The 72,089-nt window shown below is 34.8% G+C and overlaps 4 protein-coding genes across 4 annotated transcripts; all 4 read right to left on the reverse strand.

Moving 5' to 3' along the window:
• Window positions 1-6,692: 6,692 nt before the first annotated feature.
• On the reverse strand, window positions 6,693-8,109 carry LOC115722149 (peroxidase 24). The gene is made up of 4 exons (XM_030651278.2): window positions 7,782-8,109; window positions 7,447-7,647; window positions 7,200-7,365; window positions 6,693-7,110 (listed from the first exon to the last, which is right to left on the reverse strand). The coding sequence occupies exons 1-4, from the start codon at window positions 8,073-8,075 to the stop codon at window positions 6,704-6,706; spliced, it is 1,068 nt and encodes a 355-aa protein (XP_030507138.2). The 5' UTR covers window positions 8,076-8,109; the 3' UTR covers window positions 6,693-6,703.
• A 24,563-nt stretch (window positions 8,110-32,672) lies between these two features.
• Window positions 32,673-34,233, reverse strand: LOC115724069 (peroxidase 24-like). The gene is made up of 4 exons (XM_061103683.1): window positions 33,876-34,233; window positions 33,588-33,788; window positions 33,341-33,506; window positions 32,673-33,246 (listed from the first exon to the last, which is right to left on the reverse strand). Exons 1-4 carry the CDS (start codon window positions 34,170-34,172, stop codon window positions 32,843-32,845), a joined length of 1,068 nt encoding a protein of 355 aa, XP_060959666.1. The 5' UTR covers window positions 34,173-34,233; the 3' UTR covers window positions 32,673-32,842.
• An 8,625-nt stretch (window positions 34,234-42,858) lies between these two features.
• Window positions 42,859-44,409, reverse strand: LOC133029045 (peroxidase 24-like). Its single transcript, XM_061103870.1, has 4 exons — window positions 44,027-44,409; window positions 43,724-43,924; window positions 43,474-43,639; window positions 42,859-43,390 (listed from the first exon to the last, which is right to left on the reverse strand). The coding sequence occupies exons 1-4, from the start codon at window positions 44,321-44,323 to the stop codon at window positions 42,984-42,986; spliced, it is 1,071 nt and encodes a 356-aa protein (XP_060959853.1). The 5' UTR covers window positions 44,324-44,409; the 3' UTR covers window positions 42,859-42,983.
• Window positions 44,410-58,926: 14,517 nt separating this feature from the next.
• Window positions 58,927-60,491, reverse strand: LOC115723538 (peroxidase 24). The gene is made up of 4 exons (XM_030653030.2): window positions 60,136-60,491; window positions 59,842-60,042; window positions 59,592-59,757; window positions 58,927-59,497 (listed from the first exon to the last, which is right to left on the reverse strand). Exons 1-4 carry the CDS (start codon window positions 60,409-60,411, stop codon window positions 59,094-59,096), a joined length of 1,047 nt encoding a protein of 348 aa, XP_030508890.2. The 5' UTR covers window positions 60,412-60,491; the 3' UTR covers window positions 58,927-59,093.
• Between the last annotated feature and the right edge of the window lie 11,598 nt (window positions 60,492-72,089).

Here is a 72,089-nt window from a genome sequence, read left to right on the forward strand (position 1 = left end):
CACGCAAATCAGCTCCAAAACACAATCAAATCATCCCAATTCACAACCAAACTCTCAAATCATCAAATAGGGTTGCTAACAAATATTAGAGGGTCAAAATAACCTATTTTATGCATCAATTTCCAGCAATAAATCCCATAATTTCAGATTACTAATTCATGAAAATCAAAGCTCCAACTTGAGCTTAATTCCATAAAACTCAAGCTCAAGAACTCATACATCTAACACCAAGTTTAGGGTTCAATAACAGAATAAAAACACAAATAAATTCCTTTAAATTTTGTCCAAACTTAACCGAAACAAACTCAAGAAATTAAAGCTCGATCAAAACAACCCAACACACTTGAACATGCATCACAAGTTCATAAACACAAGCCACATCACTTTTTCATATTCTCCAACAATTAATTTTTCAGCAATAAATAAAAGATTAAAATCATAGAAGATTACCTCAAGCTCAATTCAAGAACAAACCCAAAGATCCTCAAACTCAAAGCTTAATCCAAGCCAATATCAAGCAAATTCTCCTCAAGAATCAAATTTGGAAAAAGAAGAGGGTTTAAGGGAGAGAGGGTACGGGTTAGAGGAAGCAAAACTAGAATTTTCAATTTGATTTACTCAAAATTTCATCTTTTATCAATTAACAAATAAAGGTCAGAAGACTATTTCGCCCATTGGCTAAAATCACACACATATTCACTCACAAGGGCAAAAATGACATCTCACATATAATAAACCCAATTAATTTTCAGATTAGTCATCAACAATTAAAATGCCAATAATTCAACTCAAATTGTATTTTGGGCCCGAACCCGATTCGGCCTGAAATATCCAGTTGTGACTATACCGCTTCAACCTATCAGAACACACCTAAAAAAGACATCACATGCATACTATATAATAATATAGTTCCATAAGCACGTAAATAAATTAATTTCACTATTTTACCCTTCTCGGGTCAAAATTACTAAAATGCCCCTAGCTAGCTCACCAACGGTGTCATAAATCATATAAATTCTCATATATTATATTATATAATAATATAATTTCTCAATTATCATAATTATCTAGTTAGGGTTTTCCTCATAGAACGTCTCTAGCTTTCTTCATCTTTAATTGAATGGCTCTCTAGCGATCTTCTAGATCCTTAGTATTGAAGCTACTAGAGGCCATAAGTCCACCAGAACAAACACACTTGCACAGGATAAAAAGCTCAACAGACAAAGACAAAGAATACGAAAGGGCCAAAATAAAGTAACATACCAAAACAGTGTTCTAAAAAATGACAAAACAATACTCATAAAGAGAGCACAGAACAAAACACTCTAGAGAGAGTGACTCGTCTTTTAATAAAGATTTAATTGTTGATATATCTTGTCTTATTTCCTCTCTCCCTAATGTGTCTATTACTCATGTCAAGTATACTACTAATATTGTTGCCTATAGTTTGGCTAGATATATTTTAGGATTGAATGAAACTTGCTTTAGGTTGGAGAATATTCACTCTCGTATTATAAATGACTTATCTCATTAACTTATGAAAACATAGTATTTTCCTAAAAAAAACTAGCAGGAGCACGATATCAAATATATATTAATTACTACACTTAATCAAATAGAATAGTGTATGATTTTATTATAATTAATTGTGATGAAAAGTGCTACACATTTCTACACTTTTCTTATCTAGAAAATTCTAGTATTAACTACACAAAACTAAGAAAATTAGAGAAAACTAGAGAAACCTAGAATATTTAGAAAACTAGAAGTAACCAATCAAGAAGATTGTAGAAGAATGTAATTAGAAAGTTCTAGAAAAATTGTAAATCATGTAGAACTAGAATAATCTAGATGAAATTAAATGTAGGGGTAAACAACTATAAATACCCCATCAAGCTTTCAAATTGTAACTAAGCTTGAGTAGCCAAAGTAAGTCTTTTACTACTAGCCTACTACCTTGTCTCATCTCTTACTACACACATAAAAATTAAAACACTACATAACTCTTCCTTATCCCACCAATCATCCAACTTATCAACATCATCAAACTATTAACTACATATCCACCTATTCTAAACAAAACCAATACAAATTTATTCTCAAACCATCAGTGGTATTAGAGCCCCGTTCGATCATATATCACTGGGCGTAATCTTTTTCACTCATCAACATGAGTTCGGAGTACAATCGCTCTTCACTACCTCTTCCAATTTTCTATGGAGAAAATTATGATTTTTGGTCCATCAAAATGAGGACCTATTTTCGATCACAAAATCTATGGAAAATTGTTGAAGAAGGAATCACTATTCCGAAAGATATTACATCTCTTTCGGAAGACCAAAAGAAGGCACTCGAGGATAATCAACAAAAGGATTCTCATGCATTATATTGCTTGCAACAAGCTATGGCGGACAATCTTTTTCCACGAATTATGAGCGCAGCAACGGCAAAAGAAGCATGGGACACGCTACAGGAGGAGTTCCAAGGAACAGTCAAGGTACGCGCAGTTAGACTACAAAAGCTTAGAAGAGATTTTGAGAATCTTAGAATGAAAGATAATGAGACTGCAAAAGATTACTATTCTAGAATTAAAGAAATAGTAAATCAAATGGGAGCCTATGGAGAAATAATTTCTGACAAGAATATAGTACAAAAGATACTAATTTCTTGTACAGAAAAATATGATTCAATAGTTTCTGTGATAGAGGAAACTAAAGATTTAGAAACTCTATCACCAACTGAACTAATGGGCTCTCTTGAAGCATATGAAAGTAGACGAGAAAGGCATAAGGAAAGTGAAGTAGAAAATGCCTTTCAGTCTAAAATCAATTCGCGGTCTCAAAAACCAAAAGCTGATGGGAAAAAGACACAAGAAAAACAAAAAGAAAATAACGACAAGTATCCTCCATGTGGCATTTGTAAAAGAAAAAGTCACTTGGAGAAAGACTGTTGGTTCAAAGGAAAACCACAGTGCCAAAATTGTAAAAAATTTGGCCACACTGAAAAAACTTGTCGTTTAAAGAAATCCCATCAAGCTAATTTTTCTGAAGAGAAAAATGATAAAAATAATCTCTTCTATGTCTGCCAAGCTGCAACAGAAGAAGGAAAAGATACTTGGTATCTTGACAGTGGTTGCAGTAACCACATGACGAAAAATGAAAGCATCTTTTGTAGTCTTGATAGATCCAAGACTAAAGTCAAAATCGGTAATGGTGACTTCATGGAAGCAGTCGGCAAAGGCACCATTGCCATTGACACTAAAAAAGGCAAGAGATACATCAAGGATGTACTCTTAGTACCCAACATTGATCAAAACCTACTTAGCGTAGGTCAAATGATTGAAAAAGGGTACTCTTTGCATTTTGAAGGAGATTCTTGCACAATATATGATAAGCAAGATAAATCCTTTCAAATTGCAAAGGTAAAAATGAAAGAAAATAGATGCTTTCCAATACAATGGAGATATGCAAGCAATGTGGCAATGCAAGCGCAAACAGATGAGTCATGGCTATGGCATAGAAGGTTTGGTCACTTCAACTTCCATGGGCTTAAGATCCTCAAGCAGAAGAATATGATGCGAGACCTCCCAGCAATTAAAGAGATCAACACAATCTGTGAAGGATGCATGCTCGGGAAACAACATCGACAACCTTTTCCATCTGGCAAAGCTTGGAGAGCCAAAAAGCCACTGGAGCTAGTCCATACTGACGTCTGCGGGGCAATGCGCACTCCATCAAATGACCAAAACAGGTACTTCATTCTCTTCATTGATGACTTTACTAGAATGACATGGGTTTATTTTATGCAACAAAAGTCGCAAGTCTTCGATATTTTCAAAAAGTTCAAATCCCGTGTCGAAAGACAAAGCGGTCACTACATCAAGACAATTAGAAGTGATAGAGGCAAAGAATACACTTCTAATGAATTCAACAAGTTCTGTGAAGATGAAGGGATGGAGCACCAACTCACTGTTGGATACGCACCAGAACAGAATGGTGTATCTGAAAGGAAAAACAGGACTGTTATGGAGGCAGCAAGAGCCATGCTGCTAGAGAAAGGTCTCCCAAAACGATTTTGGGCAGAGGCAGTAAGCACTGCAGTCTACTTGCTCAACCGATGTCCAACCAAAGCCGTGCAGAATAAGACGCCGATCGAAGCTTGGAGCGGACGTAAGCCATCAGCAAAGCATCTCAAAGTCTTCGGCTGCATATGCTACAGTCACATTCCAAAAGAGAAAAGAGGCAAGCTTGATGAGAAGGCAGAGAAAGGAATCTTCTTAGGCTATAGTACTCAATCAAAAGGTTATCGAGTCTATAGCTTAGAAACAAATAAGCTAATAATCAGTCGAGACGTAAAATTTGACGAAGATGCTGCATACAACTGGGAGACACAAGAAGTTGAAAGAAAGACAGTCAATATTCCTCTACCGCCAAGACAAGAAACTGATCAAAATGAAGTTCTTACTCAACCAAGAACACAAGAACCTGCACAAGTCATAGAATCTCCGCCAGACTCACCAGTAAGGCGAACAAGACCACTATCAGAAATCTACGAGACATGCAACTTAGTACTTATGGAGCCAGAAAGCTTTGAAGCAGCTCATAAACAAGAAGTATGGAGAAAAGCTATGAATGAAGAGATAAAGATGATTATGAAGAATGAGACTTGGGAGCTTGTAGATCGTCCACAAGACAAAGATACTATAGGAGTCAAGTGGGTCTACAAGACAAAGCTCAACGCAGATGGCTCTATCCAAAAGCACAAAGCAAGATTAGTTGCGAAAGGATACTCACAACAATACGGAGTCGACTACAACGAAACATTTGCTCCAGTTGCACGCCTCGACACTATTAGGGCTTTAATAGCTCTAGCCGCACAGAAGAAATGGAAGATTTTTCAACTCGATGTGAAGTCAGCATTCCTAAATGGTTATCTTGAAGAAGAAATTTATGTGGAGCAACCTCAAGGGTTCGTGGTACAAGGACAGGAAGATAAAGTCCTCAAATTGAAAAAGGCTTTATATGGCCTAAAGCAAGCTCCACGAGCCTGGTATAGCAGAATTGACAACTACTTTACCGAGCAAGGATTCAGGAGGAGCAAGAGTGAGCCAACTCTTTACATCAAAACTCAAGGTACGAATGATACACTAATTGTCTCTTTATACGTTGATGATCTCATCTACACAGGCAATAATGAGAAGATGATAAAGAAGTTTAAAGAAGACATGATGAAAAATTTTGAGATGACCGACCTGGGATTAATGCACTACTTTCTCGGGATCGAAATAACTCAAAAAGAAGATGGGATCTTCATCTCACAAAAGAAGTATACAGAGACACTATTGAAGAAATTCAAAATGGAGGGATGTAAGACTGTATCAACTCCATTAGACAATAACAAAGCTCTCAAGAAGGAAGATGGCTCACCGAAAGCTGATGAATCAAAATTTCGAAGTCTAATTGGCAGCCTTCTATATCTAACTGCTACAAGACCAGACATAATGTACGCAGTTAGTCTCCTATCAAGATTCATGCATGATCCAAGTCAAGTTCACTACGGAGCAGCCAAGCGAATCCTCAGATACTTGCAAGGAACAAAATTCTATGGAATATGGTACGGAGTTACAAGTGACTCAAAACTTGTTGGCTACACAGATAGTGACTGGGCAGGATCCATGGACGACATGAAGAGCACGTCAGGATATGCCTTCACACTTGGATCAGGAATATTTTCATGGGTATCAAAGAAGCAAGCAACTGTTGCACAATCATCAGCAGAAGCAGAGTATATTGCAGCAGCAATGACTACAAGCCAAGCTATATGGCTCAAAAGAATACTAGAAGACATGGGAGAATCACAGAAAGAAGCTACAAAGATATATTGCGATAGCAAATCAGCTATAGCAATGGCGAAAAATCCAGTATTTCATAGTAGAACTAAACATATAAGCATCAAGTACCATTTCATCAGGGAAGCAGAAGCAAATAAAGAAATTGAGCTCAAACACTGCAAGACTGAAGAGCAGGCAGCCGACATATTCACAAAGGCACTACCAAGAGGAAAGTTCGAGCTATTGCGAGACATGATCGGAGTTACCGAAATGTGTACCAAGGAGGAGTGATGAAAAGTGCTACACATTTCTACACTTTTCTTATCTAGAAAATTCTAGTATTAACTACACAAAACTAAGAAAATTAGAGAAAACTAGAGAAACCTAGAATATTTAGAAAACTAGAAGTAACCAATCAAGAAGATTGTAGAAGAATGTAATTAGAAAGTTCTAGAAAAATTGTAAATCATGTAGAACTAGAATAATCTAGATGAAATTAAATGTAGGGGTAAACAACTATAAATACCCCATCAAGCTTTCAAATTGTAACTAAGCTTGAGTAGCCAAAGTAAGTCTTTTACTACTAGCCTACTACCTTGTCTCCTCTCTTACTACACACATAAAAATTAAAACACTACATAACTCTTCCTTATCCCACCAATCATCCAACTTATCAACATCATCAAACTATTAACTACATATCCACCTATTCTAAACAAAACCAATACAAATTTATTCTCAAACCATCAAATTGTTTGTAATACTGATGACCAGCGATAAAATACATACAAATAATTGGAATTGAAGCACAACTAGATTTTATTGAGTATACAATAATAAGATATGATAGAAAGAAAGGACAGTAAATTAAACTTAATTATTAATGACTCGGCAATTGGTTCTGATCTCTCCTTCATCACCAGTAAGAACTCCAATGGCGCCCATATGAACCATGGAACGACCAAAGGCTATCTTGAAAGTGTTAAAGTCCCGAAAGCTTCTGACAAGGCGGGCGGCGCGTGGGTTGGTGAGAAGTGCGGCGTCAGATGAGAAGGCTCCTTTAGATTCAGTTATACCATCATAGTAGTGGCTGTCGAAGATCAAAGAGCTCCCAGGGTCCATCTCTACAGTTGTCCTAGGGTTTGCCGGTGGCGGGCATTTAGCCATCAGCTCTGTCGCGTAGTCCTGGTTCAAAGCAGGGTCTGTGTCTCCTTTTCCGGTGAAGTTGTACAGCCTCCGGAACATTAATGGACAATGTGTTACTCCAAGAGTATGTGCACCTATAAAATATCATGTGGAACAAAAGATTGAGAAAATAATATTATATACATATAGGTGTGTGTGAATGTATGTATATATATATATATACCAGATAAGGCAACGAGATCAGTTTCATCAAGATTAAATCTTGCAAAGAGTTTAGAAAGAGTGGTGAAGTTAGATGATGCGGAAGGCAAGTCCCTTGATGCTTCAGTGGCTAGTGACACTCTTCCGTCTCTCCTCCCTGTGAACACCGGCCATAGAGGCTTTTTGTTCTGCAAATTCAGATTGTTATATATATACTAATTAATTAATTATTACTAATTGATATTAAGTATATATGCTTAATAACTTACGGGGTAAGAAACAGCATCTCGAGCTGTTAAGGCAACAATGTCAGCACATGAAATTTGAGCTCCAGGGCATTCATATTCAAGCCTTTCTTTAATTTCATCAATTACTTCATATCCTGTCACCGATCGATTTGGAGTAGCACTCTTCTCTGTCGTATTGTCATCACTGTTTAATGGATCGATCAAGATTGATGCATCACAGCCCTGCACACACACATGCATTCATATATTCATCAACATATATATACGTACAATTATAATTTATATATACAAACATGCATGCATGCATGCAAATCACGTATATATACATATGTCTATTTAATTAGGTAGACGTATACCCGGACGAAACAATCGTGGTAGTGTAGCCTTAGTAGCTTAGCGGCCATGGTTTGATCAGCACTAACCTTAGACCACGTAATCTTACGTACCGTTTCCTCAAGTGTTCTGCAACTTTTACCATAGAAATTCATCTGAAGCCCTAGTCCTCCATGATTCTTATACATATGTCTGTAATCACCTTTATTATTTCCGCCTTTCTCATGATGCTGATCATCATAATCTCTTCCACTAACAACTACAAGAAATGAAACCACCATAAAAATAATATGATGAGTACCTCTCATGATATTCATCGAATTAATAATAATTACTACTTTAATTAGCTAATTTTGGTTGGTTTTGATGATGAAATGAAAGCCACCAAGGTGGCTTTATATATACCAATATATTGGGTAAAATTTTATTATTTAATTTGCGACGCTTACATACATTGAAGAAAGCCAGCAATGGTTTATTCCAAATGCAGCAAGTTATTAGATGATGATATATGATCAATAATATAATTTACTCCCATTATTTATGATATATTGAACCCCTATATATAGCTTAATTGATATTCACGCTACCAATAATATATATATATATATATGCATTGTTATAAGGTAGTACCATATTAAAAGTTGGCGGCCGATTAATTACTAATATTTTATAATAGTTATTAAATTAAATTATTTGGAACTCGATATTTAATTCTACCCAGATAAATATTATACATTAAAATGTGGTAGGCATTACTATACTACTCTTTAATATTTCTCTAAACTTATGATGTCTACTCTTGTCAGGTGTTATATTGTTAATTAGTACAATTTAATATCAGATCACATTTAATAAAAATTATATAAAACCACTAACAAATTATAAAGCGTTAGAATCCTCAATTTGTCAAGAATGATCTGGTCTAGTCAATACTTTTTAATTTTTTTGGCAAATTAATCAATAAAAAATTGTATATTGAGATTGTTTTATATATCCTCACTAATCATGGTCTTTGATTTGATCTTCTACACCAATTAATGTCAAAGAACAACAATAACTAAAACAAGCAAACCTACGTTGATGAGACTCCTTGCAACCAAGCTATAGATTAATTTTATAATACATTATGAATAAAAATATAGATTAGTATAACCAAGGGATAATCTAATTAAGTTTAATTAGCTGGACGTGATTCTTTGATATAGATTATTCAAATGAATTTTTGAACTACCTACAAAATTTGTGTTATGTTTTTTTTTTCCTTACATATATACTAATTTTACAATAGGGCCATGGAGAACATCCCCATAGGTGGGGTTGTTCTACGACAAATGAACAAGTGACATGTGGCAAAATTTATGTGTTTGAGAAGTATGTGAATACTTTATAATTTTATTTCCTCATTTTATTCAGATCAAAATCAAACAAAAAAAAAAATAAAGAAAAACCTAATTTTTTTACTATCATCTTTATTTTTTCATCTTTTTATTCATATAGTTCACCTTCTTCTTTTCTATATATTTTCCTTCTTCTTCTTTTGTTTATTTTTTCTTCCTTTTATTATTGTTTTCCCTTCCATTATAAATGTATATTAGCAAGTCTCCTTCTCTATTCTCTACCGATTTTCTTCAGATTTGAGATGCAAAATTAATCTGATGTGGAAATTTGGGTAGCGACTCGATGGCGACGACATCACAACTGGGGAGGGCGAGATCTAGGTGGGCTGATGGAGACGACCTTGTGAGCGGATTTCAACAACAACAGCCTTGAGGACGAATTTGGCATGGCATCGACCTTGCAAACGGATTTGGGTGGCGACGACTTTGCGAACGAATCTTGGCAACGAAGACCTTGTGAAACGAATCTAGGCAATGACAATTGACATCTTGGCAATGACGATAAAGTATCTGAAATTCCGTATTTTAATATTCCCAGTTTGATTATTTAATTAAATGATTAATTAAATGCGGAATAATAAAACTGGTACTGAAAACAGTTTTCTGTAGTTACAGAATGCAACTCTGTAACTCCAGAGAAACCCAGAAAAACAAACAGTGCATAAAAGTAAAAACACACAAGATTTTTGTACGTGGTTTCAACAATCCTTTCAGATTGTTACTAGTCCACGGGGCCACGCCCAGAGATAAGATTCATTAGATCGGTATCAAAAATACAAAGTAATTGACTTATGCATAAATAGACTCCCTCTTATTGTATGCCGCAAGCTTGATGTATTCCACCTACTAACCGAATCTTGATAAAACTCCAAGTGCTCGAACTCCCTTCGATCACCTTGAAGAGTGCTTGAATCCTCCCGATTCAAGGCTTAAAGGCTATCTCCCGAAAGCCTATACAACCATCTCCCGAAGGTTGTGTGCTTGTATCCTCCCGATGCAAGACTTCAAAAGCAATCTCCCGAAAGCTTGTAAATACCCTTCTCCCGAAGGTGCACTGATGTTCTTCTTCGTTGTAGACTTGAATACAGACTCAAGACAATACAAACAACAAATAAACAGAGTAAGAGTAGAACAACTCTCCTCTACAAATCAAAGACTCTCTTTTCTAAAGATATGAATGAAATTCAAAGATATAAGAGAGGTACCAAGAGAGGTACTAAACAAAGACACTCTTTCCTTAAGATATGAAAGCAATTCTAAGTGTATGAAAGAGATACAAAACCTAGCAGCTATAGGATGTATTTATAATGAATATACATCTCATAGACAGCTTACATTCGGTCTGAACAAGACCTCAACCCACTAGAAACTTCCCTAAAATATTTCTTCAATCAGTCCAGGAATTTCCGTTTCTGTACCTACAGAATCGTGGGCAGTTACTACAACTTTCCTTTTATAGAAAAGGAAAGTCTAGCTCCGGTTTTCTCTTCAAGAAACCTGATCTTAGAAAATGGGAAACTCAACACAAGATCAGAATAACACAGCTGGTTAGATAAAAACGAAATGGGTAACCAAACTTACCATTTTTACCTTTTTTCCAAAAATAGGAAAGCTAGACAACTTTCCTTTCAAGTTTGAATACACCAAATAGGAAACCATATTAATGTATACCAGCTGAAAATATACAATGAATAATAAAATATTTTTGTCAATTAAATATGCCAAAAATGGAATTAACAATCTCCCCCTTTGGCACTTTGATTGACAAAACATTTTATTATGAGAAAACCTGCATCAAGTGTTAGAAACCAAAGCAAATAGCTTTTTAAAGATACAAGAGTATAGAAAATACTCCCCCTGCATGAAAGCTCTCTAACACATAAAACATAGAACTTTTTTTTTGGACGGAAAAGCTTACAAACCGAAAACACAACTTTTTAAATGGAAAAGTGTTAAACCACAAACAAGCAACTCCCCCTAAAACCAAGGGTCCAGAGTTGTAACAAAAAGTTCAAGGAATCCAAAAAATATGACTACTCCCCCTTTTTGTCTATCAAGGAGCCAAGGATAACAAAAACAAACATGAACAAAGTCATAAATTCAAATAAACATTAATAAAAAGCAAAAGATAAAAGATTGAACCACTTATTCATCATCATTGGGTCGGAAGTATTTCATGATGCTGTCCATCTTCCTAAGAAGCAAGGCCTGACTTGTCTCCATTCTTCCCAAACGCAAGTTGAATTCTGCCATTTCTGTAGGAGCAGAAGTGGAAGCAGATCCAACAGCAGGATCATTTGTAAGACCAGGGGAAGCAGACCGAGCCTTTCTTTGAGCAGCTTTTCCTTGAGGAGGCTTCTCAGGAATTTTAAAGGTGGTTCCAACAGCAGGCATCTCAATTGATTCATTCTCAAGAATCAATTCCTCTTGATCAGATAAAATTTTATAGATTAAGTGAGGAAAAATGAGATTGAGCCTAGGTTTCTTACCCTTTCGAAGATAGACAATTTGCTCCCAAATCATGTCAGCCAAATCAATTTTAGCACCAATTGAAACTTTATACAAAAAGAAAGCAAGTTCATTTGAAACATTTACCGGATTGGAGCAAGGAAACCAATTGGATAGGGCAAACCTCATGAGAGCAGCATGTTGATAGGTGAGTTGAGACATATGCATGGTGTCAGAGAGTTCAATTTCATTATCACCAGAGAGATAACCGAACACCTTTTGACGATCAAACTCCACATCAGTTGGCTCAATTCCCATAGGCAAATTGAGAGCCTCAGCAACATCCTTCACAGTGAAGGAATACCAGTGTCCTCTGACAAAAACTTTGCCAAACATGAAAGAGTCCTCATCGAGAAACTCATCAGTGATGTTAGCATAAAATTCCTTCACAATTCTATCCACATACCCATCAAAACCGATCAAGGTATCTACCCATTGTCTCTCTTTCAACATGTTATACACTCCAAAAGGCTTATGAGTAATAACATTAAAATTTTTCTCCACAGTAAAATTCCTATTCTCATAGAATTTCATATCTCTAGCATGATCATTATAACAAAAATAATGAGAGTGAGACTTGAAGTTATCAAGAGAAATACCAGAGGGTCTCTTTCTTTTCTGTGGAAGAACAGGATTAGAGACAATGGGCCTTTTTCCTTTGTCCTTCTTTGGAACGACGGGGAGGCAGGAGTGCACGTAGTGACAGGTTCCGTTTCTGGTTCTTCACTCTCGGATCCAGAATCATCAACAACAGGAAGATCTTTGGGCACAAATTCTTCACTTGAATCGGACAAGCCCTCTGAATCATGATCCTCCTCACTTTCTTCTGGTTCAGAATCCGAGGAAGAGACCGAAGGGGGATTCTCCTTGAGATTTTTGGCCTTTGAAGATGAAGAAACCACCTTTTTCCCTTTGGATGCAATTTTAGGTTTAACCACTTCAGGCTTTGAAGGAGTGGAAACCTTGGACCTTGTTCGAGAACTCACCGTGGGCAAAGTCACCAAAGCTTGGTCGACATTGGGAGCCCCATTCGAGGAAGAGGACTTCGACAATGTGTGATCGGATGAATGGGATTCATCATGATCACCCAACCCAGGTGTTGGAGAAGCAATAGGAGAGGCACCAACAAGAGGAGATGAGAATTTTGCCACTGATTTTCGAGCTTGGGTCTTTGATTTCTTGGCAGACTTCGTCGGAGCAGAAGACGAACCAGAAGCTCTGGTTGCTGGAGCAGGCGGCGCAGGCGGAGACACCGGTGAAGCAGAAGCAGATCCACGAGTGGGCTTCTTGGATGGTTGGGCATTCTTAGTTTTGGCCATTTTTCTTTGAAACCCTAGAACACAAACCCTCTTACTTTGAACAATGTTAGACCTTTGAGAGAAAATAATTAAAATAGAAGAGAGAGATGTGATCGTGGGATAATGGGAAGTTGAGAATATATAACTTCCAATTTTAAATGCCCAAATTTAAAAAAGAAAACTGAAAAGGAAAGTAACTTCCTTACCTTTGACCCACGTGTGGAGAGAAAAAAAAAGGAAACCAAAAAAGTTTTTCAAATATAGTCAATGTTTCCTTAAATGGAAAAAGGAAACCAATTATTCCCACAAAATCTAGGAAATAATAACCCCACCAAATCCGAAAATGCCACCAACAAGGAAACCAAAAATAAAATTAATTATTTAAGAACAAGTTTCCTATATACACCAAAAAGACCAAATCTCCACAAATAAAGGAAACAATCTAAATAAATAAATACAATTAAAACATGTTTCCATAAAATAAAAAATAAAAGAAAAAAAAAATATACAAGGATTCGAAAAAAAAAATATGCCCCCCTTTTTCTTTTATTTTTTCAGAAAATGCCCCCCAAAGAAAAAAATTGCAAATAAGGAACAAGAGAACACACCAAGACACAAAAGCACTAATCACCACTTAAGAGCAAAAATTGTGTCTAAGAATATAATGAAACAAAAAAAAAAAATAACAAAAATTTTTAACAAAGCTCACTTGACAACTCGATCACGAACCTTTTTTTTTTATTATTTTTTTTTTTTTTTTTGATTAAAAGACAGAAAAATAAAATAACCTTGATATTTTTGCAACTAGAATGCACAATGTCCATTTGTCTTTGTCCCTGATGAAAAAATCAAACTCATAAGAATAATCAGAAATTATTTTATCAAACTAATGAAGTAATAGAATGAGGTCATACCGGTTCACAGGAAAAATTGACTCCATCACCAAGAATATTAAAGCACATCAAACAGTATGTAATAGCTTTATAACACCATTTTCGAGAATAAACTAATTTTACCACAAACTGTGTCAAGCATTAGTGTGTGAAAGTGTAAGCAGGGAACATTGCCCAATTTGTCAAAAAGACTTTTTCTGATAAATTGTACCCATAGGAGAACATTTGTCACACTACCTCAATGGTAGCCCTTTTCAATGGTAGCGTATCTTCTACATAACTCCCAATTACATAGTTCCAACTTACTCAGAGATGGCTTTCACACATTGAGATAGGTAGCTCTATTCATCCAATGGAGCTTGAATACACAGTTTTTTGAACAACAAAATTCGAAAATGGTAGCTTACATAACACTGTTTGATGAACCTGAATATTCCTGTGAGGAGTGGACAATTTTCCTGACAAACCTGTATGACGTCATAATATTACAACATTAGCAATAAAATAGTGGATCGAAATTCTTATAAGGTTGAAATTTTCTTCTAGGACAAAGACAAGACATTATGAACTCTAAGACAACTCAAATATCAAGGATTATGGTAAAATAAAAGCATTAAACAGTACAAACCCCTAAGGATTTCCTTAGAGAAATAAATCGGACCGAGTCAAGAGCTTTAGTAAAAATATCTGCAATTTGTTTGCTAGTTTCAACATATTCTAAGACAAGAATTTTATTTTCCACAAGCTCTCTAATAAAGTGATGACGAATGTCTATGTGCTTAGTGCGAGAGTGTTGAACAGGATTCTTAGAAATGTTTATAGCACTAGTGTTATCACAAAAAATGGTTAAAGTTTTCAAATCAAACCCATAATCTGCCATCATTTGTTTCATCCATAACAATTGGGTACAACAACTACCCGCAGCAATGTACTCAGCCTACTGCTTGTGGACGAGAGATTGAGTTTTGCTTCTTGCTATGCCATGAAACCAAATTGTTTCCAAGATAGAAACATCCACCACTAGTACTTTTTCTATCATCAGCATTACCTGCCCAATCAGCATCACTAAAGCAAACAAGGTTAGAATTAGTGTCTTTTGAAAACCAAATCCCAAAATCAATAGTGCTATTTACATAGCGAATGATTCTTTTCACAGCAGAAAGATGGGATTCCATGGGATTAGCCTGATAACGAGCACAAACACCAACACTATAGCAAATATCGTGGACGACTAGCAGTAAGATAAAGCAAACTTCCTATCATACTTCGATACAGAGTTTGATCTACCTTTACTCCTTGTTCATCTTTGCTTAATTTCAAAGTTGTGCTCATGGGAGTGTTGGTATGTTTGGCTTTTTCAAGGCCAAATTTTTTCACCAAATTCTTCGCATACTTACTTTGAGTGACAAAAGTTCCCTCATCTGATTGCTTCACTTGAAGACCGAGAAAATAAGTGAGTTCACCTACCATACTCATTTCGAACTCCTTTTGCATTTGGGAAACAAAAACCTGCACTTCAGAGTTAGAAGTAGATCCAAACACAATATCATCAACATATATTTGAGCAACAATCACATCAGAATTAATGTTTTTGATGAAAAGTGTTTTATCAACATTTCCTCTCTTGTAATCATGAGAAAGCAAGAATTCAGTTAGACGCTCATACCAAGCACGTGGTGCTTGTTTTAGACCATACAAAGCCTTGTCTAACTTATAAACATGATCAGGAAAATGTGGATCCTCAAACCCTTTAGGTTGTTCCACATACACTTCTTCTTTTAACAGCCCATTCAAAAAGGCGGATTTGACATCCATTTGATACAATTTAATACCAAGAATGCAAGCTATGGAAAGAAGTAACCTGATCGATTCCAGTCTAGCTACTGGAACAAATGTTTCATCAAAGTCAACACCCTCAACTTGAGTGTATCCTTGGGCAACCAACCTTGCCTTGTTTCAAATGATAGTGCCAAACTCATCACTCTTATTTTTGAAGATCCACTTGGTTCCAATGATGTTCACAAACGGTGGTCTTGGAATCATTTTCCAGACTTTGTTTCGAACAAACTGATGAAGCTCATCCTGCATAGCTAAAAACCAATCTTCATCCATTAAAGCTTCTTTTACAGATTTAGGTTCTAAAGAAGAAATAAAACATAAAAATTGAATTATATTGGCATATTTTCTTCTTGTAACCATGCTCTCATCCAAGTTTCCAAGGATGAGATCTGAAGGATGATTCTTTTTAACCACGGAGGATGGTTCCCTCGAATTGGATCGAGTTGATTGAATTTAAAGGATACTCGGATTCTTTTGTTGTTGGATTTTCCGTAGCAACAGATTCACCGCACGGTAACCTCGACGATCGCTTCGAAGCTTCGTCGGGTTCCTTTTCCTCGAGCAGCTAGGTTTTTCAAGCAAATCTTCAATCGTTCTTCCGTGGAAAACTCGTAAAAATCTTTTAGATCATCAACAACAACATTAGCAGATTCCATAACAGTTTGGGTTCTCATGTTATACACACGATATGCCCTACTATTTGTGGAATATCCTAAGAAAACACCTTCATCACTTTTAGAATCAAATTTACCAATGTAATCACGATCTCGTAAAATATAACACTTACATCCGAACACATGAAAGTGACTTACATTTGGTTTCTTACCTTTCCAGATTTCATATGGTGTTTTGTGAGTACAGGGCGCAAGAATACTCGTTGATGGTATAGCAAGCAAGGTGTTAATGGCTTCGGCCCAAAGGCGCTTTGTGAGCTTCTTGCTATTCAACATTACTCTATCCATTTCTGCTAGAGTACGATTCTTTCTTTCAACCACTCCATTTTGTGGAGGAGTTTTAGGAGCAGAAAATTCATGAGAAATACCGTTAGCTTTACAAAATTCATCATATACGGTATTTTCAAATTCCTTACCATGATCACTCCTAATCCTAACAATTTTACCAATGTTACAATCTTTTTCAACTCGTAATTTCAAACACAGAGTTTGGAAAGCTTCAAAAGTATCAGATTTTTCTCTCAAAAAATCCACCCATGAGAATCGAGAAAAATCATCAACACAAACAAAAATATATCTTTTACCATTTAAGCTTTCTACCTGGATTGGACCCATTAAGTCCATGTGCAAGAGTTCGAGAACTCGGAAGTATTCACATCCGGGACACTCTTGTGAGAAATTTTCGATTGCTTACCTAATCGGCATGGACCACATTTTCCCAATGACTCTTTACCTAATTTAGGTAATCCTCGAACAATCCCTGAAACAGATAATTTTTTCAGATTTTTAAAGTGAATGTGACCAAGTTTTTCATGCCATAGGTCAGTAACATTTTCAATGACAGAATGACAAGTGGCATGCGTAGTGAGAGTATAACAATTATCACTAGATCGCAGCCCTTGTAACACAATTTCATCAAGAATATTATATACATAGCAATGATTGCTATCAAAGCTCACGATATAACCACGATCACAAATCTGACTAATGCTAAGTAGATTAGCTTTTAGTCCTTCAACCAACATGACATTCTTTAGTTTAGGAAGCCCTTCGAACTTGAGAGTTCCCATTCCTATGACTTTACCAGTAAGACCGTTACCAAATGTAACTTCTCCACAGTGCATTGGTCTTATGTTCACAAGAAATTCTTTTTCACCTGTCATGTGTTTGGAACAACCACTATCAAAATACCACATGTTAGAAGCAACAGTTTTAAAACAAGTAGAACCTACCAAGCATTTGTTTTTGACAACCCATTTTTGTTTTTGTAAAACATGTTTATTTCCAATGTAATTAGATTTAAACATGTTATGCATGGTTATGCATTTACGTCGAATGTGACCTTTTACTCCACAAAAATGGCAAATAGGAATGAAACGTCTTCCTTTCCCTTTGAAGTTGTCAAACTTACCGTGCTGCTTCTTTTCTGTAACAACAGAGTGCTTTGCTGTCGAGACAGAAACCTGCGAGGTAGAAACAGTTCTTCCAGAAACAAAACTATTAGTGGTATTAGACACAGGTTGATTTGGAACATAACCCAGCCCAGCATGATTGGTTTGGCCAGATTTTTGAATTTTTTCAAAGATGGTGGAACCTGGATTTAACATTTTAACATTCTTTTTAATGTTATCAATTTCCTTGGTTAAAGAAATAATTTTTGACTCTTTTAAAGACAATTCAGATTCACAACATTTGAGTTTATCTTCCAACTCATTAATGTTGTTACACAAAATTTTATTATCTTTAACCAGGGAGCGATTTTCAGCACTAGTTTCCAACCACTTACCAAACATTACCTTGTAGGATTCAATCATGGAATCAATTTCTGACTCATCTGATTCGGATCTGGATTCTTCCTTGTTGTCATTGATCAGGATATTGTTCAAGCAAATGCTTTTTCCTTTTTCCTGCAAATTTCTTGACAAAACACTTGTTAGGACAACTTTTTCTTTTTCATCCTCACTACTCTCAGAATCATCACTCCAAGTAACATTCAATCCCTTTTTATTTTTCTTTAAGGTATTAGCACATTCAGATTGAGTGTGACCAAAACCTTCACATTCTCTGCATTTAATACCTTTTTTATTGTTAGATGGAAAAGGTTTAGAGGGAATGTTACCAGAAATGTTACCTTTTGGGTTCTTTGAAAAGAACTTTTTATTTCCACCAGATTTCAAGAATTTTTGGAAATTTTTTGCCAATAGAACCATTTCATCATCATTTTCATCATCAGAAACAATATTTTCAGAAGCATTAAAGGCAATACCTTTGCTTTTCTCATTCGAGAGATTTTGCTTACTCTTTTTCTTGATTTGTTGATTCAACTCAAAGGTTCTTAAAGATCCCATGAGTTCCTCAACCTTCATTTTGCCAAAATCTTTCGCCTCTTCCATTGCAAGCAATTTTGTATCAAACCTGTCAGGAAGAACTCGAACAATTTTTCGAACCAAGACAGATTCATCTAGTTTTTCTCCCAAGGCAAAAAACTCATTAGAGATGTCAGATAATCTTTCATAGAAATCATTTAAAGTTTCAGTATCTGACATTCTCAATTCATCAAATCTAGTTTGAAGCATGGTAAATCGTGATCTTTTTACATCAGCAGTACACTTTCCAAATTGAATTTGAAGGATTTCCCATGCTTCTTTTGCGGATTCACAAGATGATATTAATTTAATAAAACCTTCACCAACACCATTAAAAATAGCATGTAAAGCCTTATTATTATAACAGATAGTTTTTCATCTTCGGTGGTCAAACCGAGTTGATTTTACCCGAGTATTACCTTTTTCATCATTTTCGCAGGTTGAGACCAACTCCGTAAGAATAGCTCTCCATGCTTTCTCATCTTGCGATTTGATGAAAGCTCTCATCCTGACCTTCCAATAAGGATAATTCGACTCATTCAATAGAGGAGGTCTAGAGATGGAACTTCCTTCTGCAAACAAAGACATCTCACACAAAACAAGTTAAACGGAATAACCTCAAGATCTCACTAAGAATTTAGTGACTTGCTCTGATACCAATTGAAATTCCGTATTTTAATATTCCCAGTTTGATTATTTAATTAAATGATTAATTAAATGCAGAATAATAAACCGGTATCGAAATGCTTTTCCGTAGTTACGAATGCAACTCTGTAACTCCAGAGAAACCCGTAAAAACAAACAAAGTGCATAAAAGTAAAAACACACAAGATTTTTGTACGTGGTTTCAACAATCCTTTCAGATTGTTACTAGTCCACGGGGCCACGCCCAGAGATAAGATTCATTAGATCGGTATCAAAAATACAAAGTAATTGACTTATGCATAAATAGACTCCCTCTTATTGTATGCCGCAAGCTTGATGTATTCCACCTACTAACCGAATCTTGATAAAACTCCAAGTGCTCGAACTCCCTTCGATCACCTTGAAGAGTGCTTGAATCCTCCCGATTCAAGGCTTAAAGGCTATCTCCCGAAAGCCTATACAACCATCTCCCGAAGGTTGTGTGCTTGTATCCTCCCGATGCAAGACTTCAAAAGCAATCTCCCGAAAGCTTGTAAATACCCTTCTCCCGAAGGTGCACTGATGTTCTTCTTCGTTGTAGACTTGAATACAGACTCAAGACAATACAAGCAACAAATAAACAGAGTAAGAGTAGAACAACTCTCCTCTACAAATCAAAGACTCTCTTTTCTAAAGATATGAATGAAATTCAAAGATACAAGAGAGGTACCAAGAGAGGTACTAAACAAAGACACTCTTTCCTTAAGATATGAAAGCAATTCTAAGTGTATGAAAGAGATACAAAACCTAGCAGCTATAGGATGTATTTATAATGAATATACATCTCATAGACAGCTTACATTCGGTCTGAACAAGACCTCAACCCACTAGAAACTTCCCTAAAATATTTCTTCAATCAGTCCAGGAATTTTCGTTTCTGTACCTACAGAATCGTGGGCAGTTACTACAACTTTCCTTTTATAGAAAAGGAAAGTCTAGCTCCGGTTTTCTCTTCAAGAAACCTGATCTTAGAAAATGGGAAACTCAACACAAGATCAGAATAACACAGCTGGTTAGATAAAAACGAAATGGGTAACCAAACTTACCATTTTTACCTTTTTTCCAAAAATAGGAAAGCTAGACAACTTTCCTTTCAAGTTTGAATACACCAAATAGGAAACCATATTAATGTATACCAGCCGAAAATATACAATGAATAATAAAATATTTTTGTCAATTAAATATGCCAAAAATGGAATTAACAGTATCGAACCTTGTTATGCTATTGATTTTTCAAAGATTTTTTTTCTGTAAAAAATTAGTTGTTTTTAGGAAGATTAGAACATTTATATGATGTAATCTAATATTTTATATTTATTTGTGTGATTGTAAAATAAATTTGAATGTTTTGATTTTTCAAATAATAAATTGAACTTTATATGGAATTCATTGTGTTCATAATCATGTTCTTCACAAATATATTTCAAAAATAACATTGTTTGTTACAAAAATATATAATCTTTTAGTCGGGAAAAAAGTGATAGCAAAAGTGATAAACTTTAATTGTTAAAAACTTTAGTTTCAAAAAAAAAAAAATTGTAGGAAGACAGATGAGTGGAATTAATTATATTAACGAATAGTACTTAAACCCAGTAAATATAATTTTATAATTATTAAGAGTTCAATTCCATATTTATAATGGAGTAATCATGAAATTAATAAATTAGATTATTTGGCTGATGAAATTTAATAAATAATCAAATTTATTGGAGTATAGTATTATAGGTCCATGCAACACTAACAAGAGTATGGATAAAGCTAATGATGTTCAGAAAATCTATTTTAAATTGAAAAAATAGTGATTATTTATTATGTAATAAATAATTTGTTTTAAATTTATTATTTAAATAAATTAGAGAAAGACAAAGTGTTGTCTGGGCAAAGACATCACCATTGTGTATTTAAGAAAAGGGTGGAGTCAGCTAGCCACTGAGTAATGACACAATGATAGACACTTATATGATAAGATGGGCTCCACTGAATTTATTTTTGGATTAATTTATTAAATTAAAAGATAAATATTTATTTAAAGTTGAATTTATATAATATAATTATAGATATTGAGTTATTCCCTCAAATGGTTGAGAGATTCTCTCCAAGTGATTGATATATTCTCTCAAGTGGTTGAGAGATCAATCGATTATTGGACATTTAGTTTAAACTAAATATCTAATTCAAAATAAATATCTATAACAAAATCATATATTTATTCAAATATATAAATATTTATATTTAAAATAATAAATATTGTATTTAATTAAATCTTTATTATTATTTAATTGGTTTAAATTTATATATATAATTTAAGAAACCTTAAAAAGGTTTAATCACATTATTATTCACTCAAAAAAAAAAAAAGAATTACTCTTGCTTATGTGTTGAGATAATTCAAGAACACATTATATAGTTTTATCCTAATTACCCCACACTAATCTTTGTGTGTGGTGGAAGATCACGGTGTGAGTTCGTCATTACCTTTATAGGATACAACTATTCGAGAATACCCTGATTCACTTCAAGAGGTAAATATATTATTTCATCTTTTGATTCAGATTTAATATACGTACATATGAAGATTCTTGGGTGTAGTATGATGAAAATTGTTATAAATGATTCCGCCGCATACCTGATTTAGTATCACAAAACTAACAAGAAAATTGACTATGTAGATGCATTTTTTTTATGAATCAGCTATGAATTTCATTACTCCAAATCAATTTGTACAATCTAATAGCCTCACCAAAGTGTGCAAGCTAATATTTATCTCTATCCAATTTTGTATACCTTATAATGAGTAAAACCACTCCGACTCTATGACATTAACTTTTTTAGGCCACATACAAAAAATTCTTTATTTTACAACCTCATTAACCCTACATACTAGTCTGTCCACATCTTCATTTGCAAAATTGCATAGTTTGTCATTCCTAGCCTTCCACAAATGGTATACTACGCTGGCCATTATTGCAGCTAATACTTTCTTTCTAAACTTGCCACATTTAGGATCTTTCAATCCATCTCAACAACCTTGTGACTGATGTAGTTTGCACTGTCCAGTTGAGCATTCCTTCACTTTTGCTAAGCACAAATGAGAGAATAAGCAAGAAAAAAATAGATGCTAGCACCTCAACAATTAAGCTGAATGCAGAACAGGTAGCTTGCATCGATCCTCAACAATTCCATATTGATGCAATCTCTCCCTTGCTCTTAGTTTCCTCTACATTACAATCCACATTATAAAACTATGTTTTGGAGTATTCAGTCTAACCCAAACCTCATTGCACCATTTTACTATGTCCAGCTTAGAACTCAGCAGTTTACAACCATAGGAAACCTGGTACTTAGATTGTTGCACCAAGTCCACCAGATTTTTCACCTAGTTTTTAAGAGCAACAATCTACTTCCGAAACCAGCTTCCCTAATCTGGGGCTCTATAGCTCCACTAGTCTTTATCTTTTATGTATACAATGGATCCATTTAACCATAAGTTCTCTTCCTTCCTATCCACTGCCCAAATATACTTGAACATGGCTGCCTTATTCCATTCTGCTACTCTTTTGATGCCAATTCCTCCAACTGTTTTAGTTTGACAAACCAAAGCCCAGGCCACCAAACCAGACCCTTGAAGAAAGTGTTGACCCTGCCACAGAAATGCTCTACATATTGCTTCAATCTCCTTTATCACCTTCTTTGGAAGAATCAATATTTGGCCCCAATATGCATGAATAGTCATCAGAACTGAATTGGGGATGACTGTTCTCCCTGCAAAAGACATGTTCTTAGTGCTCCATGTCTTAATTCTAGATGTCATTTTCTTTCTCGACACATTGCATTCTTGTCTTGAAATACTCTTAGCACATATAGAAATTCCTGAATATTTGAAAGGAACTTTCTGTCTGCAAAACCCATATGCATTAAGTATTCACTATACTTCCTCTTCCTGCATACCACAATATATAGCCACTTTGGCTGCAAACCAGAAGAGTTGGAGAAGAGTTTAAGTCCCTGCAACAAGTAATACACACTCTTGAATTCTCCCTTGCAAAACAGTAGCACATCATCTGTAAATCACAAACGATTGAGCTTCAATTCTCCACATCTTTCATGAAAATGAAATCTATTTTAGTTCCTATTTTTTTTCAAATCTTGACATGTATTCCATACTAAGCACAAAAATCAAAGGATACATGGGATCACCGTGTCTTAATCTTCTTTTTGATTCAAAGAAACCATGCATTGTTGCATTGAACAAAAGAGAGAATCTAGGTGTTTTGATGTAGTTCATTACCAGTTTTATGAATTCACTTAGAAATCTATAAGCTATCAGCATTTCTTCTATAAAATCCCAGGCAATATTGTCATATGCTTTTTGTAAATCTAGCTTTATCATACAGTTAGCTTTTGTAGATTTCCTTCCATAATGGCTAATAAGGTTTTCGCAGATCATTACATTGTGTGCTATATACCTCCCCTTAATGAAACCTCCTTGGCTTTGATTCAGAAGACTAGGCAAAATCTGCTTGAGCCTTGAACAAATAAACTTGGTAGCTACTTTGTATATTACATTACAACATGCAATAGGTTAAAATCCTTGGCTATATTAGGACAATATATAACCTTAGGGACAAGAGTAATGACAGTCAAATTTATCTCCCTTAAGATTCTCCCAGTTTGTAGGAATGACTCCACAACTTCATATACATCGTTCCCCACCAATTCTCAGTTATTCTGAAAGATATAACTAGAGAATCCATCTAGTCCAAGGGACTTGATACTAGGTATTTCAAACACTGCTTTTTTAACCTCGTCCTTTGTGAACTTTCCCAGTAGTATTGCAACTTGTTGTTCATCCACCAGAGGTCCCATTGTCATCACACTAGCTAAAACTGTTCTCCTATATTCCATCATACTCCTCAGCAGCTCTTTATAGTACCTCACAAATGCCTCGGTAATCTCTGCTAGGGGTGTATGTCGGTCGGTTTGGTCAGTTTATGTTACATTTTATTTAACCCAATTTAAAGATCGATTTACAAAAATCTAAGTGCAACCCACCCAATTAAGAAAAAAAAAGTTTCAACCCGCCAATGAATTCGTCGGTTTAGTCGGGTTAACCCGTCCAAACCGAGCACTAATATTTATTTTTTTTCACATGCAATTGTTATATTTTAATTATTGTGATAATGAGATAAATATAAAGATTGAATTTAAAGTTTAAATCATCCATCATAAAAAAATATAGTAGTTTGAACTTTCTATTTTTTATAAATATGTATATAAATTATATAATATATAGATTATATATAATAAAAAACATATATATATATATAAAACTCTCTTAATCGGGTTAGTCGGGTTAGTTCGGGTTAATTGGGCGGATTGATATTATTTTCGACCCGCCCAATATAAAGATTGGGCAGGTTATATTTTCGTCGGGTTTATTGGTTTGCATTTTTCATCGGGCTATCTCGGTTTGGTTTGGGCGGGTTGTTCGGGTTGGACGATTTACAAAAATTTATGTACAGCCCTAATCTCTGTAGGGTCTTCAATTCTTGTACCATCTTGCTGCTCAATTTTTAATATTCTATTTTGTCATCTTCTTTCTTTGATACTAGCATGAAACAAGCCAGTGTTATCATCTCCATCTTTCACCAATTATACCTTTGCTTTTTGGCTCAGTAAGGATTGTAAGTCCTCGTGCACTTTCATGTATCTATTTTTGGCATCTAGCTAGCATGCCATTCAGAATTGAGAGGATCCTGTTAGAAATTATTTTACCAGGATCTTAGATCTACTCACAAGTATGTTGATTAACACCCTAAATATGAACTTTCTAAAACGATGAAATAAACACATATAAAGTATGAGAAACCTTACATTGGGTGCATCGCAATAATAAAACTCCTTCCGTTCAGATATCTAGCCCTTGATTCCTTTCTGTAGCAGAGCATTATCAATATCTGAACCTGGATCTCTTTCTCTAATTCTTTGGTGCTGAAACTCCTTCTTGCTGAAAGTCTTTCTTCACGATCTTCCTCACTATGATTGAGGTATCACTTGCTGTGTGTGGGCACTACTCTAATCACTAAGTATTTCGAAATCTTAAGGAAGAAGAAAGAGAGAGAGAGTGGGCGGCCAGGTATAGAGAGAGAAGGCTCAGGTTTTTCTGAATGAAAAGTATGAAAGTTAAGTGTAAATTTCTTGAAGCCTTCACTATCTATTTATAGCATTCCACTAGGGTTAGGTTTGAATTATTTGGCATTAAAATAATGAAAATATCAGAGGTAAAACCCTACAAAAGTGGCCGGCCCTATATAATGTGGATATGGGCCTGACTTTTTGCAATTTTACAGTTTTATCACTTTTGCATCTGATTTTCTCAAGAACGCCAATTTTCTAATTCAACCATTTAAATGTCAATTCTAACTATTTAATAACTATAAATAATTATTAAATAATATTGTCATTTATCATATTTATTAATTGAACCATAAAAAGTATCATAATTAACAAATATGCCCCTAAAACTCTTTCTTTACAATTTCGCCCTTACTTAGTGAAAAATTCACAAATAGACATAGTCTAATTTGAGAATTATAATTGATTAATCAAAACCAATTATATGAGTCTTACAAGCAATATTATGTCAACTAGTGGGGGGACCATGGGTCTATATAACCGAGCTTCCAATAAGCAGATCAAGAATTTATTACCTAGATTCACTGACTTATTAATTCTTCGTTGAATCCACGCATAGAACTTAGAATTGCACTCTTATTATATAGAATGCTCTATATGTTCCACCATATAGACACATCATTAGTTATCCATTGTTATAATCCTAATTTGATCAATGATCCTCTATATGAATGATCTACACTGTAAAGGGATTAAATTACCGTTACACCCTACAATGTATTCAATCCTTAAAACACTTAACCCCGTATAAATGATATTTCAGCTAGCTTATGTGAAATGAGTACTCCACCATTTATTTTCCTTTGGTCAAGCTCGAAGGAGATCATCCTTTGCTTACTATTCGCCAGATAGAAGCTATAGATTCCATGTTTATGTTAGCGCTCCCACTCAATTGCACTACTGTGTTCCCAAAATGTATGTATCACCCTGACCTAAAAGTAGGCTTAACTAACAAATCAAAGAACACAAATACCCTCTTGAGATTGAGCCTAATCATAACAGGATTAAGATCATTTGATCTAGGATTAACTAGGCGATATTGACTTGAATAGATATTACGGTAAGTTTAATAAATCTAAGTCAAAGTTCAATATCGGTCCCTTCGGATGCATACTCCATGCATCCAACCTGAGCTTTACTTTAACCAATGCTCTGGAAAGAACATAGCATTTCTCCAAATGCAAGTAAACTCTGTTGTAGATTATATCAGTAAAACCCTGTGTCTGATAAATCTAGGAAACTTTATTCACATAGTCATGTTTACTTTCCAAAGTGTTGACAGCACAATAAACAGGATCAAGTATGTGAAAAGGGTTTCAGATGAATTCATACATCATGTACATATAATCATGAAATAAATCATGTGAACCATGCAAAATTAAATGTTATTTCTGATCTATATTAATAAGTAAATCTGATTATATTGAAATGAGTTTTATTTAGGGCATAAAACCCAACAGATCCTACTTTAACTTGTTTTTGTTGGAAATATTTTACCAGGATCTAGATTACTAACAAGTATGTTTCATTAACATCCTACCATGAATTCTAAAACAATGGAATTAAACACATATAAAGTTTAGAAAACCTTACATTGGGTGCAGCGGAATAATAAGTCTACTTCCACTCAGATCTCTAACCCTTGTATACTGTCTGTCGCAGAGTATCACTAAGATCTGAGCCCGAATGTCCTTCTCTTCAGTTTGGATTCTTCACAATCTTCCAGACTATGATTGAGATACCACTTGATGTGTGTGGGCACTCACTCTATCACTCAAGGTTTCAAAAAATTGAAGAAGAAAAGAGGGAGAGAGAGGTTTGGCTATAGAAGGATAGTCAGATGGCTCAAATTTTTCTGAAGGCAAAAGTTTCTGATTTTCAATCTCTGTTAAGTGTGAGCCATCACTATCTATTTATAGGTAACCACTAGGTTTAGGTTAGGAATTACTTGGCACTAAAATAATGAAAATATTAATTGGAAAAAACACCATTAAGTGGCCGGCCATAGGGTTAATGGGCCCCACTTGGTATTTTGCAATTTTGACAATTTTCATTTCTATTTGCTCAAAAACGCCAATTTTCCAATTCTAACAATTTAAATGCCAAAACTAATTATTTAATAACTAAAATAAATTATGAAATAATATTGTCATTTAATATAATTATTAATTAGACATAATAAACTCTTCCAATTAATAAGTAAAACTTAGAATCTCTTTTCTTCACAATTTAGCCCTTGCTTAGTGAAAATTCATAAACTAGACATAGTCTAATTTTAGAATTATAATTGATTAATTAAAATCAATTATTTGAGTCTTACAAGCAGTATGGTCTCAACTAAAATGGGGACCATGGGCCTATATTACTAAGCTTCCAATAAGCTGAACCAGAATTTAACAAGTAAATTCCCTAACTTATTATTTCCTTGTTGCATCCACTCTTAGAACTTGGAATTGCACTCTCAGTCATATAGAATGCTCTATATGTTCCACCATAGAGATACGCTATCACATTTAACCATCGTTATAATCTCAATAATCAAAGATCCTCTATATAGACGATTTACACCGAGTAGGGATAAATTTACCGTTTCACCCCTTGATGTATTTTGATCCTTAAAACACTTAGCTACCTGTAAATGATGTTTTAGTGAACTAAAATATAATCACTGAAACAAGAGCTCTTCCATTTACATCTATTTAGTCAAGCTCGAAGGAAATCATCATTTAACTTCTAAATACCTATAGAACCTATAGATTCTATATTTATGTTTAGCACTCCCACTTAATCATACTATCATGTTCTAAAAATGTACGCATCACCCTGACCAAAAAGTAGGCTTAACTAACAAATCAAAGAACATGAATAGCACTCCTGAGATTGAACCTAAGCATATCAGGATTAAGATCTTTTGATCTAAGATCAACTAGTGATATTGACTTGGAAAGATACAACGGTAAGTATTATAATATCTTAACCAAGATCAATATCGGTCCAGTCCAATGTATATTCCATATATTCGAAGCTAGTATACATTGCCAATGTTCTGGAAAGAACATAACACTTATGCAAAGTGTAAGTACACTTCATCGCTGATTATCACATCAGTGTAAATCCAATGCACTGATGAAACAGAGACTTTGTCTTTCGAATCATGTAATCACAATCACATTCCACTGTGTTGACATCACTGTAATTGTAAATGACTATATGTTCTGGACTTAACAGATTTTGTATATATATATCTTAAACCACAAACATGAAAACAGCATGTAAACATAAATGACTTCTAATCTTTTATTGATAACAAATCAGATTAGATTGTAATGGGTTTTATTTAAGGCATAAAATCCCAAAAAATTCCCACTTGCACTAACATAAAACAAGTTGTGCATTTCAATCAATCTATTGTCTTGATCTTCAGATCAAGTGTAGTATATTTGACTCAACCCAAATTTCTTGAACCATGTTCATAAAACATTATCCTTTACTATATGCATTACTCATAAAGGGATACTGAGATCCTTACTGCTTATTAAGTACATCTGAATAAATAGAAAACATGTCTCTTATCTTTTAAAGAATGAAATAGAGACAATACAATGTAGAATTTTCTTCAGTTGAATAACTTTCTGGTAATTTCGAATTTACAAAGTTATATACCTTCACTGATGGAGCTTGAATTATTATAGATGGGTTTTCACACTCTTCTAGAATAACTCCTCTACCGCCAGAGTAACCACAATCTCAGATTCTTTATGAGTTGGTGTAGATATAAGGACTACTAATATATACATCCTTATTATCTAACACATAGGTCACATTCATAAATCTTTCTTGACTGCCCCTTAATGTTCCTTGTTTGATTACATCTCAGATAGCTCCCACTCAACAGTAGGAGTCTGGTTAAATTCATACATAAAAGTACATTAACCTCTTACTATTGTTTTGAGGGATATCTTGTTGTTGTTAGGCTATTTTTAGCCTACATTTTGGGTCACTTTTTATAGTTGTTTTCCTTCTTTGTTATTCTTTTTGGAATAGAATTACGCTTGTTTTCTTTGATTTCAGGTTTCACACTTGGAATTTATCAATTGATCAAATTTCAGAAAATAACAAGCTATAGAATAGAGAAAATTCTGCAAGAAAATAAAGCTGAAACTTCAAGCTTAAATTTGACTATGTTCTAATCCGATTTTGGAAAAAGTCAAAACATAAAAGTTTTAGATTTCTTTTTCTTCTTTTCAACGCATCTTAAATCAACTCATTTGGAGTTTGTATGTGAAAGTTATGCATATTTTACTGAAAGATGCTGAAGCTGTCAAATTTTTGCTCCAGTAGTCGCGACCACCACTTTCCATGGTCGCGTCCCTTTTTCATGGTCGCGACCATGGTCGCGACTAGGAGCCAAACAGCGAGTTTTTTTTCGTATTTTGCCTATGGTCGCGACTAGACTTTATGTAGTCGCGACTAGAGGCGAAAAACGAGATTTTTGGGCAGTTTTTGACTTTTTCAAAGAGGTAGCAACCCTAATTTCTATTTAAGGGGCTCATGTTTTAGAAGGAAAAGAGGCAGAAATAAAACCCTAGAGATGAAGAAGGAGGCAAAGGAAGCAATTATGGCGATCCGGAATGCAATCACCAACTAGTTCTTTCTTAAACTCTTAGTTTCTATGTTAATTTCTGTTTTAGTTTTGATTATGGATGTTATTATGGATTTTATGAACTAAACTCCTATTTAGGGAGATGATGAATGTTGATTGAAATTAGTTTTGGTTAATGATAATTGCTATTTCTCCTTTCTTGATTGTGAATTTATCCATATTTGTGTTTAATTACATGTTTAAGATTGATCACCTTCTTCATGTTCTATGATCCTAATTCAAAATCTGAAAAGTGAGAATTGGGAATGCTAAAATTGGATAAACTAGGTTTTGATGTGAAACGAAAGTATTTGCATAGCCTTTGTGACATTTAGATTATTGCTTAATGCTGATTATATGTTAATCTATCCCAGAGATGATTAGATAACATGTGATTTAGGACCTAAGAGATCTGAAAAGAGTTAGGTTAATTTTTATAATCTGTCATTCACATTGAGAAAGAGAATAGTAATTAGCATTAACAATTGGGTAATTAAATCAACAGGATTCTTTTCCCTAAATATTCATCCATAATTAATTACACTTTTTATTATTATTATCCTGCTTTTTTAATTTTTAGTTATTTAATTATTCAACCTTATTATAGATTTTGCCAAATAGAAACAAGAATTCAATTGATTGGTACTTAGCTACAGTCCTCGTGGGAACGATCTCACTTACCTGAGTATTACTTGTTAAAACGATACGTATACTTGCGTGTTGGATTTATCACAACAGTTGTGACATATTATCTTAGTCTGAAACTGTAAGTTCCTTTAAGACTAAGTCATCAACATAGCAATCTTAGTATTTTAAATGAAGTGTAAAATACTTGCTAGAGATTAAGTAATCAATAGAGATACCATAAAAAATTTATGAGGATTAGGAACTTTTTGCCCAAGTCATTCAAATAGACTATGCAAGAACTCTACTATCTTATTCTCATAATTCTGATAAGTTAATGGTTAGATTTACTTTCTCAGTAGTGTTCTGAAGTTCCTATCACAAGTGTCAACCAAATGAAGATGGGTTAAGAATTTTAAAATTCTCCCATTCAAATATGGTAGTGTGATACAATGTCAAAGAACTTTATTGGTATCAATTTCTATTACAACAGTAATATATTAATTGGAACATAAATCAAGATTAAGAATATATTATGATAATTTGCTAATTCATTATATTACATCCATGTTTAAAAATATGTGTGACAAAGAGTACTGTGGTGTATTGAGTATAGTCCAGAGTTCAAAATGAACTACATATTTCAATAGTATAGTCCACCCAGTGTATAGAGATTATGATCCACCCCTAAGGGATATAGAGATCATGGTCCATCTCTTAGTGTTATAGAGATCATGTGGAGTTATGAATATAATCAAAAGTTCAATAGATATAAAAGATCGTTGAACTGTATATTATTCTTAACTTTTCCACCCCTATCAAATCAAAAGATCTTTCTATTAAACAAAATCTTAATAATTGTTTTAGAATTAACAATTATTCATAAACATAGAAAAGAAATTCTAAGTGTTTATGTAGTATTAACTCTTTGAAGAGTTGAAAATACTATAGAATTTGTATCAATAATAAAAACACATACACATATATAATCATTAAAACATATAAATATTATTGGTACTGGCATATAAAAATAAAGTAAATGAAGCTCAATTCATAAATGCAATTTATTTCCAAAATAGAAAACTTTATTATAAAATTCTCCAAAATTAAAATAATTGTCTGCAACAATATGAAAATAGGGAATAAAATCTCAAACTAATAATTGAAATCCAAATTCATCTGAAACTAAAACAATTAATTCAAAAATAAAAAAAAAAATTCGAGCTTCATCTTTATCTTGGACTAACTCCACCCTTTTGTCCAACCATCCGATTCAACTCGCTAAGATAGCATCCGAGTTCAAGCAGCTGGAGCTGTAATAAGAAGAAAAACAAATAAACATGGTTAGTAGATCCAGAATTAATAATCTAAGTGGATAATAATTCACTAAAACACATCAGATTATAGGAAAAGAAATACCTTGTTTCTTTGCTAGAAATTTAGGGCATTGGGGTTTCCAGTGTCCCTTTTCATTGCAATAGAAGCATTTTCATTTTGGTGTATCACGAGTTATTGCAGCCTTTTTCTTTTTAACTGTTTTCACAGCTTGAACAGGCTTTTTGCAATTCTTCCACTTCTTCTTGTTCTTAGGTTTGGAAGTAGAGGTAAAGTTTGCCTCAGCGCTTTGTTATTAAAAATGACTTATCTCATTAATTTATAAAAAATGTAGTATTTTGCTAAAAAAAATATATACATTTAATTAGTGACGTGGTATATCATTTAGAAAAGAGAACTAGCAAAGCAAGGGCACGATATTAAATATATATGTAAATAATTACTACACTGTGATTAAGTGTATGATTTTATTATAATTAATAGTTTGTAATACTGATGACCAGCGATATAATAAATACAATTAATTGGTTGAAGCACAACTAGGTTTTATTGAGCATACAATAATAAGATATGATAAAAAGATATTAATAAGGAGAGTAAATTAAACTTAGTTTATTTGCTAATTATTAATTAATGACTCGGCAATTGGTTCTGATCTCTCCCTCATCACCAGTAAGAACTCCAGTGGCGCCCATATGAACCATGGAACGACCAAATGCGATCTTGAAAGTGTTAAAGTCACGAAAGCTTCTCACAAGGCGGGCGGCGCGTCGGTTAGTGAGAAGTGCGGCGTCAGATGAGAAGGCTCCTTTATATTCAGTAAGACCAACGTAGTAATGGCTATCAAAGCTCAGAGAGCTCTTAGGGTCCATCTCCACAGTTGTCCTAGGGTTTGCCGGTGGCGGGCATTTAGCCATCAGCTCTGTCGCGTAGTCCTGGTTCAAAGCAGGGTCTGTGTCTCCTTTTCCGGTGAAGTTGTACAGCCTCCGGAACATTAATGGACAATGTGTTACTCCAAGAGTATGTGCACCTATAAAATATCATGTAGAACAACTCGATATTAAAAAAGATTGAGAAAATAATATCATATATGTAGGTGTGTGAATGTATGTATATGTATATACCAGATAAGGCAACGAGATCAGTTTCATCAAGATTAAATCTGGCAAAGTGGGTAGAAAGAGTGTTGAAGTTTGATGATGCGGAAGGCAAGTCCCTTGATGCTTCTGTGGCCAGTGACACTCTTCCGTCTCTCCTCCCTGTGAACACCGGCCATAGAGGCTTTTTGTTCTGCAAATTCACATATATGGTTATATATATACTAATTTATTAATATAATTATATGTTATATATGTTTAATTAGTTACGTACAGGGTAAGAAACAGCATCTCGGGCTGTTAAGGCAACAATATCAGCGCATGAAATTTGAGCATCAGGGCATTCAGTTGTAAGCTTTTCTTTAATTTCATCAATTACTTCATATCCTTTCACCGATCGATTCTGAATAGCATTCTTCTCTGTCGTATTGTCATCACTGTTTAATGGATCAATCAAGATTGATGCATCACATCCCTGCACACACACGTACACATATTCATCAAAATATATATATATATATATATTGCTGTATATATATATTATATGTTTCTACATACGTACCCGGACGAAACAATCGTGGTAGTGTAGCCTTAGTAGCTTAGCAGCCATGGTTGGATCAGCACTAACCTTGGCCCACGTAATATCACGTACTGTTTTCTCAAGTGTTTTACAACTTTTTCCATAAAAATTCATTCGAAGCCCTACTCCTCCATGATTCTTATACATATGTCTGTAATCACCTTTATTATTTCCGCCTTTCTCTTGATGGTGATCATCATCATAATCTCTTCCACTAACAACTACAAGAAATGAAACCACCATAACAATAATATGATAAGTACCTTTCATGATATTCATCGAATTAATAATTAATTGGTACTTTAATATATAGCTAGCTAGGTATAATTGGTTGGTTTTGATGATGAAATGAAAGCCACCAAAGGTGCCTTTATATATAGCAATATATTGGGTACAATTTTAATTATTATTTAATTTGCGACGACGTTTACATATATTGAAGAAAGCCAGCCATGGTTTATTCCAAATGCAGCAAGTTATGATCAATAATATAATTTACTTCCCATTTATTATATATGTTATGTTAATGAACTGATATTCACGCTACCAACTTTTTATCAACAAATATAGGAGTATTATTATAAGGTATTAGTGGTAATTAACACTCTACTGAAATGTATCGGACTAGTTAGCGATATTTTATAATAATTATTAAATTAAAATATGGGACCCAATATATTTAATTCTACCATATTATACATTGGAATGTACTAGGTGCTATTAGTACTCTTTAACATTTCTCTAAACCCATGGCGTATTAGCACTTTTGTCAGGTGTTATATTGTTAGAGCATTGCATGCTGTGCTTAGCACTTTTACGACAATTCGCGTAGCGATTAGTTTTCCTAAAAGCTATTATATTAAATTATATGAGACCCGGTACTTAGTTAGACCAATAGCGATATTGACACATAAAAGGTTGCTTGGCACCATTGGTGCTCTTTTCATAGATTGATTTTTGGTCTAGTCAATGCTTTTTTAATTATTAATAAAAATTTGTATTTGAGATATTTTTTATCTTTAATAATCCTGGTCTTTGATTTGATTTTCCACACCAATTAATGTCAAAGAAAAATAATAACCAAATCAAGCAAACTTACGTTGAGACTCTTTGCAACCAAGCTATAGATTAATGTTATAATACATTATGAATAAAAATAGGTATAACCAAGCGATGATCTAATTAAGTTTAATTAGCTGGACGTGAACGTGATCGATTATTCAAATGAATTTTTGAACTATGTACAAAATTTGTGCTATGTTTTTTTTTCATTACATATATACTAATTTTACAATAGGGCCATGCAAAACATTCCCCATGGGTGGAGCTGTTCTACAACAAGTGACATTATGTATTTGAGAAGTATGAGAATACTTTATAATTCTATTTCCTTATTTTATTTAGATCAAAATAAACCAAAAAAAAAAAGACTACTTTTTTTTACTTCATCTCTTTATTCTTACCATCCACCTTCTTCTTTTGTATATTTTTTCCTCCTTTTTTTATTTTTTTTTCTTTCATTATAAATGTATATTAGCAAGCCTCTTTCTTTACTCTCTACCGATTTTCTTCAGATTTGAGATGCAGAATTAATCTGATGTGGAAATCTGGGTAGCGGCTCGATGGCAACGACGTCACAAGTAGGGAGGGCGAGATCTGGGTGGGCTGGAGACGACCTTGCGAGCGGATTTAGACAACAACAACCTTGAGGAGGGATATGGCATGGCAACAACCTTGCAAACGGATACAGGCAGCGACGACTTTGTGAACAAATCTAGGCAACGAAGACCTTGTGAAATGAATCTGGGCAATGACAATTGAGATCTTGACAATGACGACAAAGTATTGATTCTTGTTATGCTATTGATTTTTCAAAGATTAGTTTTGTTTTTTTTTTAGTTGTTTTTAGGAAATTAAAAATTGATTATAGTTTGGAAGCATTAAATCCAAACTTTAAAGTTGCATGAACTTTGAATTTGTTTGGAATGAATTTTTGAACTATATATGTACAAAATTTGTGCTATGTTTTTTTTTCATTACATATATACTAATTTTACAATAGGGCCATGCAAAACATTCCCCATGGGTGGAGCTGTTCTACAACAAGTGACATTATGTATTTGAGAAGTATGAGAATACTTTATAATTCTATTTCCTTATTTTATTTAGATCAAAATAAACCAAAAAAAAAAAAGACTACTTTTTTTTACTTCATCTCTTTATTCTTACCGTCCACCTTCTTCTTTTGTATATTTTTTCTTCCTTTTTTTATTTGTTTTTTTTTTCTTCCATTATAAATGTATATTAGCAAGCCTCTTTCTTTACTTTCTACCGATTTTCTTCAGATTTGAGATGTAGAATTAATGTGATGTGGAAATCTGGGTAGCGGCTCGATGGCAACGACGTCACAAGTAGGGAGGGCGAGATCTGGGTGGGCTGGAGACGACCTTGCGAGCGGATTTAGACAACAACAACCTTGAGGAGGGATATGGCATGGCAACAACCTTGCAAACGGATACAGGCAGCGACGACTTTGTGAACAAATCTAGGCAACGAAGACCTTGTGAAATGAATCTGGGCAATGACAATTGAGATCTTGACAATGACGACAAAGTATTGATTCTTGTTATGCTATTGATTTTTCAAAGATTAGTTTTGTTTTTTTTTTAGTTGTTTTTAGGAAATTAAAAATTGATTATAGTTTGGAAGCATTAAATCCAAACTTTAAAGTTGCATGAACTTTGAATTTGTTTGGAATGATTAACATAATCCCTCCTCCTACTCCTTCACTATTCGAGGCTCCATCAACATATAGAGTCCAACCCGCACCTTTGGAGATATTTGGATCAAGTCATTCTTCTGAGATTGTTGCTACCTGTTCATAAGGAAATTCAAGAATAAAGTCAGCAAGGGATCGGGATTTATTCGCGGATCGCGATTTGTATCAAATATCGAATTGGATGAGCTCATTTTACCATTTAAGAAGGCATCCAGATGTATCGAGCTTGGCCAATACTTGTCAAAATTTAAATAGAGCAAAAATTATTCCAAATATCCATAATGTCTTGATTTTTTTAGGGTTGGCTTCCACTACTACAAAAGGTAGAATTCGCAACGGTCCCAAAAATACTTTTTTCTGGGGACCATCACTAAAAAAATTATCTAGGTATTGAAAATCATTGCCAATACTATAAGCGATGGTTTTTAACACTCGTATAGATTAGGCGAAAGTTTATAACTGCAGAGAAAAAAATAATGCACTATTCCCGACGGTTTAGAACCGTCAAGCAAAGTATTAGCCACAGTTTTAAATCGTGGTCCATACTTTGCCTAAGGGTTCAAAACTGTTGGGAATAGGGCTAATAATATAAAAACCCTCGCGCCTCTCTCTCATCAAAATATTCAGATTAAGCACCAAATAGTTCAAACATCTCAAACCCTCGATCTCACTCACTCAGGTCTCTCTCTCACGAAAACGCACCTCCGCTGCCCCTCCACTGCCCAAAGCCACTATGTCGCCCTCCACCGGTAATAATTTTGTTTGAACTATTTGGTGCTTAGTTTTGATGGGGATTTGTTGATAATGTTCATACCCTGTTTAATTGAATGTCGCTTAGTTTTGTTAACTTGTTCGGTTTGATTATGTGGTTTGGCGAATTCAACGATTTGGAATAATTTTTGCTCTGTTTAAATTTTGAAACTTAACTTTTGGGTATTTTTATATTTTTTAGTTTATTATTACATATAGACGACAAGAGGAATATGCTTAATAATTATGTCCTCAATTATAGAATCTTAGATAAAAGTATTCGTGTGCGTGTCAGTATAATGAAATGGTCACTATGTATTGGTAACTACTTGTTTTAGCTTCTCTAATTCTATGGAAATCCACAATTTTTGTGCCAAAAAGCCCCATCATCTTTTTCATTTTGTATGAATAATATGCTCAAATGCTGGCACAATAAGGGTAGACTTTTTACGTTGAGAAGTTATATATGCATATATATATACAAGTATGCTTACATCATACATTGAATTTAGATAGTTTTACTATAGTAGGTCGCAGTTTTAAATCGTAGCCTAAACTATAGGCCACTATTTTAAACCGTCGCCTATGGTGTTCACTATAGGTGACAGGTTTAAATTGAGGCCCATACTATTTTCCTGAATATTTTTAACCGTCGCCTATTCTACCCAGTATTTGCGACGCGCATATAGGCGACAATTTTATGGACTGTCAGGAATTCTTTACCCGACAGTGTAAAACTGACGAGAATTTGGGGTTTTTTAGTAGTGTTCGATACCTCGTTGGTTTACCATTAAGCCAAGAAACTTCCCAGAGCCCACAGCAAAGACACACTTGAGTGGGTTGAGCCGCATCTTATACAGACAAAAGATTTTGAACATTGAGTCCAGATGACCAACATGATCAGTCGTGCTGAGACTTGATGAGCATATTGTTGACATACACCTCCATAGTTCTCCCTAACAAATCTGCAAACATCTTGTTAACAAATCACTGATATGTTGCACCTGCATTTATCACACTAAAAGGCATTACTTTATAACAGTAAAAACCTCAGTCTGTAATAAAGGAGGTATGCTCCTGGTTTGGCTCGTACATCAAGATTTGGTTGTACCCCGAGTACGTGTGCATGAAGTTGAGTAGCTCATGACCTGCGGGTGCATTGACAAGTTGGTCAATGCTTGGAAAAGGAAATCTATCTTTTGGACAAGCTTTATTTTAAGTTTGTAAAATTGATGTAAGTGCGCCATGAGCCATTAGGCTTTGGGATTAACACAACATTAGCTAACCAATTTGGGTGAAATGATTCTTTGATGAAACTGCATGCGAGTAGGCAGTCAACTTCTTTCAACGATTGGTACTTCGCAGGGTCCATTTTACAACACTTTTGTCGTAATCCTTGCACATCGAGATCAATGTTCAGTTGGTGACATATGATCTCAGGTGGTATTCTAAACATGTCTGAATGCTTCCATGCAAAACCATCTAAGTTCTTCAGTGGCTTGTGCTGCGTTTGTCTAATTAAGGACTTTAGGATTAAGATTGGCTTCTCTAAATGTGGAACATCCTCAATTCTGGATATCGTAGTGTTGTAACATTCCTGTGAGTCTGAATGGACTCCTCTCACTAATCCTACACATGCGGGTGTAGGGAATTTCATCTTTAGGTGGTAGATTTATGCCACAATATCTTTATTTCCTTTAAGATTGGGCGGCCTATCACCGCATTGTACGTTGAATATTGATCAATTACTGTGAAGTCCACCATGGACTTCGCTGCTATAGATGCTTCACCAAGCATTATAGGTAACTTAATCATTCCTTTTAACTCAATTGTGAATCCAAGGAACCCATAGATGTTTGAGGTTACTGGCTTTAAATCCTTCTCGTATAGTTCCCATCTACTATTAAATGCCTGTAGATTCAAAAGGTTGACAGAACTACCATTACCCATGATAACACGGTGTACATTATCACCTCCAATATTTGTGACTATTACTAATGCATCTGTGTGGGAGTGGTGCACCCATCTCGTATCACTTTCCATGAAAGTGATATCATCGCACTCCTTTTTGAAAAATTTCATTGGTCTGTCACTTAAGTTGTTCACATTTGGCAGTGGCTTCTCCTTGGATTCCTTTGCATATCATCTTGAGCTTTCTTCAAGTCCCCACCAACATGGGGTCTACCAATGATGGTTAAAATGTTGTGAGGTGCCCTAAAGCCACTTGCCTCTTTTATGTTATTTGCTCCATTCGCTTGGGGATTTTCCTCTCCGTCCTTCTTATATTGACTGAAATATCCTCAACAAATCAACTCTTCAAACTCATCCTACAAAAACCAGCATTTGAGGGTAGTATGGCCAATATCTTTGTGATACTTACAGTATTTTTGCGAGTCTCTTTTGGATGTAGTTGCCCCTAATTGGAGCTAATCTTCTAAAGACGCCTTTATGTTCTTCAATAGCATATATGTGGTCGCGAGGAACATTCAACTATGTACAATTATCAAATTGAGGGCTTCCCTTGCACTTTGGTGAACTTTCCTTCCTAATTGGGGACTTTACAGTTTTAGGCTTCGACGTCTCGTTGAGCTACGACTTGGGCTGCGTCCTCTCGAGCTTTTGCATCGCAAACTCCTTGATCGCGCCCTAGACACTAGAGACCATTATTTTTCTTTGGCGTTCTCGAGGTCTGCCATTTAGTTTTCAATTCTTTTATGGGCTTATGCCATGGAAAAGAACTTGACTAACGTATCAGGATGTCGTGCTTGTAATTCCTTCCAAAAATCAGTTGTTGTCCATACCCCTGTAATAAGCATACATTCAACAAAAATTCGGGAGCCTTCTCTACTTTTGTTACTTTGGCATTAAATGTTTGAAATAATCCTACAAAGGCTCATCTTTTCTCTTGCTTGATATTTTCTAAATTTGTGTAGGACAATTTATAAGTCCTTGTCGCCTGGAAATAGGTCAAAAATAGATCTACGAATGTTTCCCATGTTGAGATCGTTGCTTCTAGCAACTGACTGAACTTGTCGTGCACGTTTTCCTCAAAAGTTGCGGTGAGTATTCGACACTTAGCCAGTTACCCGGTCAGCCTCTATACTAGTGTTAAATTTACCAAGATAATCAATGGGGTTAGTCGCGCCTTTTCATTTCAATGACTCAAAGAGTCTGAAGCCTTTTTCGAAGTTGAGTTTGTCGCACACCCTTCGTGAAAGGCGATGTTCCATGTAATTTGTAAATGGGCTTTCTCTGCTACTCGACCATTCTCAGAGCTTGTATAAGGTTTTCTTAATCAATTCCTCCTTGTAGAATAGGATTGTTAGCTGGTGCGACTTGGTTGCTAGAGAGTGGGGCAGCCACCGCTGCATGTGTGAGTGGTGGATTGTTGGTATTTGCTACATTGTTCATGTTTGCAGGGGGCTATCCACAGAGGGGGATACCTTGATCGGCCAAAGAAGGATTACAGGGTTCCTCCTCTACATTGTGATTTCTTAGAGTATGGGAACAAGCTAGAAATGCTTCGTTGAGGCGATTTGCATATGCACATGATACCTTCCTCCAAGCCTCGTCCAAACTGAACCTGACCTTGTATAAATTCTAGGATAATAATTGTTAGATCTCGAGGAGGAAGACTGAGACTCACGATCGTTTACCTCGGGATGCGATTATGCACGACTGCGGAGATTACGTCAATAGTTATCCTCCCCTTCCTATGACCTTTCCTCCCTCTGGCTAGATCGCTGGTTTGATTTAGGAATAACAGGACCTTTGCCACATGTAGGGTTATGAATAAGCTGATTCAACCACATCTAGGTTGTTTTCACCTAGCTAAGTGTTTCCTGTGATTACAATGAATATTAGTACGGTCCTTACGATGCCTAGTGTCGTTAGTTACTTGATCATCCGTGTGACATTGTGTTCGGACTCGTGGTGAACGTTGGGTAAGAGTCTGATCCTTTCCTGCAATTTTTGCCTACAATGCATGCATCTGTTCTTGGATCGCCACATATTGTGTGATTTTCAGTTGAATGATACCCTTGGCGACGTGGGCAAGTGTTATTGGTGGAAAATGGCCCACAGTGGCCGTCGGCATTGAAGTCTATCCAACGTGGCCTGAAAATAGAGGAAGCAGATTGAGGGGTTCGTGGTAGTACACCCTACTCCTCCAACAACAGCGTCAGCTAGAGTGGCTCTTCCACCATAAGCGAAAGATTGATAGTGTCAATGTTGATACTTTCATTGTTGTTGTTTGTGTTTTTCTATTCTGTATCCACATCGATTCTCGTCCAAAATCTCAAAAATGTTATAAAAATCATTCCCACAGACATCGCAAAATATTATTGAAGAAATTTAGACAACACTAAAAAGTGTGAGTATTTGAGCAAAACAAGAACACTCACCAACAGTTATATGAGTACTCACCTAGAACAGCAAGTACTTAAGCTAAGAAATGGACAGAAACAAGAACCAAAATATAAAGTAGACAAGAGAATTATAGTGGTTCAATCAGAGTTCGCCATGTTTAGTCCATTTTGTGCAATAGTTTCAACTTAGCTTATTTGATTTGGATCTCCCATTTATATAGAAAGTAGATGTCGATTAATATTACATAATTGATTAAATTAAACTGTTATTATAATAACTTCACAACTTAATTAAGATAAACACTTAAAGGAATAAATATAAGAATAGTTTCATCTATTAATTCTTGTCTTAATTATGGCAACGTGCACGACTTAGGAAGTCGCATATCGTCTATCCATATTCCAAACATGTGAGCTCGAAGGCTCTATGGTGTTAGACTCACATAGTAGGCCTTCCGGACTACTTGTTTTAAGAAATGTTTATAATCATCCTTGCTCACATATATTTGAACATCCTACGTTGACAACTTAGAACATGCGAGTTTATTAGAATCGTCGAACACTAGTCATTCGGATCAAACCTATGTAAAGAAGCGATCTTTACTTGTCACATGGGAGATATACTTGCTCATCATATATAGGAGATATACGCGGACAGTATTAACTTCTCTTGATTCCGCTTATCTTTTGACTATGTCAAGCATAGTATGCGACTAGACCATGTCCCGGTTGCATCCTCCTGCAAGTTTGAATCATGCGAGGTTAGCTCTAGATAGCTATATCATTAACACGTTATCCTTTTTCATTGGGAACTGAGTCCACGTGTCAATTTCTAACGAGGTTGGAACTCGTATATCTAGATGAAAATTTCACACTATAAAAATGATGAATAATCCTAATTTTATCACTAATATTTTCTGAATAACCATGAGCACTTATTACACTATATTTGAATATGTATTTATATGATTCATAATCTAAATTAAAGGAACCTTTATACATTGTTTTTCTAACAAGATAAAAATGTAATTTTTGATAGCTCAAATTATAAATATTACACATTATTTGTGGCCATATTTTAACATGGCCAATAATAATAATGTTATGCATGGTTTTTAATTCAACCACCACTCGACTTATTGAGTATTATTGTTTTTCACATAAAAAAAAATAATAACAAACTTAATTATTAATTTATTGATTAATTAATCGACAATTAGTTCTGATCTCGCCCTCATCACCCGTAAGAATATCAATGGCGCCCATATGGACCATAGAACGAGCAAATGCCGACTTAAAAGTATCAAAGTCGCGAAAGCTTTCGACAAGACGGGCAGCCAGTGGGTTAGTGAGAAGCGCGGCATCAGATGAGAAGGCTCCTTGATTTCTTGTAACACCATCATAGTAATGGCTGTCGAAGATCAAAGAGCTCCCAGGGTCCATCTCCACAGTTGTCCTAGGGTTTGCTGGTGGTGGGCATGTAGCTTTAAGCATGGTTGCATAGTCTGGGTCCAAGGCAGGGTCTGTGTCTCCGTTACCGGTGAAGTTGTACAATCTCCGGAACATTAATGGACAATGTGTTACTCCAAGAGTATGTGCACCTATAAAATATCATGTAGAACAAAAGATTGAGAAAATAATATTATATATATGTAGGTGTGTGAATGTATGTATATATATATACCAGATAAGGCAACGAGATCAGTTTCGTCAAGATTAAATCTGGCAAAGTGGGTAGAAAGAGTGTTGAAGTTTGATGATGCGGAAGGCAAGTCCCTTGATGCTTCTGTGGCCAGTGACACTCTTCCGTCTCTCCTCCCTGTGAACACCGGCCATAGAGGCTTTTTGTTCTGCAAATAATATTCATATATAAATATATATATATATATATATATACTAAATTATATGTTATATATGTTTAATTAGTTACTTACGGGGTAAGAAACAGCATCTCGGGCTGTTAAGGCAACAATATCAGCACATGAAATTTGAGCATCAGGGCATTCAGTTGTAAGCTTTTCTTTAATTTCATCAATTACTTCATATCCTTTCACCGATCGATTCTGAATAGCATTCTTCTCTGTCGTATTGTCATCACTGTTTAATGGATCAATCAAGATTGATGCATCACATCCCTGCACACACACGTACACATATTCATCAATATATATATATATCTATATATATATATATATATTATAGATCTATATATATATTTCTACACGTAACGTACGTACCCGGACGAAACAATCGTGGTAGTGTAGCCTTAGTAGCTTAGCAGCCATGGTTTGATCAGCACTAACCTTGGCCCACGTAATATCACGCACTGTTTTCTCAAGTGTTTTACAACTTTTTCCATAAAAATTCATCCGAAGCCCTAGTCCTCCATGATTCTTATACATATGTCTGTAATCACCTTTATTATTTCCGCCTTTCTCATGATGCTGAACATCATAATCTCTTCCACTAACAACTACAAGAAATGAAACCACCATAACAATAATATGATAAGTACCTCTCATGATCATATTCATCTAATTAATAATTATTACTACTTTAATTAACTAGCTTTGGTTGGTTTTGATGATGAAATGAAAGCCACCAATGGTGGCTTTATATATAGCAATATATTGGGTACAATTTTAATTATTATTTAATTTGCGACGACGTTTACATATATTGAAGAAAGCCAGCCATGGTTTATTCCAAATGCAGCAAGTTATGATCAATAATATAATTTACTTCCCATTTATTATATATGTTATGTTAATGAACTGATATTCACGCTACCAACTTTTTATCAACAAATATAGGAGTATTGTTATAAGGTATTATTAGTGGTAATTAACACTCTATTAAAATGTATCGTACTAGTTAGCGATATTTTGTAATAATTATTAAATTAAAATATGAGACCCAATATATTTAATTCTACGATATTATACATTGGAATGTACTAGGTGCTATTAGTACTTTTTAACAATTCTCTAAACCCATGGGGTATTAGTACTTTTGTCAGGTATTATATTGTTATTAATGCAATTTAATATCAGATCACATTTAGTAAAAATTCAAAAAAAATACTAACAAATTATAAGGCATTACCTAGTCACTTAGTGTTGCTAAACACTTTAGTAACCTTAATTTGTCAAGTTCATAGAATGATTTGGTCTAGTCAATGCTTTTTTAATTATTGGCAAATTAATCAATAAAAATGTATTTGAGATTGTTTTTATCTTTAATAATCCTGGTCTTTGATTTGATCTTTCACATCAATTAATATCAAAGGAAAACAATAACCAAAACAAGCAAACTTAGGTTGAGACTCCTTACAACCAAGCTATAGATTAATTTTATAATACATTATATGAATAAAAATAGGTATAATAACCAAGCGATAATCTAATTAAGGTTAATTAGCTGAACGTGAATATTCAAATGAATTTTTGAACTATGTACAAAATTTGTGTTATGTTTTTTTTTCCTTACATATACTAATTTTACAGTAGGGCCATGGAAAACATCTCTCATAGGTGGAGTTGTTCTACAGCAAATGAACAAGTGACATTAGAACAAGTGACATTACGTATTTGAGATGTGAATATTTTATGTTAATTCCATTTTTGGCATATTTAATTGACAACAATATTTTATTATTCATTGTATATTTTCGGCTGGTATACATTAATATGGTTTTCTATTTTGTGTATTCAAACTTGGAAAGAAAGTTGTCTAGCTTTCCTATTTTTGGAAAAAAGGTAAAAATGGTAAGTTTGGTTACCCATTTCGTTTTTATCTAACCAGCTGTGTAATCTGATCTTGTGTTGAGTTTTCCATTTTCTTAGATCAGGTTTCTTGAAGAGAAAACCGGAGCTAGACTTTCCTTTTCTATAAAAGGAAAGTTGTAGTTACTGCCCACGATTCTGTAGGTACAGAAACGGAAATTCCTGGACTGATTGAAGAATTATTTTTAGGGAAGTTTCTAGTGGGTTGAGGTCTTGTTCAGACCGAATGTAAGCTGTCTATGAGATGTATATTCATTATAAATACATCTTATAATAGCTAGGTCTTGCATCTCTTTCATACACTTAGAATTGTATTCATATCTTAAGGAAAGAGTGTCTTTGTTTTGTAGACAAGAGTTATTCTACTCTTACTCTGTTTATTTGTTGTTTGTATTGTCTTGAGTCTGTATTCAAGTCTACAACGAAGAAGAACATCAGTGCACCTTCGGGAGAAGGGTATTTACAAGCTTTCGGGAGATTGCTTTTGAAGTCTTGCATCGGGAGGATACAAGCACACAACCTTCGGGAGATGGTTGTATAGGCTTTCGGGAGATAGCCTTTAAGCCTTGAATCGGGAGGATTCAAGCACTCTTCAAGGTGATCGAAGGGAGTTCGAGCTCTTGGAGTTTTATCAAGATTCGGTTAGTAGGTGGAATACATCAAGCTTGCGGCATACAATAAGAGGGAGTCTATTTATGCATAAGTCAACTACTTTGTATTTTTGATACCGATCTAATGAATCTTATCTTTGGGCGTGGCCCCGTGGACTAGTAACAATCTGAAAGGATTGTTGAAACCACGTACAAAAATCTTGTGTGTTTTTACTTTTATGCACTGTTTGTTTTTAGGGTTTCTGCGGAGTTACGAGTTGTATTCGTAACTACGGAAAATCGTTTTCGATACTCGATTTATTATTCCGCATTTAATTAATCACTTAATTAAATAATCAAACTGGGAATATTAAAATACGGAATTTCAATTGGTATCAGAGCAAGTCACTAAATTCTTAGTGAGATCTTGAGGTTATTCCGTTTAACTTGTTTTGTGTGAGATATCTTTGTTTGTAGAAGGAAGTTCTATCTCTAGACCTCCTCTATTGAATGAGTCGAATTATCCTTATTGGAAGGTCAGGATGAGAGCATTCATCAAATCGCAAGATGAGAAGGCATGGAGAGCTATTCTTACAGGTTGGTCTCAACCTACTGAAAATGATGAAAAAGGGAATACTCAGGTAAAATCTGAACTCAGTTGGACCACTGAAGATGAAAAATTGTCTGGTTATAATAATAAGGCTTTACATGCTATTTTTAATGGTGTTGGTGAAGGCTTTATTAAATTAATCTCATCTTGTGAATCTGCAAAGGAAGCATGGGAAATCCTTCAAATTCAATTTGAAGGTACTGCTGATGTAAAGAGATCACGATTTACCATGCTGCAAACTAGATTTGATGAATTGAGAATGTCAGATACTGAAACTTTAAATGATTTTTATGAAAGATTATCTGATATTTTTAATGAGTTTTTTGCCTTGGGAGAAAAACTAGATGAATCTGTCTTGGTTCGAAAAATTGTTCGAGTTCTTCTTGACAGGTTTGATACAAAATTGCTTGCAATGGAAGAGGCAAAAGATTTTGGCAAAATGAAGGTTGAGGAACTCATGGGATCTTTAAGAACCTTTGAGTTGAATCAACAAATCAAGAAAAAGAGTAAGCAAAGTCTCTCGAATGAGAAAAGTAAAGGTATTGCCTTTAATGCTTCTGAAAATATTGTTTCTGATGATGAAAATGATGATGAAAATGATGATGAAATGGTTCTATTGGCAAAAAATTTCCAAAAATTCATGAAATCTGCTGGAAATAAAAAGATCTTTTCAAAGAACCCAAAAGGTAACATTTCTGGTAATATTCCCTCTAAACCTTTTTCATCTAACAATAAAAAAGGTATTAAATGTAGAGAATGTCAAGGTTTTGGTCACACTCAATCCGAATGTGCTAATACCTTAAAGAAAAATAAAAAGAGATTAAATGTTACTTGGAGTGATGATTCTGAGAGTAGTGAGGATGAAAAAGAAAAGGTTGTCCTAACAAGTGTTTTGTCAAGAAATTTGCAGGAAAAAGGAAAGAGCATTTGCTTGAATAATATCCTGATCAATGACAACAAGGAAGAATCCAGATCCGAATCAGATGAGTCAGAAATTGATGAGGGTTCCATGGTTGAATCCTACAAGGTAATGTTTGGTAAGTGGTTGGAAACTTGTGCTGAAAATCGTTCCCTGGTTAATGATAATAAAATTTTATGTAACAACATTAATGAGTTGGAAGATAAACTTAAATGTTGTGAATCTGAATTGTCTTTAAAAGAGTCAAAGGTTATTTCTTTAACCAAGGAAATTGATAACATTAAAAAGAATGTTAAAATGCTAAATCCAGGTTCCACCATCTTTGAAAAAATTCAAAAATCTGGCCAAACCAATCATGCTGGGCTGGGTTATGTTCCAAATCAACCTGTGTCTAATACCACTCTTGTTTAAACTAATAGTTTTGTTTCTGGAAGAACTGTTTCTACCTCGCAGGTTTTTGTCTCTACAGCAAAGCACTCTGTTAGGAAAAGAAGCAAAGACGGTAAGTTTGACAATTTCAAAGGGACTGGAAGACGTTTCATTCCTATTTGCCATTTTTGTGGAGTAAAAGGTCACATTCGACCTAAATGCATAACCATGCATAACATGTTTAAATCTAATTACATTGGAAATAAACATGTTTTACAAAAACAAAAATGGGTTGTCAAAAACAAATGTTTGGTAGGTTCTACTTGTTTTAAAACTGTTGCTTCTAACATGTGGTATTTAATTTGATAGTGGTTGTTCTAGACACATGACAGGTGAAAAATAATTTCTTGTGAACATAAGACCAATGCACTATGGAGAAGTTACATTTGGTAACGGTCTTACTGGTAAAGTCATAGGAATGGGAACTCTCAAGTTCGAAGGGCTTCCTAAACTAAAGAATGTCATGTTGGTTGAAGGACTAAAAGCTAATCTACTTAGCATTAGTCAGATTTGTGATCAGGGTTATATTGTGAGCTTTGATAGCAATCATTGCTATGTATATAATATTCTTGATGAAATTGTGTTACAAGGGCTGCAATCTAGTGATAATTGTTATACTCTCACTACGTATGCCACTTGTCATTCTGTCATTGAAAATGTTACTGACCTATGGCATGAAAAACTTGGTCATATCCATTTTAAAAATCTGAAAAAATTGTCTATTTCAGGGATTGTTCGAGGATTACCTAAATTAGGTAAAGAGTCATTGGGAAAATGTGGACCTTGCCAGTTAGGTAAGCAACTGAAAATTTCTCACAAGAGTGTCCCGGATGTGAATACTTCTAGAGTTCTCGAACTCTTGCACATGGACTTAATGGGTCCAATCCAGGTATAAAGCTTAAATGGTAAAAGGTATATTTTTGTTTGTGTTGATGATTTTTCTCGATTTTCATGGGTGGATTTTTTGAGAGAAAAATCTGATACTTTTGAAGTTTTCCAATCTTTGTGTTTGAAATTACGAGTTGAAAAAGATTGTAACATTGGTAAAATTGTTAGGATTAGGAGTGATCATGGTAAGGAATTTGAAAATACCATATATGATGAATTTTGTAAAGCTAACGGTATTTCTCATGAAATTTCTGCTCCTAAAACTCCTCAACAAAATGGAGTGGTTGAAAGAAAGAATCGTACTCTAACAGAAATGGCTAGAGTAATGTTGAATAGCAAGAAGCTCACAAAGCGTCTTTGGGCCGAAGCTATTAACACTGCTTGCTATACCATCAACAGAGTATTCTTACGTCCAGGTACTCACAAAACACCTTATGAAATCTGGAAAGGTAAGAAACCAAATGTAAGTCACTTTCATGTGTTTGGATGTGTGTGTTATATTTTACGAGATCGTGATTACATTGGTAAATTTGATGCTAAAAGTGATGAAGGTGTTTTCTTAGGATATTCCACAAATAGTAGGGCATATCGTGTGTATAACATGAGAACCCAAACTGTTATGGAATCTGCTAATGTTGTTGTTGATGATCTAAAAGATTTTTCTGAGTTTTCCACAGAAGAACAGATTGAAGATTTGCTTGAAAAGCCTGCTGCTGAGGAAAAGGAACCTGACGAAGCTTCAGAAGCAGTCGTCGAGGCTACTGTGCAGGAATCTATTGCTACAGAAAAACCAACAACAAAAGAATTCGAGTATCCTTTAAATTCAATCACTGATCCAATACAGAGGGAACCATCCTCCAGGGTTAAAAAGAATCATCCTTCAGATCTCATCCTCGGAAACTTGGATGAGAGCATGGTTACAAGAAGAAAATATGCCAATATAATTCAATTTTTATGTTTTATTTCTTCTTTAGAACCTAAATCTGTAAAAGAAGCACTAATGGATGAAGATTGGTTTTTAGCTATGCAGGATGAGCTTCATCAGTTTGTTCGAAACAAAGTCTGGAAAATGATTCCAAGACCACCGTTTGTGAACATCATTGGAACCAAGTGGATCTTCAAAAATAAGAGTGATGAGTTTGGCACTATCATTTGAAACAAGGCAAGGTTGGTTGTCCAAGGATACACTCAAGTTGAGGGTGTTGATTTTGATGAAACATTTGCTCTAGTAGCTAGACTGGAATCGATCAGGTTACTTCTTTCCATAGCTTGCATTCTTGGTATTAAATTGTATCAAATGGATGTCAAATCCGCTTTTTTGAATGGGCTGTTAAAAGAAGAGGTGTATGTGGAACAACCTAAAGGGTTTGAGGATCCTCATTTTCCTGATCATGTTTATAAGTTAGACAAGGCATTGTATGGTCTAAAACAAGCACCACGTGCTTGGTATGAGCCTCTAACTGAATTCTTGCTTTCTCATGATTACAAGAGAGGAAATGTTGATAAAATACTTTTCATCAAAAACATTAATTTTGATGTGATTGTTGCTCAAATATATGTTGATGATATTGTGTTTGGCTCTACCTCTAACTCTGAAGTGCAGGTTTTTGTTTCCCAAATGCAAAAGGAGTTCGAAATGAGTATGGTAGGTGAACTCACTTATTTCACGGTCTTCAAGTGAAGCAATCAGATGAGGGAACTTTTGTCACTCAAAGCAAGTATGCAAAGAATTTGGTGAAAAAGTTTGGTCTTGAGAAAGCCAAACATACCAACACTCCCATGAGCACAACTTTGAAATTAAGCAAAGATGAACAAGGAGTAAAGGTAGATCAAACTTTGTATCGAAGTATGATAGGTAGTTTGCTTTATCTTACTGCTAGTCGTCCTGACATTTGTTATAGTGTTGGTGTTTGTGCACGATATCAGGCAAATCCCATGGAATCCCATCTTTCTGCTGTGAAAAGAATCATTCGCTGTGTAAATAGCACTATTGATTTTGGGATTCGGTTTTCAAAAGACACTAATTCTAACCTTGTTTGCTTTAGTGATGCTGATTGGGCAGGTAATGCCGATGATAGAAAAAGTACTAGTGGTGGATGTTTCTATCTTGGAAACAATCTGGTTTCATGGCATAGCAAGAAGCAAAACTCAATCTCTCTGTCCACAGCAGAGGCTGAGTACATTGCGGTGGGTAGTTATTGTACCCAATTGTTATGGATGAAACAAATGATGGCAGATTATGGGTTTGATTTGAAAACTTTAACCATCTTTTGTGATAACACTAGTACTATAAACATTTCTAAGAATCCTGTTCAACACTCTCGCACAAAGCACATAGACATTCGTCATCACTTTATTAGAGAGCTTGTGGAAAATAAAATTCTTGTCTTAGAATATGTTGAAACTAGCAAACAAATTGCAGATATTTTTACTAAAGCTCTTGACTCAGTCCGATTTATTTCTCTAAGGAAATCCTTAGGGGTTTGTACTGTTTAATGCTTTTATTTTTTTTATAATCCTTGATATTTGAGTTGTCTTAGAGTTCATAATGTCTTGTCTTTGTCCTAGAAGAAAATTTCAACCTTATAAGAATTTCAGTCATTATTTTATTGCTAATGTTGTAATATTATGATGTCATACAGGTTTGTCAGGAAAATTGTTCACTCCTCACAGGAATATTCAGGTTCGTCAAACAGTGTTATGTAAGCTACCTTTTTCGAATAATGTTGTTCAAAAACTGTGTGTTCAAGCTCCATTGGATGAATAGAGCTACCTATCTCAATGTGTGAAAGCCATCTCTGAGTAAGTTGGAACTATGTAATTAGGAGTTATGTAGAAGATACGCTACCATTGAAAAGGGCTACCATTGAGGTAGTGTGACAGCGTCTCCTATGGGTACAATTTATCAGAAAAAGTCTTTTTGACAAATTGGGCAATGTTCCCTGCTTACACTTTCACACACTAATGCTTGACACAGTTTGTGGTAAAAATTATTTATTCTCGAAAATGGTGTTATAAAGCTGTTACATACTGGTTGATTTGTCTTAATATTCTTGGTGACTGAGTCAATTTTTCCTGTGAACCGGTATGACCTCATTCTATTACTTTATTAGATTGATAAAATAATTTCTGATTATTCTTCTGAGTTTGATCTTTTCATCAGGGACAAAGACAAATGGACATTGTGAATTCTAGTTGCAAAAATATCAAGGTTATTTTATTTTTTGTCTTTTAATCTAAAAAAAAAAAACAAAAAAAAAAAGAGAAATGAGTGATCGAGTTTGTCAATTGAGCTTTCTTAAAAATTTTTGTTATTTTTCTTGTTATGTTTCATTATGTTCTTAGACACAATTTTTTGCTCTTAAGTGGTGATTAGTGCTTTTTGTGTCTCTGTGTGTTCTCTTGTTCATTATTTGCAATTTTTCTTTGGGGGGCATTTTTTGAAAAAATAAAAGAAAAAGGGGGGCATATTTTTTTTCGAATTTTTTTCGAATCCTTGTAAATTTTTTTTTCTTTTATTTTTTTCATTTTATGGAAAGATGTTTTAATTGTATTTATTTATTTAGAATGTTTCCTTTATTTGTGGAGATTTGGTCTTTTTGGTGTGTATAGGAAACTTGTACTTAAATAATTAATTATTTTTTGTTTCCTCTTTGGTGGCAATTTCGGTTTTGGTAAGGGTTTTTAAATTCTTAGATTTTGTGGGGATTTTTGGTTTCCTTTTTCCATTTAAGGAAACATTGACCAAATTTTGAAAAACCTTTTTTGGTTTCCTTTGTCCTCTCCCCACGTGGTGATTAAGGTAAGTAAGTTACTTTTCTTTTTCCATTTTCTTTCTTATTGGGTAATTAAAATTGAAATGTTATATATGTTCAACCACCCATTCACCCACGATCACCACTCTCTTCTCTTTTCATTTTTTTTCTCTCAAAGGTCTAACTTTTTCAAAGTGTAAGAGTGCTTGTGTTCTAGGGTTTTCAAAGGAAAATGGCCAAAACTAAGAATGCCCAACCGTCCAAGAAGCCCTCTTGTGGCTCTGCTTCTACTTCTCCGGTCACCCCGCCTGCGCCGCCTGCACCAGCAACCGGAGCTTCTGGTTCGTCTTCTGCTCCGACGAAGTCTGCCAAGAAATCGAAGACCCAAGCTCGAAAATCAGTGGCAAATTTCTCCTCTCCACTTGTTGGTGCCTCTCCTATTGCTTCTTCAACACCTGGGTTGGGTGATCATGATGAATCCCATTCATCCGATCACACATTGTCGAAATCCTCTTCTTCGAATGGTGCTCCTAATGTCGACCAAGCTTTGGTGACCTTGCCCACGGTGAGTTCTCGAACAAGGTCCAAGGTATCCACTCCTAAAAAGCCTGGAGTGGTTAAACCTAAAATTGCATCCAAAGGTAAAAAGGTGGTTTCTTCATCTTCAAAGGGCAAAAATCTCAAGGAGAATCCCCTTTCGATCTCTTCCTCGGATTTTGAACCAGAAGAAAGTGAGGAGGATCATGATTCAGAGGGCTTGTCCGATTCAAGTGAAGAATTTGTGCCCAAAGATCTTCCTGCTGTTGATGATTCTGGATCCGAGAGTGAAGAACCGTAAAGCGAGCCCGTCACTACGTAACCCGTTCCGGTCCCCTCCCGCCGTTCCAAAGAAGGACAAAGGAAAAAGGCCCATTGTCTCTCCAAATCCTGTTCTTCCACAGAAAAGAAAGAGGCCCTCTGGTATTTCTCTTGATAACTTCAAGCCCCACTCTCATTATTTTTGTTATAATGATCATGCTAAAGATATGAAATTCTATGAGAATAGGAATTTTACTGTGGAGAAAAATTTTAATGTTATTGCTCATAAGCCTTTTGGAGTGTATAACATGTTGAAAGAAAGACAATGGGTAGATACCTTGATCGGTTTTGATGGGTATGTGGATAGAATTGTGAAGGAGTTTTATGCTAACATCACTGATGAGTTTCTCGATGAGGACTCTTTCATGTTTGGCAAAGTTTTTATCAGAGGACACTGGTATTCCTTTACTGTGAAGGATGTTGCTGAGGCTCTCAATTTGCCTATGGGAATTGAGCCAACTGATGTGGAGTTTGATCGTCAAAAGGTGTTCGGTTATCTCTCGGGTGATAATGAAATTGAACTCTCCGACACCATGCATATGTCTCAACTCACCTATCAACATGTTGTTCTCATGAGGTTTGCCTTATCCAATTGGTTTCCTTGCTCCAATCCGGTAAATGTTTCAAATGACCTTGCTTTCTTTTTGTATAAAGTTTCAATTGGTGCTAAAATTGATTTGGCTGACATGATTTGGGAGCAAATTGTTTCTCTTCGAAAGGGTAAGAAACCTAGGCTCAATCTCATTTTTCCTCACTTAATCTATAAAGTTTTATCTGACTAAGAGGAATTGATTCTTGAGAATGAATCAATTGATATGCCTGCTGTTGGAACCACTTTCAAAATTCCTGAGAAGCCTCCTCAAGGAAAAGCTGCTCAAAGAAAGGCTCGGTCTGCTTCCCCTGGTCTTACAAATGATCCTGCTGCTGCATCTGCTTCAACTTCTGCTCCTACAGAAATGGCAGAATTCAATTTGCGTTTGGGAAGAATGGAGACTAGTCAAGCCCTGCTTCTTAGGAAGATAGACAGCATCATGAAATACTTCCGATCCAATGATGATGAATAAGTGGTTCCATCTTTTATCTTTTGCTTTTTATTAATGTTTATTTGAACTTATGACTTTGTCTATGTTTGTTTTTGTTATCTTTGGCTCCTTGATAGACAAAAATGGGGAGTAGTATTATTTGTTTGGATTCATTGAACTCTTTGTTACAACTCTGGACCCTTGGTTTTAGGGGGAGTTGCTTGTTTGTGGTTTAACACTTTTCCGTTTAAAAAGTTGTGTTCTTCGGTTTGCAAGCTTTTCCGTCCAAAAAAAGTTCCTTGTTTTATGTGTTAGAGAGCTTTCATGCAGGGGGAGTATTTTCTATACTCTTGTATCTTTAAAAAGCTATTTGCTTTGGTTTCTAACATTTGATGCAGGTTTTCTCATAATAAAATGTTTTGTCAATCAAAGTGCCAAAGGGGGAGATTGTTAATTCCATTTTTGGCATATTTAATTGACAAAAATATTTTATTATTCATTGTATATTTTCGGCTGGTATACATTAATATGGTTTCCTATTTTGTGTATTCAAACTTGTAAGGAAAGTTGTCTAGCTTTCCTATTTTTGGAAAAAAGGTAAAAATGGTAAGTTTGGTTACCCATTTCGTTTTTATCTAACCAGCTGTGTAATCTGATCTTGTGTTGAGTTTCCCATTTTCTTAGATCAGGTTTCTTGAAGAGAAAACCGGAGCTAGACTTTCCTTTTCTATAAAAGGAAAGTTGTAGTTACTGCCCACGATTCTGTAGGTACAGAAACGGAAATTCCTGGACTGATTGAAGAATTATTTTAGGGAAGTTTCTAGTGGGTTGAGGTCTTGTTCAGACCGAATGTAAGCTGTCTATGAGATGTATATTCATTATAAATACATCTTATAGTAGCTAGGTTTTGCATCTATTTCATACACTTAGACTTGTATTCATATCTTAAGGAAAGAGTGTCTTTGTTTTGTAGAGAAGAGTTGTTCTACTCTTACTCTGTTTATTTGTTGTTTGTATTGTCTTGAGTCTGTATTCAAGTCTACAACGAAGAAGAACATCAGTGCACCTTCGGGAGAAGCGTATTTACAAGCTTTCGGGAGATTGCTTTTGAAGTCTTGCATCGGGAGGATACAAGCACACAACCTTCGGGAGATGGTTGTATAGGCTTTCGGGAGATAGCCTTTAAGCCTTGAATCGGGAGGATTCAAGCACTCTTCAAGGTGATCGAAGGGAGTTCGAGCTCTTGGAGTTTTATCAAGATTCGGTTAGTAGGTGGAATACATCAAGCTTGCGGCATACAATAAGAGGGAGTCTATTTATGCATAAGTCAATTACTTTGTATTTTTGATACTGATCTAATGAATCTTATCTCTGGGCGTGGCCTCGTGGACTAGTAACAATCTGAAAGGATTGTTGAAACCACGTACAAAAATCTTGTGTGTTTTTACTTTTATGCACTGTTTGTTTTTCTGGGTTTCTCTAAAGTTACAGAGTTGTATTCTGTAACTACAGAAAACTGTTTTCAATACCAGTTTTATTATTCCGCATTTAATTAATCACTTAATTAAATAATCAAACTGGGAATATTAAAATACGGAATTTCATTTTATATTTCCTAATTTTATATAGATCAAAATAAACCAAAAAAAAAAAAGAGAGAGAGACTAATTTTTTTACTTCATCTCTTTATTCTTACAATCCACCTTCTTCTTTTGTATATTTTTTCCTTCTTTTTTATTTATTTTTTTCTTCCATTATAAATGTATATTAGCAAGTCTCTTTCTTTACTCTCTACCGATTTTCTTCAAATTTGAGATCCAAAATTAATCTGATGTGGAAATCTGGGTAGCAGCTCGATGGCAACGACGTCACAACAAGGGAGGACGAGATCTGGGTGGGCTGGAGACAACCTTGCGAGCGGATTTGGACAACAACAACCTTGAGAGGGATATGGCATGGAAACAACCTTGTAAACGGATATGGGCGACGACGACTTTGTGAACAAATTTGGACAACGAAGACCATGTAAAACGAATCTGGGAAATGATAATTGAGATCTTGACAATGACGACAACGTATTGATCCTTGTTACGTTTTTAAAGCCTGAGAAGATTCTTCGCATTTGTCAATCCATTGAAATTTTTTATTTTTTTTCAAAATCTGGAAAAATTATTTACATTTATTAGAAGATCTCAAAACAAAACGATTTAAAGAGGGACCTTACCAGTGAGGCTTTGAGCTTCTTTAGGCTTAGAAGGAGATCGCATATCTACTAATGTCTTGATTTTTGCAGGGTTGGCTTCCACTACTACAAAAGGTAGAATTTGCAACGGTCTCAAAAATATTTTTTTGGGGGGACCATCGCTAAAAAAATTATCTGAGTATTGAAAATCGTTACCAATACTATAAGCGATGGTTTTTAACACTCGTGTAGATTATAGGCAAAAGTTTGTAAGTGCGGAGAAATAAATTAAAAAAAAATAATGCACTATTCCCGACGGTTTAGAACCGTTGAGCAAAGTATTGGCCACGATTTTAAATCGTGGTCCATACTTTGCCTAAAGGTTCAAAACCGTTAGGAATAAGGCTAATAATATAAAAACTCTCGCGTCTCTCTCTCATCAAAACATTCAGACTAAGCACCAAACAGTTCGAACATCTCAAACCCTCGATCTCACTCACAACCCACTCCCTCGATCGCTCTTTCGATCTCACTCACTCGGGTCACTCTCTCACGACGACGCACCTCCGCTGCCCTTCCACTGTCCAGAGCCACTCTGCTGCCCTCCACCGGTAATAATTTTGTTTGAACTATTTGGTGCTTAGTTTGGATGGGGATTTGTTGATAATGTTCATATTCTGTTTAATTGAATGTCGCTTAGTTATGTTAACTTGTTCGGTTTGATTATATGGTTTGGGGATTTCAACGATTTGGAATGAATTTTGCTCTGTTTAAATTTTGAAACTCAACTTTTGGGTATTTTTATATTTTTTAGTTTATTATTACATATAGACAACAAGAGGGAATATGCTTAATAATTATGTCCTCAATTGTAGAATCTTAGATAAAAGTATTTGTGTGCGTGTCAGTGTAATAAAATGGTCACTATATATTGGTAACTGCTTGTTTTAGTTTCTCTAATTCTATGGAAATCCACAATTTTTGTGCCAAAAAACTCCATTATCTTTTTCATTTTGTATGAATAATATGCTCAAATGCTGGCACAATAATGGCAGACTTTTTACGTTGAGAAATTATATATGCATATATATACAAGTATGCTTACATCATATGCTGAATTTAGAAAGTCATACTATAGTATAGGCCGCAGTTTTAAACCGTAGCTTATACTATAGGCCACGGTTTCAAACCGTCGCCTATAGTGTTCACTATAGTTGACGGGTTTAAATTGAGGCCCATACTATTTTCCTGAATATATTTAACCGTTGCCTATTCTACCTAGTATTTACAACGCGCATATAGGCGACGCGCATATAACCGTTGATTAAATTGGACTGTTATTATAATAACTGCACAACTTAATTAAGATAAACACTTAAAAGAATACATATAAGAACAGTTGCATCTATTCTTGTCTTAATTATGGCAACGGGTACGACTTAGGAAGTCACATATATATCGTCTATCCATATTCTAAACATGTGAGCTCGAAGGCTCTGTGGTGTTAGACTCACATAGTAGGCCTTTGGGACTACTTGTTTCAATGAAGGTTTATAATCATCCTTGATCGCATATTTGGACATCCTACGTTGACAACTTAGAACATGCGAGTTTATTAGAATCGTCGAACACTAGTCATTCGGATCAAACCTATGTAAAGAAGCGATCTTTACTTGTCACATGGGAGATATACTTGCTCATCATATATAGGAGATATACGCGGACAGTATTAACTTCTCTTGGTTCCACTTATCTTTTGACTATGTCAAGCATAGTATGCGACTAGACCATGTCCCGGTTGCATCCTCCTGCAAGTTTGAATCATGCGAGGTTAGCTCTAGATAGCTATATCATTAACACGTTATCCTTTTTCATTGGGAACTGAGTCCACGTGTCAATTTCTAACGAGGTTGGAACTCGTATATCTAGATGAAAATTTCACACTATAAAAATGATGAATAATCCTAATTTTATCACTAATATTTTCTGAATAACCATGAGCACTTATTACACTATATTTGAATATGTATTTATATGATTCATAATCTAAATTAAAGGAACCTTTATACATTGTTTTTCTAACAAGATAAAAATGTAATTTTTGATAGCTCAAATTATAAATATTACACATTATTTGTGGCCATATTTTAACATGGCCAATAATAATAAATGTTATGCATGGTTTTTAATTCAACCACCACTCGACTTATTGAGTATTATTGTTTTTCACATAAAAAAAATAATAACAAACTTAATTATTAAATTATTAATTAATAAATCGACAATTAGTTCTGATCTCGCCCTCATCACCCGTAAGAATATCAATGGCGCCCATATGGACCATAGAACGAGCAAATGCCGACTTAAAAGTATCAAAGTCGCGAAAGCTTTCGACAAGACGGGCAGCCAGTGGGTTAGTGAGAAGCGCAGCGTCAGATGAGAAGGCTCCTTGATTTCTTGTAACACCATCATAGTAATGGCTGTCGAAGATCAAAGAGCTCCCAGGGTCCATCTCCACAGTTGTCCTAGGGTTTGCTGGTGGTGGGCATGTAGCTTTAAGCATTGTTGCATAGTCTGGGTCCAAAGCAGGGTCTGTGTCTCCGTTACCGGTGAAGTTGTACAATCTCCGAAACATTAATGGACAATGTGTTACTCCAAGAGTGTGTGCACCTATAAAATATCATGTAGAATTAAAAGAATGAGAAAGTAATATTATATATATATATGTAGGTAGGTGTGTGAATGTATGTGTATATATATATACCAGATAAGGCAACGAGATCAGTTTCGTCAAGATTAAATCTGGCAAAGTGGGTAGAAAGAGTGTTGAAGTTTGATGATGCGGAAGGCAAGTCCCTTGATGCTTCTGTGGCCAGTGACACTCTTCCGTCTCTTCTCCCTGTGAACACCGGCCATAGAGGCTTTTTGTTCTGCAAATAATATTCACATGTAAATGTATATACTAATTATTATAATTAATATAATTATGTTATATAGTTTAATTAGTTACTTACGGGGTAAGAAACAGCATCTCGGGCTGTTAAGGCAACAATATCAGCACATGAAATTTGAGCATCAGGGCATTCACTTGTAAGCTTTTCTTTAATTTCATCAATTACTTCATATCCTTTCACCGATCGATTCTGAATAGCACTCTTCTCTGTCGTATTGTCATCACTGTTTAATGGATCAATCAAGATTGATGCATCACATCCCTGCACACACACGTACACATATTCATCAACATATGTATATTATACTCTATAGATATATATATATACATACATTTCTACACGTAACGTACGTACCCGGACGAAACAATCGTGGTAGTGTAGCCTTAGTAGCTTAGCAGCCATGGTTTGATCAGCACTAACCTTGGCCCACGTAATATCACGTACTGTTTTCTCAAGTGTTTCACAACTTTTTCCATAAAAATTCATCCGAAGCCCTACTCCATGATTGTTATAGATTTCTCTGTAATCGTCATCACCGTCATCGTCATCACCAACAGCACTAGTAATAACAACTGCCATAAGAGAAACCAGCACAAGAATGGTATGAATATTATTCCTTCTCATCTTCATCGAATTAATTAATTATTAGTAGTCTTTTGTTGGTTTTGAATTTTGATGATGAAATGAAAGATAGCATGGGATGGCTTTAAATAGAGTGATGAAATGTGGAATGAGTTTCCTTATTTATTCAAATATATTGGATAATTTTCTATTTAAATAATAAATATGCAATGTTTACGTATGGAAGGAAGCCAGCCATTGTTTCCTAATGCAGCAACTTAATTAGATTATGATCATCAATATTCAATGTCTCCTCTCCTTATTATATGATTATATATGCATGGTATATTATATAACTATAATTTGAATTCATATTGAAGGAACTTTTTATCAGTGTACATTTATATAATATTTAGTCGAGGTCATATATATGATAATCCGCTAAAGTCAATGTGCTTTTTAAATGGCTTCAGCAAATTAATCAATATATAAATAGTAATATTTATACATAAAAATGTATTTGAGATTAATTTTTGAGCATTGTTTTTATAGGTTACGCTTTTATAATTAGTTAACAATATTTTTTAAAAATTTATTTTTTTAAATTATATGAGATCCAAAATTTAATTACACCAATAACAATAAAATATAAAAAAAAAGTAATAACCACCAATAATATCTTTCAATAATTCTGGTTAATTTTATTTGGTCTTTGATTTGAGCTTGACCGTGCGTGACCATGTGGAAAATTGTGGAAAGGCGTACAACCATAAATGTAGGAACTGAAACTTTGACTTAAACGTCACTTTCTAATATGCTAATTACCTTTTCTTTATTAACTTTTAATTCTTGAACAGAAAAATGACTTGTTGTATGTATAATTAAGGTATAACTATATATAAAATATAATCTTTCAACTAATCAGTAAACAAAAATATAAACAAAATGGAATGAGTTAAAAGTCTTTTTTATTTAACTAGTCAATTGCTTTAATTACAAAAATATATAAGAGAGAGTCAATGACTTCTTTTTTATTTCAATGAAAACAATTGACTAATGAGACATGATCAAGTATGCATGCATGCATGTATCCCTATTAATGAGATATCGTGTATATGCATAAATGTCATTATTAATTAGTGGTGTCCAAAACTACATCACGAAAATCTCACATATTTTTAATTAAGAATTAATAGCATTAATGTTTTTTGTAATTTCCTTTATTTTCTTAAAGCTTGTTATTTTATCTCTGAAAGGAAAACTTCATAAAACAGAAATGCTCAAACACCAGATGTTATTAATTAATGTTATTTTATTTCTTTTTCTTGTAGCAAATTTAATTAATGTTTTTAGTATAGTATCAGGGCTCGGCTCTGGACTATGGCAAGTTAGGCCGTGCTTAGGGCCCAGTCAAGGCCCAAAATTTTTATATAATATACTTCTTTGTATTGAAAAAAATTAGTATTTTTTTTAAAAAAAAAATAATACAAAAAGAAAGTCCAATAATACTCACATTTTATTACTTTAGATAAAACACATACTTAAAAAAAAAAAAATTCTGTGTAATATATATATTATCAAATATATATTAAGTCATCAAGTATGCCTATTGTGTGAATGCAGGTTGTCAAACATATATAATCTATTCCTTGCTTAGACTGAACTTGAAGCAAAATGCATCCTATAATATTGTATTTGACTATATATACATAAATATATGTAAAGTAATAACAATATATCTATTATATTCTAATTAAGTTTAATTTATGATCACCAAAGTAAGTTTCGTTTATACGTACAGTAGATATAATAATATGGTTGACTTATAAAAACAACTCTTCTTTTGTTTTTTTAATTGTACGGGACTCATCAAAACTTTAAATGCAAAGATGAACGAGAATTATAATGTTCAACTAGTGCTTTATTATATAGCTTAGATTTTAAGTGCATACCTATAAATGTATATTTATATTGGTCAAGGAAAATATGAACACATAAATAAATAAATAAAAAACCATGATTTAGTTATCCTTAAACATTAACAATGTAATTAGTTCATTGGTTCCCATGCACATTACTCATAGGATTTATATTACGTACTCATTTTTACTAATTAAGCCTTAGTCTCGTGATAAAATTTTGGCATAATTAGATATGTGTGATTTTGAGATTTATCAAAGAAATGTTAAGTTCATTGGTATGTACCAAATCTTTACTTAGGGCATTGTTAATCTTGTTAAGGACTGTGTTGTCCAAATTAAGTCAAAGTTGTTTTTGTATTCTGTTTTAAAAAGAATTTTAAAACAGTCCGTTACTGATTTTATTTTGGGTCATGTGAGTATAGTATGTTCAATCTGTTAGTGAGCTATGAAATTTTTTGTATATATATTATTCAGCTCAATAAAGATCATTCATTAGTTTCCAAAAATAGAAAGTATTCTACTATTTTCTCGCTACTTCTTGTGTATAATACTTGGTTCTTGAAGAGAAAAGTAACATAAATATGAAGAATTAGGTTGAGAGATTTTTCATGGAGGTTTGTTATTGAAACAAGGGAGCTTGTTGAAAGGGTCATTTAGAGGGAGTCTAGATAAATTCGTGAGAAAGTTTGTTCGAAGGATTTTATAGAGCATGTTTGCACAAAAGCTTATTCTTTTACAATTCAATTGTGATATTGAGAATATTTTCTAAAGTTTTTGGACGTAAATAACAACTTAAAACGACTGGTAGAGGGTTAGTGAAATTAAATATTAATGTTATTTAATAATTTTGTAGGTAGTTTTAGTCCATTGGATTGTTTACATCAGATGCCTCTTGAAGTGATCTCAAGTTGTTTTGTCTAAATTTTCGAGATAATTTGGTCTTATATAAGTCGCTTTGTTTTTAGTGACTCATATTCTGACTTTGTATATCTTTGGCTAAACAATTAACTTATTGACTGGAAATTTGTTGCGTCAACGATTGTCATAGTGTGATTCATACCACTCTCTCTCAAAAGAAAAATATTAATGTTATTCGTTTTTCTAGATAGGTGACACATGTACTTTTAAGGCCCAAAATTAGCCTAGACGAGCCCATTCACAGGCCCAGTCAAACTAACTTGGAGTTGGACCATCGCTCCAAATTTAGCTAAAAATCTCATGCACAGACAGTGAAATCGGACCTTATTAGTCCCAGACAAGCGACTCGCCTAGAAGATGAAATACCCAGCCTAGCGTATCAAGATGCCCTCGTGGGGTAGTCTGAGAGGGGCAAGTGAAGAGACCTCAAGGAGTAGTCCTATGTGGCACATTTCTGACACCAGTTCCCACAAAATCAGGGGTTTGTCTCCTGTGTCAGGCCTAAGAAATGTGCACAACACCAAAAGTGACATACCTTTTGTCCAACACCTTCTTCTCTGACAGGTACTGAGCATGATCGGCGGCACATGCCACTTGTCACTGTCAAATGTTCCCCTTCCATATGGATAGCCATTGTCTCACAAGTTGGGGCCTCACCTAACTAACACGAAGTCAATATAATGTTATATTTTACCTCATTAGTGGGCTTAGTTAACACATGCAAACTCGTAAACTGACTTTAGCCTATACATAGAGCATCATCCATTCATGTTAGGGTTTGTAACTCATTTCACAAATTCAAGGATAAAGTTTAGGATTCTAAAACTTTGGTAAGAATACTCTTGTGTAAAAAATAATCTATAGCTTTTCTAGCTCAATAATATTGACTCATGGACTACTAAGGTTCTTTAACGCCTCAACTACGTAAAATTATCTTCTTATTTATCTCTTGAACATTTTTCCTTAGCTTAATTTATGATTCATTCATTTTCTAAAAATATCGATAAATATTTTGGTATTTTCATTAAGATCTGATAAAAGTATTATCCATTGTTGTCATTTATAATAATGTTCGCCACTAGATTCACAGTGGTCGTCAAGACTGTGAAAATGATGTCGCACAATGAGTTAAACTGCCCCCTCCAATGAATGTTCAGGCAAGCGTCGTAGGGATGGAGAAATGTCAAATGTGGGCAGCCATCCTACTCAAAGAGGTCAACAATGAGAGAAAGATGTTGATGAAACTCCTATCAATGAAGATGACCAAGAAGATCACAGTGAGGATCAATAAGACGATTGTGGCAAAGAATATGACAAAAACTATGAAGATGATTATTATGAGAAAGACAGGCGGTAGCATACCAACAAAGGCAAATAGCGTAACAACAAGAAGCAACCCGCTAAATACAAGACACCCTTCTTCAGCTACAAAATATGGTAGCCAAGGAAAACTCAACAATGAAAACCCACCTATGGGAAAGTTCAACCACACTAGGGTCAGGCCCTCTAATGCTGCAAACGACAAATGGAAAGCCAAAATGACTAAGCCCCAAAAAAAGAATTCGCTGACGCCTACGCATATGTTGGAATTTTATGCCCTAAGTAAAATTTAATTCATTAAATTCTTATTTACTTTCAATAAAGATCAAAAATCATACCTTGACCTTGTCGTATGCTTTGTTCACATATTTTATACATGATTATATGTTTAATATATAATGTTTATTAAATTCGGAACATATAGTTATTCACAATTACAATGATGTCATCACAGTGAAAAGTAATTGTGATTATATGCTTCAAATTATTAAGTCTCATAATTTATCAGTACACTAGATTTACACTGGCGTGATAATCATAGATAAGATTTTTTTACACTAAAGTGAGTGGAATATCTTTTCCAAGGTATTAGTGAAGTAAACCAGGATCAGATGTATCGGTTGTACATCAGACTGGACCGATATTAACAATAGAAAAAATATCATAAACTCAGTTGATCATAATCATTTGATCTCAATCTTGAGATGGTTAAACTCTGTCTTAAATGTATTACATGAGTTCTTTGACTTTTTCTTTACTTGTTTACTGTGGAACCAGTTAATACTTATATCTTGGAAACTCGATAGTACAATTGAATAGGAGTGTCAATCATAGATGCGGACATCTATAGCTTCTATGTCTATTATAAGTGAAATGATAGTTTCCTTAAAGCTTGGCTTAACGCGATAAATGATAGAGGCCTCATTTCGATAATTATATTAGTTTCCTGAAATATCATTTACAAATAGCTAAGTATTTTAAGAATAAAATATATTAAAGGGTGAAACGATAATTTTATCCCTAATGTAAACCATCTATAAAGGATCAATTATTGTTGTGATTGAAATAATAGATAATTCATACCGTATCTATATTTGGTATATAGAGTGTTCTATGTAATAAAGAGTGCAATTCTAAATCTAAAGTGGAGTCGAGAGGAATTAATAAGTTAGGAAATTTATTTGGTGAATTTCAGATCTACTTATGAGGAGTTTGGTTACATAGGTGCATGGTTCTCGCACTAACTGAAATAATATTATTTTGTAGTCTCAATTAATTAATTTAATTAATCAATTAAGATTCTAAATAATGACTATGTCTTATTTATGAATTTTACTAAGGAATGGTATATTTGAGAAGAAAAGAGACATATGGGTTTATTTGTTAATTAGTATACTTTGTGGGTCTAATTAATATATATATATTTAAATTGTATTTTATTTGATAATTTTTTATAATTAATAAAATAAAATTGGTATTTAAATAATTAGAGGATATAAGAGCATCTCTAATGGAGATGCAAATAAGTGATATAAAGTTAAAATATAGCTCACTTAGGAAAAAAAATGTGTTCCAATGTTGTGTCTAAAGGTGGTGATGTAAATTTAGCACATAACAAATGTTATACCAAATTTGGCACAACATTTGCTATGATGCAAATTTGGCACTTAGGAAAAAAAATGTGCTCCAATGTTGTGCCCAAAGGTGATGCAAATTTAGCACATAGCAAATGTTACCAAATTCCGCACAACATTTGCTATGATACAAATTTGTATCACCATAAATACACAATTTTATTATTGATTTTTATGCTATTTTTTTATTAGTATATTTAACTATAACATTGATGATAAACTATTTATATTTTTTTTTATTGTTTTACATAATAAAAAAGGAATTTTTTACATGAAAAAATACAAAATTTAACTTTTATTACATTTTTACCTTCACGAGAGTAGGATAACTTTATACCTTTTATTTTGTTTTATGTTGTGAAACAACACCTCAGCAAGAACATAAAACAACAAAGAAAAGATCAATGAAACCAAACAACAATCACAATGAAACAGTAAAGCTTAAAGTAGAACAATAATACATCAAGAACATAAGAGATTTAACGAGGTTCGAACAAGATAATGATGAATTACCTTGCCTACATCCTCGGCCAGAAACAGCCACAACAATGGCTTTGGAGAGTCTTTATTGATTGAGTTTTAAGATATTACAGCTGATACCAATTACACAACAGGGAAGCTTAGCTTCTGCAATTGTCTACTCTAATGGTGATGAACACAATCAATGTGTCACCCCAATTACAACACTCAAAGCAACTCTCTTTCTCTCTCAGTGTCTCCTGAAAACTCTCTCTCTGTCTATTTCTCTATACCTCCAAGATTAGCCTCTGCAGATGAGTGAGAGGCCTCTTAAATATTGATGTTGTAGCTGAGTTGAAATACCCGAACACCAACTGTCATAACAGACAGTTGGTTAATATGGTTAAGTTCGGTAAGGGCACTTTAGGAATTTGATATTTGGCCAACCACTTAAACAATTATCCACCTTGGACATATATCAAATACACAGTAGCATAGAGATCGATTGTAGCTATTCTGGACTTGAGCAATCTCAGGGAGTGAGAATGCTTAGCAAGTTTAGACAAAGTCTGAACTTGGCTTGGGGAACATATTTGGTTAACATGTCTGCAAGATTTTCCTTAGTTCCAATCTTTTTGATTTGTATCTCCTTCCTTGCAATGACTTCTCTGATAAAATGAAGCTTGATATCTATGTGCTTGGACCTTTCATGGTACATTGGATTCTTCATTAAGTGTATAGCACTTTGATTATCACAATGCACTGTGATGTCTTCTCCTTTGAATCCAAGTTCTTCTGAGAAACCTCTCAACCAAATTGCTTCCTTGATGGCTTCAGTAGCAGCCATATATTCTACCTCTGTGGTAGATAGGGCTACCACTTTCTGCAAGTTTGATTTCCAGCTTATGCATCCACCAAAGGCTGTAAATGCATAACCTGTAATCGTCCTTCTGGTGTCGATACTCCCAGCATAATCCGAGTCAACATACCCTGCAATTTCAGTTTCAAAGCTTGCATTGTCTCTGTATACCAAACCAACTCTGGTTGTTCCTTTTAGGTATCTTAGAATCCACTTCACAGCATCCCAATGTACCTTCCCTGGGTCTGAAATAAACCTGCTCACCATGCTTAATGCATAGGCCAAATCTGGCCTAGTACAGACCATACAATACATTAGACTCCCAACACAAGAAGCATAGGGTACAGGGTCCATGTATAACATGTCTTCTTCATTGTCTGGTGCTTGATTTTGAGTAAGTTTGAAGTGTGAGGCAAGAGGAGTAGTGACTGTCTTGGCCTCACTCATGCAAAACTTGTCAATTATTTTTTGAATGTAACCTTTCTGAGACAAGAAAATAGAGCCAGGTCTTTGTCTCTTGATATCTATCCCAAGCATCCTTTTAGCTTCACCAAGGTTCTTCATTTCGAATTCAGAGCTTAGTTGTTCTTTCAGCATGTCTATAGCCTTTCTGTCCTTTCCAATTATCAAGATGTCATCCACATAAAGTAATAACCAGATAAGTGTCTTGTTGTAGTAAACACAAGGGTCATACTTACTTCTTGAGTATCCAATTTGCAACATGAATTCATGGAATCTTAGGTTCCATTGCCTTGGTGCCTGCTTCAGGCCATATAGAGATTTCTGAAGTAAACATACTTGGTCAGCCTCCTTGCTCTTGAATCCCTCAGGTTCTTCCATGTAGATTTTCTCTTCTAGGTTTCCATGTAGAAATGTTGTCTTTACATCCATTTGATCCATTTCAAAGTCAAACATTGCCACCTTTGCCATCATGATTCTAATAGAAGTTTGTTTCACCACAGGAGAGAAGAAATCATTGTAGTCAATACCTTCTCTCTGATTAAACCCCTTAGCAACTAACCTTACTTTGTATCTAACTTCTTCACCAGGCGACCCTTCTTTGTGTCTAAAAATCCATTTGCAGCCTATGATCCTTTGTCCTTTAGGTCTAGGTACTCGAATCCATGTCTTATTTCTTTCAAGTGAACTCATTTCATCATTAATGGCACCAAGCCATTTCTTTCTATTCTTTCCAGTGACAGCTTCAGCATAGGTGGTAGGTTCACTATTTTCAATTTCTTCAGGTGCTGCAAGTGCAAAAGCAACGCAGTCAGCATAACCTAGTCTTTCTGGTGGCCTTACATCTCTTCTAACTCTATCTCTGACCAGTTGATAATCTTGAAGCTCAGAAGACACTTGTTCTTTCCTTAGCTCTTCATCAGTGCTGTGTTCTCTGTGTGTGCAGATGTATCCACATGATCTGCAATTTTGGCATCATTTTGGCCTGATTGAATTTCAACACTTTGCTTTTCTTGACAGGTATCAATGTTGGAAAATTTCATTGCCATTTCATGCTCTTTAAACACCACATCTCTGCTAATGAAACACTTCTTGTGTCCATCTTCTAGGCACCACAATTTATAACCCTTGACACCATCAGGGTAACCCAAAAACAAACATTTGATTGCTCTAGGCTCTAATTTATCTTGTCTGATGTGTGTTGCTATAATTTATAAACACTACGCAAGTATACGCAATCAAGTAGTAAATCTCACAAAGGTGAGGTCGATCCCACAGGGAATTGGATTAAATACCACTAGACTATACTTATAATTCTATTTGGAAAATCGAAAACAATTATGATTTAAGAAAAGTAAAGTAATTCAGAAAACACAAAACACAGCTAAAGTTTAAGAAATATGAGATGATAGGGAGGAGAATCCTGTTGTTGTTTACCCAAATCGTTACTGCTTAATTACTATCCTATTCTTGAAGTGAATGACAGATTATGAAATAACCTAGCTCTTTTCAGATCTTCTAGATTCTAAATCACATGTTATCTAATTAATTCCTTAATTAAACTAACATGAAATCAGCATTAAGTAATAATCTACTCGTCACATAAGTCATGTGAATACTTTCGTTTCACATAGAACATCGATTATCCCAATTTTAGCATTCTCAATTCTCACTTTTCAGATTTCGAATTGAGATCATAGAGCATGCACAAGGTGATCAATCTTAAACATGAAATTAAACACAAATTAAGATAATTTCACAAACAAGAATTGAGGAATGGTAATTAAACATTAACTAGGCAAAACATTAAACAACAATCATCATCCTCCCTAAATGGGAAATTTAGTTCAGAAACAAATCCATAACCATTCTTAAAGCAATATTCAACATAAAGAAATTAAAGAGGAATAAAGAAAAGAACTGTTGGTGGATGAATTTCGGATCGTCACTTGAATCTCTGTGCTCTTCCTGCCGCTCTCTGCTGTATTTTAGGGTTTCTGATCGCACTCCCTTACTTCCAATCGCAGTTTTCTATTTATAACTAAAATTTAGGGTTCGATGGACAAAATTGCCCCTAGTCCGTACGGGATCTCGCCGCGGCCATATACACCCTCGCCGCGGCCAGATTGGTGTTGAAAATACACTGTTCTGTAAGGAGCTTTTAGTCGCGGCGAAGCTTCTTCTCGCCGCGGCGACTGGAGCACCTTCTCGATGTCATTTATTTTGTGATCTAGCCGCGGCCAAGCTGTGTCTAGCCGCGGCCAGATGTGCACAATACTTCAGAAATCGTGTTTTCCTTGGCTCAGCTCGTCTTTTATTGAATTTCTGCCCCCGAGATCTCTTTTATTCCAAAGAACCTGAAAACATAGAAAACAAGCGTAATTCCGTCCCAACACAGCGAAAAATGCACATAAAATAGATCCGAAACCTAGGCTAAAAATAGCCTAACAAATTCCCCCAAACTGACTCTTTACTCGTCCCCGAGTAAACTAAGACTCAAACTAAAAACAAACAAACAATGATAACTCAACTTTCCGACGATTGAACTGCTACCACCACCTGCACAACTTCAATCCATCAATAGCCAGAATTTCAACTTGTCAACTCTAAGAACTAATTTGGATGTGCAATTTGCAAGTAAGCAATTCATACAAACATAAAACATCGCAATTGTCATCCATATCACAACCGTTCTAAACTTTCCAACATTCCACTAACACATGATCAATAAGTTTGAATGACATACCTCTCTCCACTAATGTTGACACATTTCTCTTTGGAATCAATAGGTCTTTTTCGGTTATCATCGCATGGCTTAGGTACATGGGTAGGTGAGAAGTCATTTAAGCTACACTATACCATAAGCACTATTCACCAAGCAAGCCTCGACATTTATTTTTCTTTCTTTTCTTCCATATATCCCAAAAACAGTAGCAAGAGATTGCAATTTTTTTCTTTATGTGTGTACCTCATATTCTTCCTAGCTTTTTTTTCAAGAAGACATTTTCGCATATTTTCTTTTCTCTTTTTTTTTTCTTCTTTCTTCTATTTTTTTCCTGGAGGCACAACACACAATATATTTTTTTTTTCAATCACTCACTCATACACTTTGTTTCTCCACTTACAACACTTTATCCCCCCAAACTTGCTTAAAGGCTCATGGCATAATAAGGTATGTTCAGAGTGAAAAGAGTTAAAGATAACAAATTCAGCTTAGTTAAGTTGTAACACCCTAACTACCTTAGGCGTATTACGTGATTTTTAAACGTACTGTGCAGCTCGTTGCTAATCAACGAGGTTTATGGAAAAACGTGATTAATTAAAATTTTGCTTTTTGATTAAACTTGAAAACCATATTACAAAAGACTCGGGATCCCGATTATAAAAATATTTACAAAAAGTTTAACTGTTTAACTGTTACATCAAAATAAAAGTCGTCTAACGACCAGTTACAAAAACTCAGCCTTGCTGTCCCGAGGATCGTACGCTCCAGGCCTAACCGCCCCGACATGTACAACCTTCATAAGCTCGCTCACGGTCCATCAGCACTAGCCTTGCCTTTACCTACACATCAACGTAGAACTGTGAGTCGACAGACTCAGTAAGAAAAGCATAATAATACTCATACATAATACTAACTGCCGTGTCCAACACGATACTGAGTCCCGCTACTGCCATGTCCAACATGGTGCCGAGCCACTTCGCCATGTCCAACATGGTGCCGAGTTACGAACGTTCATAGGGACGGTACTATTGACACGTAACAACACGATCGGTCGAGCCGGTCATACTCATTGCTTGGTCATACTCCGGCTGTCTCGACGTGTTACTATATCCTCACGATCGGTCGAGCCGGTCATACTCCATTGCTGGTCATACTCCGGCTGTCTGCAGACGGGATACGTCAATAGCACGGAACCACCAACCAAGTGTCGGCTGATCGGTCAAGCCCGGTCATACTCCATTCTTGGTCATACTCCGGCTGTCGTACCGACGTGACAGGGTTGGATGGTTCGAAGCCAACATACAACTAATGTAATCTAATAGGCTTCCTACATGCTCGCTAAACATGTAATCTACATATGCATACTGTTATACTAATCTTACACGGATTCCGATTTCGTGTGCTTGCCAACCCGACCGGAATTTGAAGCCGAGCGGCGGACATTGCGGCTC

This window comes from Cannabis sativa, chromosome 9, assembly GCF_029168945.1.
Source record: "Cannabis sativa cultivar Pink pepper isolate KNU-18-1 chromosome 9, ASM2916894v1, whole genome shotgun sequence".
Lineage (NCBI taxonomy): Eukaryota > Viridiplantae > Streptophyta > Magnoliopsida > Rosales > Cannabaceae > Cannabis > Cannabis sativa.

Bases quoted from the DNA above. Each gene is read 5' to 3' on its own strand.
- LOC115722149 (XM_030651278.2), bottom strand. From the start codon at position 8,075: ATGAATATCATGAGAGGTACTCATCATATTATTTTTATGGTGGTTTCA. The intron at 7,366-7,446 runs GTAAGTTATTAA...CTGAATTTGCAG, and splicing joins GAGATGCTGTTTCTTACCCC to AACAAAAAGCCTCTATGGCC. The intron at 7,111-7,199 runs GTATATATATAT...GATATTTTATAG, and splicing joins TGATCTCGTTGCCTTATCTG to GTGCACATACTCTTGGAGTA.
- LOC115724069 (XM_061103683.1), bottom strand. From the start codon at position 34,172: ATGAATATCATGAAAGGTACTTATCATATTATTGTTATGGTGGTTTCA. The intron at 33,789-33,875 runs GTACGTATGTAG...GTGTGTGTGCAG, and splicing joins ACCACGATTGTTTCGTCCGG to GGATGTGATGCATCAATCTT. The intron at 33,247-33,340 runs GTATATACATAT...GATATTTTATAG, and splicing joins TGATCTCGTTGCCTTATCTG to GTGCACATACTCTTGGAGTA.
- LOC133029045 (XM_061103870.1), bottom strand. From the start codon at position 44,323: ATGAATATGATCATGAGAGGTACTTATCATATTATTGTTATGGTGGTT. The intron at 43,925-44,026 runs GTACGTACGTTA...GTGTGTGTGCAG, and splicing joins ACCACGATTGTTTCGTCCGG to GGATGTGATGCATCAATCTT. The intron at 43,391-43,473 runs GTATATATATAT...GATATTTTATAG, and splicing joins TGATCTCGTTGCCTTATCTG to GTGCACATACTCTTGGAGTA.
- LOC115723538 (XM_030653030.2), bottom strand. From the start codon at position 60,411: ATGAAGATGAGAAGGAATAATATTCATACCATTCTTGTGCTGGTTTCT. The intron at 59,758-59,841 runs GTAAGTAACTAA...TATTATTTGCAG, and splicing joins GAGATGCTGTTTCTTACCCC to AACAAAAAGCCTCTATGGCC. The intron at 59,498-59,591 runs GTATATATATAT...GATATTTTATAG, and splicing joins TGATCTCGTTGCCTTATCTG to GTGCACACACTCTTGGAGTA.